Source organism: Dermacentor albipictus, chromosome 10 (assembly GCF_038994185.2).
Source record: "Dermacentor albipictus isolate Rhodes 1998 colony chromosome 10, USDA_Dalb.pri_finalv2, whole genome shotgun sequence".
In the NCBI taxonomy this organism is placed as follows: domain Eukaryota; kingdom Metazoa; phylum Arthropoda; class Arachnida; order Ixodida; family Ixodidae; genus Dermacentor; species Dermacentor albipictus.
The window spans coordinates 11667516-11728775 of NC_091830.1; the positions used below are offsets into that span (position 1 = coordinate 11667516).

The window sequence follows — 61260 nt, forward strand, 5'->3', positions numbered from 1 at the left end:
TGTGTCTCCAAGCGACGGCAAACATAACCTTTGTTCTGTCCAGCTATACGTGGCATTCGCATATTTTTGAACTACGGCTAAAAGTTAGCGTTGGCACCCTGTGCATGGTTGTGCGTGTTGCTTGTGGCGCTGCCACCTATGTGCACGCATGCGCAGAGCATCGACGTATGGCTTCGGCCAGCCCTTGCAGCTACAGCGCGAGCCAAGGGACCTCGCTGTACAGATTCCGCCGGGCTACACAGTTCGCGCAAACAAGTGCGCGGTTGTCCTCGCGCCGCCGTGTCTACGGTCAGGATTTGAGACGAGCACGGCCTTATCGCACTGCAAAGCAGCTCGATCGCAGCACAATCAGATAGCGGCGGTTCATGCGCAGTGAAACACTTCGATTAAAATACAGGAAAAAGAAAGAAAGAAACGAAAGGAGTGGCGCTACCGTTCTAGCTACAGTCTTGCCGTTTCACACTCGTTTCGAGAGTGCAGCCGGTGCTGCGGCGACTGCACGACTCGAGCCCGATTTGGAAGCGTGCGATCGCCGCTGTATCGCCACATACTGCGAGTCGGTCAGCTAGTTCGAAGACGACGACAAGAACGAAGATTGGCGCGTCAAGACGCGCTTCACGCGCGCTGCTGGCAGCGTTTCAGCGGCTGTAGAAGTTTGCTCTTTCTTTGTTTCGCCGGCGTCGGTGAAAAGAGGAGGCATGTGATGCCCCTTCGAGGCGGTGCCCGTCGAATCGAGCTCTGAAAGAAGACAACGTTGGCCTAGTCGACTGGGGTCGCGCCGATCCAGTGGCTCGCACGGGCCCGCGTTCCTTCTGGCGTCCCTCTTCTTTGCGGACGCAGTGGCCAGTAAACAGGACGCCCATCTTCGTCGAACTCGCAGCGGTGCTCGACAAATCTGATGACTGCGTCGCCCAGCGGCGCCTGATGAGGACGGCTCGCGACGGAGTTGCCATGTCAGCAACCATGAAACGGAAAAGGCCCCAGAAGCAGCCGCAAGACATGAAGAAACCCACCTACACCCGCGGCCTGAAGGCCTACTTCAGACGATACTCCCTGGACATGCGAGCACCCTGCACCGACGCCGCTCCCGACGCGTGCTCGCCGATTGCCATGCGCGAGCTGTGCTGGCTGGTCAGGAATATCGGCGTCTGGAACAGCTTCCTCGAGAACGTTGGCATGGAGCTGCGCGAGAACCGCCCGGGACGCCTCTCCCTCTACACCTTCGCTCGCTGCGACCCGAGCCTAAACGACTACGGTTCCGTGTGCGTGACGCTGCTCGCCGAGCTGCTGGCCACGCACCGGTGCATCTACTTCGTGCACTTCGGCTACTCCGGCAGGCTGTTCGGGATGAAAGCGAGCGTGATCCAGCGCCTGTTGCCGAACTCGTCGATCGCGCAGTTCCACGTCGACGGCCAGACGATGGACCGCGACGAGGCGTTCACGTTCCTCAGGGCCGTGTGGCGCGCGAAGCCGCTCAGCGTGCAAGTGTGCAACATACCGCTCCGCAGGTCGGACGTGCTCTCCATGTCCATCTACGTGGAGGCGACCACCGCGCTCAAGGAGCTGGCGCTGGTCGAGACCGGCTTGAAGGTGGCCGATGCCATCGCGCTCTTCAAGGCGCTCGAGGTGAGCAAGACGGTCGAGTACGTCCGGCTCGAGATGAACACCGTCGGCATCCGGGGCGCCAAGCAGTTCGCCACGCTGCTGCGGCGAAACACGACGCTGCGGTCGGTCACGCTGCAGCGGGTCAAGTTGCAGGCCAAAGGCGCCGTTGCCATAGCGGCCGCGCTGGCCGACAACAACACGCTGAGCTGCCTGCGAATCGCGAGCAACTCCATCGGTCCCACCGGCGCGCGAGCGCTCGCGGAAACTCTCAGGGCGAACACGACGCTCACGGTGCTCGACCTGCGGGACAACGCCATCGGCACCAGCGGCGCGATGGCCTTCGCGGCTACGCTGAAGGTGAACGCGAAGCTCGAAGAACTTCACGTGTGCGGGAACGTGATATCCGAGGACGGCATCGTGGCGATCGCCGAGGCCGTGGCGCACAACACGTCGCTCAAGGTGCTCTCGCTCTTCGCCAATGGCTTCGGCGAGGAAGGCGTGGCCGCGCTGGGCAAGCTCGTGGCCAGCAACAGAACGCTTGTGCGGTTGAACGCCACCCTAGAGTCCAGCTACGGCGCTCCGCGGAGACACCTGGACGCGTTCGCCGAAGCGCTCGCCGCCAACACTGCCATGCGAGGCGTCCAGCTGTTCGTGTGGGGCACGCCCGCCATGAAGCAGCTGTCGCACATGCTGCCGCTCACGCAGACGCTCCAGTACCTCTGCGTTTGCACGTGCGGGCCCGAAATTGAGCAGCTGTGCGCTGCCTTGGCGCACAACCGGTCCATCCAGGAGGTCGAGATCAACTGCTTTCTGAACCTCGAGGACGGCTCGGCGCTGGGACGCCTGTTCGAGACGACCACTACCATCCAGGCGGTGACTATCACCAAGAGGGTGAAGAACACCTGTCTCATCCGGCTCTTTCACGGTCTGGCCAAGAACAACAGCATCTGGTGGTTCAGTGTCCAGGGCGGCAGCCTGACGTCGACCGCGTGCTCGGCCATTGCGACCGCTTTGGAGAGTAACAGGACGCTCGCCTGCATGACACTGGGCCGGGCTACGGCGGAAGACTCCAACTTGAGGATAGTGAGTTCGGCACTGGAACGCAACTGCACGCTCCAGATGATGTGCATGAGCTACACGACGAGCAGCGCACCCGCGTTGAAGATCAGGGAGCGACTCCGGCGCAACATGGGCATGATGATGCAGGCCATTGAATTCGCGCTCACCAAGAATGCCAGCAAGGCGCTGGCGGAGGCCTTCGAGCTGTACAAGGACAGCACGTTCTTCAACCAGGAGCTCGCCAAGGCCAACAGGAACCAGGGCCGACAAGCGGCGACGTTGCTCATAAAGGAAGCGGAGCGCTTCATAGAGGACAACTACTTCCAAATCACGGGAGTCGTCAAGGAATCACTCGTCTGCGTCAGAAGGACGAGGAACAAAAAACGGATGACGATGTTCGACTGCCTGAACGACTACTGCTTACGGGAATTGTTGTCCTACCTTCGTGTCTCCGATGTGCAGCATTGATCTGATGGCACGCGCACCTGGTGTCCTTTTTTTTTTTTGCAAGTGTGTGTTTCTGTTAAATTAAACCTTTCTTGTTCTTTGTTTTTACAAATGGACAACTGTTTCATTCGCTTAGGTGCACAAGTGGCTGTCAAAGAACAATAAAAGCATTGACAAGCGTTCTTATCATCCAGTTTTGGGAAACACAGCTATGCAGGGTTGATGCAGATAAAATCTTGTGTTATTATAATTGAACTTTGCAGCAGTACAAAGCTTAGAATGTATTGTGCTGTATGTATGAAATTTAACACGAGGAACTTTCTGTGACAGTCAAAGCTCACAGGGCAGGATGACAATGAGCCCTTTGCAGAAATATACTGCGCATGAGGAAGACAGCCAACCAGAGTTCCTTAAGATGGTTGATTTAGCCTCACAGATACATGGTCGACGTGTGCCTTCGTGTTACTGGTTTTAGGTTGAAATCATAACGTTTTAGCGAAATTTATTGTAGATCACGTCATCAATACTCATCAACAGGCAACACTTTCGTCGAGAACATGCAGCTTTTATTTTCTTAGAAGTCTAGTGTTTACATAAACAAAGAAAAAGCACCGAATTTGTGCAAGTACCCGAACTTAAATCGAACTTCGAGCCTCGTTTTCTAACCAAATTTTGTAGTACTGGCGCTGCACGGAAGAGGACGCGCACCATTTTGCAAGCCGGAATCGATTGTAGCAGGTGACCAACACGATCTCGGCACACAATTTGATCAAGCACACGGGGGCGCACGATATTTCAGTTCTCACGGGAAGCATTTTCTGTTGGCTTCATGAGGGTGTGACACAACGGATATTAATGCGCAATAATCGAGTTGATATTTAGTACTTTTGAAAAGATAAAGGTGGTTTCTCATTACCTCCTCATTAAGTTAGAGTGCAGCATAACTCCTACAGGCGGATTACGGTCTTTTACTCACGCGCACTTTTGCAATAGGGAGTGTCTTTTCGCTCCTCTACGAAAATAAACACAAAAGTGAGACCTTAAAATAAATGTAATCAATCGTAATTGCTCTGTGTTGGCCCAGCGGGCATTCAAAATCCTCACAAACGAGAACCGAAACCGAAAGCGCAGAACAGTCACTAGAAGGGCATGAGTATCATCAACATGACTTGTTGGTGGTTGCATGTTGTTGTGGCGGTGGTGCGGTGCTCGACAAGGATTGATTGCATTGCTGGCGTTTTAGCTCTTAGCGCATCGTAACAACACCTCGTAATGATTGCGAAATGTCATCGCTAACATTTGGCCAGAAAGTATTCACCCCAAAGCCTCCAGACAAGGGCAGCTTCCCACTCGACCACGAAGGTAAGACTTTCACGACTTCATCTGTGCGCAGCATGCTTTCTGAACAACACATGCATCGCGTCTTAAAGTGACAAGTTCGGATTATCGTTCAGTTAACGAGATGCTTTTTACAGCGAATAAGGAGAGTTCCGCAATGTTTTTCATTTGTTGGCGTGGTCAGGGTCGAATGTCGGTCAGGGAAAGCCAGCAGCGGAGCTTGCGTCGGAGCCTCGAAGCGGCTGTACTAGGGATGTCGGTGAGAGCGCGTAGGCAGACGCCGGCGTCTGTGACAAACGCCCAACGCAGTTCTACCAGGCCACTGTGCGTTAATATGCCAGCCCAGTGACAGCCTAAACCGGGAGTCAGTGAAAGGGCGCCAGTTTCCCAGTAGTTGGTCGCTGTTTATGGGGACTTGGTTAGAGCCACGTCAACTATCTTAACTGGCGCATGATATGACGTCATACAGACGCAAGGGATCGGACCACGGTGGAAGAATGCACCGTGATCGGGTACAGAGCGGCAGCAACGCCCAGCTAAGGTTGTCCGTGCTCTAGCAACAACAGGGATTTAATGACTGAATATGTGGTATCACCGCAGTGTACCAGTGGCTCCCATGTATTGCGGAGCGTCTGGGCAGGCATTGAAAAATATAGAAGGCTATGACCAGGCCATACTAGGCTCAAAAGCGCAGACTAGACATGCAAGGTTGTCCAAAGTTGGGATGTCAAACGCTGGCTCTACCGGCGTCGGTAACGCCAGAGTAACATACAGGAAAAGTTGTCGAATGTACTGGATAGTGTACAGTGTAATCTCGAACACTGATGTAACGAAATATCGGCTATATTGAAGTTAATCTAATAACTACTCGGCTCTGACGATGGGAAAAGTTTGGAAAGGCTCTCGCCAGGTAATAATGAAGCATTTCCGACGGGTGCAAGTACTCACCTTATGCAGTTTCAACATCTTTGATGGACGAGTACGTTGATCAAATCTGTATGCATATGCAAATACTATTTTTGATTGTGTTTTACTTGTGCATTTACATTCAAGGTGAATGCAAGCAAGGAGTCTTGAAGTACCTGCTGTGCCTTAAAGACAACAACGGCAGTGCGGAGCCCTGCAGACACCTTGCCAAGGATTACCTGGAGTGTCGAATGGACAGGTGCGAGTCAGCAGAGTTGGTTAACAAAATAAAAATGTTGCTTTCATGGCAGCTGTGTATAGTAGCAATATTCATGCCGATCTTTTGGCCTGAGGCCTATAATCATGAATTGGGTTTACTTGTACAACTATATTGTGATTTGCTTAATGTTGGGTTGGCTCATATTTGATAACCCTGTCACAAGAGCAGTGTGGGTCCAAATTGAACTCGATCTGCATTGAACTTCGTAGGCTTTGATGCGAGTGAGGCAAAGCGTGCTCGAAATGCAGCAAAAAATGATCTCGAATGCTCAAAAGTGACCATATGAGGCGAGTATGAGACCAAATTAGCATTCACCACACCCTTTGCTGTTTTTTGGGCTCTTAGGCACGCATCAAAATCCTCTTTGGCAATAATTTTCATAGATAAGTGCTTTAATTGCGCACGTAGTTCACAGCAGTTGGGCCCAGTTGTTTTCCAAAATGCTTTCCTGTGGTGGTCTCATACATGAAATGTCAGCTAAGAAATTTTGCTCCTACTTCTCTGAGTCGCAGAATACAGAAAGATGGCATAACGAGGACATCAGCATTGATGGAAGCTGGCACGTTGCCATGTAAATGACAGTTATAGGAAGAGGCAGGTGGTGTTCAGAAACAAATGTAAGAATTAAACCAATGTGCAGAAACTAAAAAAAAAAAACAAGCTTCTAAGAAAAGGTATGTTGTGTTACACATTTAAAGGTCCTCTTTCTTTCTTTTCAACTGCTTTTAGCTTTCTGCAGCACGTCTTGAAGTGGCCATAGCTTGTGCCAAGGTACATCTATTAAAGCATCTATTCCACTGAGAGAGGCATTTGCAGAATCCAGTAATTTATTTGAGCAAAGAATTTGCATATCTAAGTAAGTTGTATAACAGTGAAGTAGAGCATCAGAATTCAGAAAGAATGCAAAATCAAAGCTGGCCAACATAAAGCAGTGCATTGTTTGTTATAAAAAAAATATCACTGTTTTATTTGCACTTACCGGTTCCTCAGAAAGCAGTGCATTATTTGTTGCAAAAAAATATCACAGTTGTAATTAAATTTACCAGTTCCTCTGGAAGCTTATTCCAGTCATTAATTGCCATTATAAGGAATCAATTTGCAAAGCGCAGTGATCTGACATTATGTTGACAGATTGGCTCAAGACACAGTGTCATTAATGCTGGTCTCATTATCATGTATGTGATGAAATAATTTTAATCTTCTGCAAAAGAATAATATCAAAGATTATTTGGAGGTATCCGTCACAAACCAGAACTATTGCATACCACTGATAGCTTCCTGCATGCATTTTACAAGCCTGCTTTTGTCTAAGAAATTTCCATTGTCTCTTCTCAACAGAAACTTGATGGCCAAAGAGGAATGGTCAAAGCTGGGCTTCAAAGAGACGCCAAAAGCTACGTCAAACTAAACCATGGGTGATGCAGAGGCAGCAGCGGCAGCTATCAAGACTGAGGACAGCAGCATCCCGCTTCCCAGCGATGAAGAAGCCGAGAAAGTCCTGTCATTTCAGGAAGCAATGGCCATTGCTGACAAAAAGATCCATGACCTGATTAGGTAAGCACTGTAGTTTTCATTACTGTGTAGTACTGTGTAGTTTTTGGCACTGAATTCTGTGAGTGGAGAGTTGGGCCTTATACCAATAGTGTTTGTAAATCTCTATTCTTTGAGCAATGGTGTTTATTTGAATATAAGCTACATTTTTCTCCCTCATTTGGTTCTAATTTTAAACAAGTTCCCTTTCATTAGTTTCATGCTAAGATTGGCAAAATATGAGTTCCTCAGATTTCACTAAACAGGGTATCAATAACTCTTGCATAACTAAAGGAACACATTTTCGAATGCAGAACAATTACTGAAAATTAGTAAGTTGAAAGAAATAGAAGCACAAAGTTAAGAAATTGTAACTCTGCACCAAAAGCAGATGTAGCAGTTCTGTAAACTGCATCACATCTGAAGTGGACAAATCTGTTACTTATGAATTTACAATTTATATGGAATTGTCACAATGCTTACAGTACTTTGCAAAATTCCTACACACAAATTAGTGGTATTTTCGGAGTTTCACGTAATACAGCAATTCTGTCCGCCTTAGATTTATTAGATGCAGTTTATAAAATAGTGGTACAGCTTTTTTTATTGCTGGGTTACAGAGTTGTACAGCTTTTTTTATTGCTGGGTTACAGAGTTGTAAAGTTGGTACTTGAGCTTTTATGAAATTTTGCTATGCTTAAAAAAAAAAATTCGAGAAAGCTCATGGCTTATATAAAGAAATCTGCTTTCTACAACTACTAGATTCTACACTCTTAAACAAAATTGCACCCTTTGGGTTTTATCTTGCCTCACAACAATAAACGCCATCTATCTTGTCCGCATTTCCTTTCTTTAATGCTGCGAGCCTGGTACTTCCAAGTCACGAATGGCATGCACATTATCAGCATGAAAGAGCATTCTCGACAGAAAAGTAGCGAGCGCTGCGTTTTCAGGAAAGGAAATGCAAGCAAGGCAGGTGATGATTATTGTTGTGTGGCAAGATACGACCCAAAGGGTGCAATTTTGTTTAAGAGTGTAGCTCCTCCTAAATGCAATAAATCTCACCAATGTCAGTGCAGGGGTTGCTGAGAGAAATTCTCTCTCCTTTCCTGTGTACTTAGAATGGTGCTCTCGAGCTAAAGCTTCCTCCTAATTACAGCAATAATTTCGCGAAAACAAATGCCAGCAAAAAATGAAATGGCACGCAGCACTGTGCTGACTCTATCTGCCGCTGCGACTCTGCGTTGCTCGTAGCAATGACCCGCTGCTCAACAACCTGCACCCCGAAGTGACCACCGATGAGCTCAAGTCGTACCTGGCGCTGGAGCACGGCCAGGCCATGTCCTTGGTGGTGCACAAAGCCGACGGCGACTACTACACTGTCGTTGTTGAGCAAAAGGCCACGGTGCTGGACCTGAAGAATGCCATACGGCGACATGTCACCCTGCGCATGGTAATGTCTCAAGACCAGGCGTAATGGCGGTCATGTGACGCGACGTATTTTGGACAGGGAGATTTAAAATAGCATTTCGTGGAGTACATGCTCCCACAGCTTCTTAACCAACAAAGGTGAAACCAGCATTTGCCTCTAATTCACCTCTGAAAAAGAGCCTTTTCAACTGGAGTCTTCTCGCAGCACAAGTGCTTTTTCTATGGTAAAGCTATTGCAGCAAATTTCACGTTGGCTAAATTGGTTGGAAATAATGAGTAATAAGTAGTAAATGAATAAGTAGTAATAAGTAAATGCACTATTAAAACAATCTTTTGACAAAGCTGCAGGGCTGGTAATTGTCTGGTTTTCTTAATGGCGGCCTCCAAATCACTGCTAATCAGACGACGCACGCACCTGGTGGTTAGGTTAGCAGATATGACGCAAGTCCCAGCATTTTGCCTCCAAGTTTTCGCTATGCCACGGGCAACCATGGGCACCACCTAATTTTGGAGGAAATGCCGAGGGGCCGCATTGATGTTTGTTGTTCTGAGTCATACTTGATACTTCCTGCTAGCAGTAATGGCAGCATTTTGTATTCAGTTTCAGTATCAAAAGGACATTCTTTATAGCATTTTTTTTTATGCATCCACACATATTTCAAGTGTAAAACTTTCACAAAGAATACTCTATATCTACACTATCTGAAGCGAGGCTTTCTGCTCGGTCTAAAATTTCATTGCACTTGGTCTTGAATTCAAGTAAGTATTAGGCTAATTAGAAAATTTAAGCTACTTGTTCCCTGTGAAAATACGTATTGCCATTGGCTGAGTACATCATGATGCAGCAAAATTTGTCAAAATGTTCAGGCTTCATCCTAAAACCAGTGACACTAAGATTCATGTAGAGCAGGCTCTATGAGGCGAAATTGGCTATCTTAATTAAACTTGTACGGAGTGTGACAAAAGCACTTCCTTTTCGTCATTAGAAACTAATGCTTTAACGTATCCCTCCTAAGATGGCGGCAGTCTGGCTTCACATTCGGAACATAATTCCAACTCTAGAAGTTTATCTATAACCTCCTCGCTTTTAGATAAACGCTCTGTTTTGCACGAAACAATGTACGTGTAGCCGTCTGGCCCCATTTGCAACTTCCCTAGTAACGAACACAGAGTGAGCATAGGGGAAATTAATTGTTATGTTAATTGTAATATAGCAATAATCATTGAAATCCAGAAATTCTTTCATTTCAATTAAATGTGACAACTTCCTTCTCCAGCTTCTTGACCCATTTCTTTGTATGATTGGGACCAACAAAAAAATGTTCCACGCCTTGAATCAATTTATTCTTCTAGCTTTACTAGCAGTGACACATGTTGCATCGTGTGCACAACAGAGTTTCTTACAATACAGTTCAGCATTTCTATAATGATCTGACATGAAAATACCATCGTTATAACTGATGTTCATCATAAGCACATATTTTGTACATTCTAATATTGCAAAATTTGAGATTTACTTTCTTATATCTGATGATTCATTATATCTATCCTTGTTATACCGAACTTTGACTTATCACCTATTAGACTGTTACCTTGAGGGAAATCAGGCACCACCGCCTATGTGAGTTTTCTAACAGCCGCTGTGTCACAATTAGAATGCCAGAAGGTGTGTGATTCGGGTTGTTTTGAGTGTGGCTTGGCCTAAAACATGGTCATGATGGCACAAATAAAGCTTTTTTAAATGTTCGCAACAGTTTTAGTTTACCCGTGTTTCATATTTTAATAGAGTTCACTCGCATGTACTACAAACAAGCGAAATAAACAAGAACTTATGATTACAGCTGACACACAACAAACACAGACCCTGTCATCTTTCCCCCGAACGTTAGCGCCCATATGGTGGGCAAAGTGGTCAGTCGACAAGACGGTGCTCTGCCTGTGTTATCACCAGGGTTGGCTGGTCATGAGGGGTGTACGATATAGAATAGAATCAAGTGAAAGGTGCCATTACGTTATACAGGCCTAGCACATACCAGCTTCTGCTCCCTTTGCTTGGCTCTTCCATGACGAATGGGGGGGTGTAGAGCAGTTACATCACAAGTTATGCAAATTCATTTGCACCTTGCTGTTGATATGAGAGCAGTGGAAGCTACTTTTGAGTGCTTGTGGTGCTGCAAGTGTGCCTGTTAAGCCACCGGATCATGGTGTTCCTGCTTCTGTTCAACCATTGAAAAGAATGTATAAGTGCTTGTAAGAGCACTTTTGCATCAGCGAGAAGTGCTCCCGATTGGACCAATAGAAATTGGGATGACATCACTGTATCATACCCATAGCCACGAGTAACCTGCTTTATTGTCATAGAGACGCAGTCGGAACGCTGCTGCCATCTGTGCCGGAACCGCTGCGCGAAGTGCCAGTAGATGCAGCTTTTCACTGTGTAGGGTTGCTGTGTTGTAGCAATTATTACCAGTCTTATCATAACACAGGGGGATCACCGCTTTAAACACTGAAGACGCTCAAAAAGAAAAGGGGGGGATTGGCATAGAGTTGGTACTTACCTCAACCTAGGATGACGTCAGTGCAAGCCATCATTAGATTGACCTGTGGAGGAACGAATTGCTGGCACCATGACGACACTAGTCTTAGGTGCTTCCACACTGTACTTAAGTTCAAGGCAAAATCCTATGTGCCAACTCTCCCGAATTTTTCGTAAATTTTACGAGGTTGGGCTTGTTTTATGATTTCACCATTGTTATGTCAAGCCTTATAAAAAATAAAGTTCATTATTTTTTCAAGGCGCTGCGCATGATCTCAGAATTCACTTATTGAGAAAAATAAATAATATGCTTTCATTGTTACTTTGCTTCTAAAATTTTTGCATGCAGACCGAAACTGCTATGAACTGTAACAGATAATGTTTTCTTTTTTTACTTCTGGAGCAGAAACGGAACAGAACATTTTTCAGTAGAATGAAGCTAAAACTAGAACGAGAAACATCTCATTCCTACACCGTGGTTGTAGGAACATGTTCTCCAAGAAACGTGAAAATGTCTTGTTTTTCAGCCTGGAATGGACGTTAGGTCCTTTTAGGTTAGCGAGGGGCTTCACGCACACCTTCTGTCAGAGGACACAAGCCGTGACAGCTGTCATAAGACAAAGAGATGTGTGAAGTCGATCCCTGTAGCGAGGAATTTCTTCTTGGGGTATGCACTTCACCGGGGCAGGGTAGCGGGGCAGGCAGGTGTTGTCACACTTCATTTTGTGCCAGACATCCCTAGTACGAATAAATTCCAGGGGTAGGGAGGGATGGAGGGAGGGGGAGGGCATGTGCCTGATGTGACTCTTCCCTCCCAGCCACACCAGCTTCCTGTAGCATGCACTAGCGCTGACGCCACTGAACACTGGCCAGCCATCAACAGCACATGCCAATGATGTAAGCGACCAGGGTGCAAGAGACACAGCATCTTATATGCACGAAGTGCAATGTGCACCTATGTCTGAACAAAAGTGTCAACTGTTTTCAGTATTTTCAACCATCATATATTACCAGAAAAAGTTTTGTCACCCATACATTAAATATGTGGTCATCTTAAGTGCAGTATAAACAGTTTTCCCCAGGGTAAGCCAGGGACTGCCTCAGACAAATTGTTTTTTTTTTTCTTGTGATGTGTGTGCAACATTTATTGGCCCAAGAGTCGGATGTCGCTAATTTAAGACATACCTGAAAGTTAATAAAAAAATTCAGTCATCACACAAAATATTGGTGGCATTCAATTAGGCTAAATGAAGTTAAAATCCCCTGCAACAATTTTTCCTGCTGTGCCTCCTATAATTTCGGCGTAAAGGGTTAAAAGGCTACTTCACATTTGCATTCTTTTCTGCAGGCACGTAAGGGAGTGAAGCGCATCCTAAGCTGGAGGTACGTTTGGAAGACTTACTGGCTGTCCTTCGATGGCGAGCTCCTAAAGGAGGACAAGGCGCTCCTGCGAGACTTCGGAATTCGCAACAACTCCCAGCTCTCATTTGTCAAGAGACTGCGGGAGAAATAGGCACCGAACGAACTGTAGTCACTTGAAGAAGCGTGTATGTGTGCACAACCATAAACATTTATTGTTTCTCATTTTGACGTTGGCATGTTTAATCTCCGAGATAATAGTGAATGAGCCTTGTTGAACAATGGGTACTGTTGATGTTGCCATGACCACGGGTGCTATACTCGCGGACAACTTTCTGTGACTATGAAGGCAAAGCTACTAAGGCAAAGCGCGCACAAGTGAGAGCACTTCTGAAAAGAGTCCCGCGTTTTACTCCACGTTAGTTTAGGCTGGGGAAGAGAAAACATAAACACCTTCTTAGCAACAGTTAAGTAAGACAGAACACGCCACTGAGTGTAAAGGTTTACTCATTTTACGGCTTTTCCCGAAATTGCCGCACATGGAAGCTGCGTCGATTCAGCGTCTGTTCCGAGCAACCAAAAGCACGGTCAAACACTGCTGGACTACTTGGCGTGGTAAGGCGTGCGCAGCAGCCACACGCTGGTAGCTTTCCCTTCGTAGCCACAGAAAGTTGTCTGAAAGTATAGATCTTATGGCTCCTTGGAAAGATCTGAGTGCAGGGCATGGCATCGCCACATTTATTTACACAGCATACAGGATTTGTCCATAAAGTAATGAGACTGCCTGCAGCCGCCACTAGCATGCTCCTTGGAGGTGGGATTTGTGGTGGGGGTTCCAAGTAATGCACCGGGTGGCAGTCACGTCCAAACTCTGACGTATTCAGGATGTGAAGTGGTGCAAAAGATCAGATCTCAACTAACTCACCCAGCAACAAGTTCTACTTGGGTGCAAAAGCTGTTTTCAAGTTGTTGTCATGGCAGAATCAAAATGTCAAAATGGAGCGTTCGCCGGAGCAGCGGCACATGATTAAATTTTGCTTTCTCCTGGACAGAACCGCACCCGAGATGCTTGCCGTGGTTAAGGCGACTTACAAAGACGACGCCCTGTCAAGTGCCCAGGTTTTCCGGTGGTTCAGCAAGTTAAAGAAGGGATGGGAGACCGTTGAAGGCATGGAGCGATCTGGACACCCTAATGAATGGTTTAGACGAAAATGTGGCCAAAGTAAGAAATCTCCTGGACTCCAACCATCATTTGAGTGTCAGATTAATTGCTGAAGACCTCAACGTGTGCAAAACGATAGTTCACAAAATTATTTCTGAAAATCTGAACGTGCGGAAGGTTTGTTTGAAATTTGTGCCAAAAGTGTTGAGTGATGAACAAAAACAATGACGAGTTGACATTTCCTGTGAGATGTTGGTGCATTGTAATGTGAATGGGACTTTTCAAACGGCATAATAACATAATAACAGGAAATGAATCATGGGTGTTCCAGTGCAACACCAAAAACAAACCACTCCAAAGTTCGGAGTGGCACACCGCAAGCTCCCTGCACCCCATGTGCACTGTGGCACTTGGGGTGCACTTGGGGATAATAGTGCACTATTATCCTATTATAGTGATAATAGTGCACCGTGGCGATGTAGCCACGGTGCACTATTAGCTATGCAGAAATAAGAGCAATCGAAACTAACAAAAAGTAAATGAAAAACTTGCGTCACGATTTACTACTGCCATGCAAAGTGAAGCACTCCTGTTGGCTGACACAAGTTTCTATCGACGGCGCGTATTGCACGCACATTTCGACCACAGCAAGCATTGCATTTCTTTGTCATGTCAAAGTTTGGTGACCATGGTAGCATGCATCACTGGCTTGCATTAGTATTGTTAAGGCATGCAAAATGCAAATTTGGTAAATTCACAATTCAAAATGGTGAAATAGCTGTATCAGAAATAAAATGTCTTAGATGCATGTGTAACCTCCCCCCAGTCGGCCGATCACTAGATGTCCAACCCTCAAAAATTTCTGAGAGAACCCTGCCCTAAAAGTCACAGTAATCTAAGCGCACATGCGCATCTACATATACACATTCAATGACTGCAGCAATTTGCTTATTGCAGAAACATTACACTGCATCTGTCATAACGCCAAAAAGTAGCTGTATCTATTACAGCTCTTGGAAGGGTGCGCACTGGAAATAAGCTGCCAACAGAATCCCATTAATGTGAAAGCTTCAGCGAATTGCTTATTCATTTCTAGGTGGGAATATCGCTGAGGACAAAGAAGAGTCACCTAAAAATATGACAGAGAATTCGTGGAAACTTGGTCTCAAACATTCACCTGCTTGTTCACAAGTATGTACTCGTATTTTTGAGCTTGCAGACCACACACATCTCGCACATGAAAGGATGACACTCGGCAAGTACAAAAGTTGGGAAACTAGATATTTTAAGTTGATATTGTAGTTGGGCTTGAAATCGTCGTACCAGGCGTCCACATTATCGTAATGTCATGACACTGAACTATACAGAAAAACCTTAATATGTACCTGCTCAATAAGTAATTCCAGTTTAAATGTAGTAGTCACGACAAATTGCCTGCCCTGTCTACATTGAACCTAATGTATTGGTTGACCGCTTAAACCGTAGGTGTATGTCAAATGGTTAGTGCATAGTCTTACTTTATTTTTTGGCACGCATACAACAAGTGCAGAATCGGCGAAATGTCATGCGCAGAGACCATATATAGTGAATTGCACGGACCTTTCCCGAACTTCAGTTGCCACAGCTAGTACTGTCAAAACATGGTAGCCATGACATGTTCCCTGCTGCCATAGCTTCCAGCGCTTCCACATTGTCGTCACTGATGACAACATGGACAATGACCCTTCCGTATCCGACACGGCGTGTGTGCATTGACTGTCGTAAGCAACGTTACTACATCCAACTGAGTTTCACAGCTCTGCATATTGGCCAGCGCAAGCATCTAGCCCGCATGGTGGTTGCAAGAACTGCTGCAGTCAAGTCCGGCTACTGGTTGGTCGGATTGGCTGCTACTGCAACGGTGCGACTGCTTGTTATTGCACACTTGTTCACTCGTCCGCATCAATTAATTATTCCACTGAAAAGCTGTACTGCCTTAATAACTGTAGTCCACGGTTTTCACTATGCGTGACAGCTTTGGAAGCCCAGTACGAATCCTAATGGTGATGTGTACGCTTCGATTTCAGTGGCTATGCTATACTGTGACGCTACTCCGACATCAATTCTGACTGGATGTGTCTGCCAGATAAGGCAGTTAAATAATCGTTTGTGTGGGAGGGGGGTAAAATCAGGATAGGTAATGAGGGAAGAAGCAAGAAAAAAATGCCGGACGGCGTGAAAAAGATTAAAATTTATTGTTTATCGGGCCATCTGCAAATGGAGAGCTCCCTTAATCTTATATAAGCTATGCATTTTTTTTTAGAAAGTTAGTCATATTGCGTGCTAGCCCACCCCCAAACTTCACCCCCACCTCCAAATTTCAAGTGGGCTCACCGCCAAATTTACGTTGCCTCATGGTCCACCCCCGAATTTCAAGTTAGCCCACCCCTAAACTTCAAGTTGACCCATATCCCAATTTCAAGTTAGCCCACCTATAAGTTCTCCCATGCATTTTCTACGGAGCCCTATGTATCCCTATGGGTATTCTCTCTGATAAATTTTATTTTAAATTGTTCCTTATTGCATATAAAGCTACCAATTATCTATCTACATTAATAGTATAATGACTAAACGTCTTAAATTTGCAAATTCTGCATTTTTCTGCAGATACAAGACATTTCACTTTTAGCATAATGGACCTGTGGTACTCGCCAAAAAATGCTTACACATTAAAAATGACACTTAGCTGATGACTTGTAGCAGCTTTTACAAGCCGCAGCAAAACACGTTGGCATGTTGCACGCTCGACACAAGCCAGGCTTCACACTTCACAGACCAGCTCGAACTTCAAACGAACGTCTGCACGATGCAACAAAACAACCATACGGGATGTAGCCGCAGCGAAAAAGGCGTGTAACCCGAAGCACCGCCAGTAGTGTGACTCGATCGCAGCGCCGTTAGTTCTCATGACCACCACGGGGCTAGTGTTTTCAGTGGAGCTGTGAAACTAAGTCAATTCTAGTAATGCTGGTCACGAAGGTGTTTGCAGAGAAGTGGGGCCTGATGGAGGAACTGGCTCGTGGCCTTGCTGAATATGAGGATGCCATCGTCACTGGAAGGCCGTCACGGTGGCAGGTGATAATCGGAGGTTTCTTTGCTGCCTACTTGCAAAGAATTGTCTGCTTGTGTGTTTGACTGAGAATTAGGACATGTTTTTGGTCGGTTAGTCTATAGCTGCTCATCTGACATTGTCCATTAATTAGTACATCGCTTAGTGCGTACCTGATCCACGGTCCGCGCCAACTGCTTGCTTGTATTAACAAGATTTTACTGTATTTTGTGATGTTGTGTAGCAATAAGGCTATGTATGGCGACATTGCTCACAAAAAAAAAAAAAGAGTGCTGTGCTTATTCCTCCTGACTGTGCTCGCATGTGGCAGCCGCAGCAGTATGTCATGACGTCATGATTATTCCATTTCTTGGGCACCAAATTAGAAACTGGTTCATTAGCACGCTGATGTTTGTCAGTACTTTTTCTAGGGTTTATAAAGTTCAAACATTCATTTGAGGCGAAACATGACCTACTGCGAACAGTGTGTCAGTACTCCTTTAAACGACATTTATTGTAACAATACATCCCTACATGTGCTCGGTAAGCACAATAATCCTCGCACTGTACAGCTCCTAGAGTTATGTACATGGGGATAGGCAGTGTCCTCCCACATCTGTAACATCAACGTAGTTTCAAGTCTTGGCGAGCATGTAGAACGCCCTGGCCAGTAGAAGGACTCCACAAAAGTATTCTCTGTTGACGGATGTTTCTTTAAAGTAGGCGCTCCTCAAGTTTCCTTGGAAGCTGATCACGCCGGCATCCACCAGTTTCTTGAGCATGCCCTGGCCAGACACTCGCTCGTTGCCGACGTTCAGGTCGAAGAGGTTTGTGATAGCGGACGACTTTATGGAAATCACCTGCGATGAAACCCAATATGGAAAGCATAAGAATATATTTTTGCTTGTTATTCTGTCCTGCATTATCGTCGTCTTTATGAAAAGAAACACATGAGCGCTTGGCAAACCGACTCACCGCTCACATGTTGTGTGGCGAGATGCCAAAGCAAAGGAAGCGAAGGACACTGTTCCTCCTTCTGCCTGCATCCGTATCATGAACGTTTTTACTTTTTATCTTTCCTTTGGCACTCCCGTGAACAAGAACTTTTTCATATGAATTTGATATGAATGCACATCATCTATTGAGGCTTAGCAATCAAAGTAAACAGTATGGCAGGTAGCATGATCGCCTTACCAGATTCTTGTATTCTGAGCTCGCAAGCAGTATCAACGAAAGAAGGAAACATGCAGCAGTTGGACAGTAAAAGGAACTGCAACATACTCTTTTTGCTTTTGCATATTGCAGCAGTGTCGCACGACGTGTGGCAAATGTGGCTTTTTTGACGTGCTTACATGTTCCTGTTCGTAACGGTGATGATACTAAATGCATTATATACATGAACATCATGCTGGGGCTGATGTTTTGAGATCTCGGAAAGGCAAAGGCATTAATGCTACGGTAACGCCACCCGATGCCATGTACATCACTCATAACCAAGGGCTTCATAAAAATTGTGTGGGTCAGTGCTTCTAAAGTGGGTATGTGCGGTAATGGTGCATTTAATTCAAAATAGTGGCATGTCAGTAATAGTACTCCCTTTAACCGTTTCTGTACCACTGATGAGTACATAGTCATCATGAGGAAAAGTGCCTTGCAGTGTGGACAGATGGTGCATACATCTTCTTCAATAGTTGCAGTTTCTAACACTAGATGGCCTGTGTGTAGTCTTTCCCTCTATTTTTGACTGAGCGAATGCTTGCCTGTACACCACACCTCTGGGAAACTTGGTACCATTTTTCTTATTTCCTGGGGTATGGAAAGGGTTAAACATTGTAGGAAGACTAAACAGACGAGAGTGTCAGTACAGCCATTAAAGGGACCCTGAAACACTTTTCGAACTAAGAAAACATTGCCAATCTGTAAAAGAGGCGCCTGTGAACATGTGAGCCAGATATTACTCCATTGCATGCACCAAGGAATTTACAATCCCTTTTCGAAAATCGCATAAAAATTGCTTGCCATTTCTTCTGCAATGTCATGCAGCATTATCGCAAACAGGTGGACCCAGAAATAGCTGTTGGCTGATTTCATGATTGCAAGAACATTTTCAGCAATACATAACTGCTAATTTTGAGGTAAACAAATAAAACATAAATATGTCGGCAACCTCAAAAATGCATGAAAATTGTTTCATCTTGACGCTGCCAGTCTATGCACCACAATTGCACGAGGCTACGTCTAATGGGTGAGGCCTCCGAGATAGCAGCAGGATGCTCTGCAGCGCAGTCTACCTCAGCCGCCACAAGGTGCTGCAATGCCCCAACACTCAACTTTTGGGCGGAGCATTGCCCCCTTGACTTCATGCCTGTGTAGCTTCCAGTGGTCTAGCGGTGATGGAAAGTGAGGGAAGGCCACGTATCGGCACAATAACTCTACTTATACTTGACGGATTAGAAAAAATTTTGCAATACGAGATTAATGAGACGATGTAGTTCAATAGTGAGGCCATTACGTGATTAGTTATGAAAGTGTTTCAAGGCCCCTTTAAGCACTGTGAGGAGATGCAACAGAAGAGGGGTGGCGTATTTGTATCTTGCCTCTCCCCTTGTGTCGCCACACCTTGGTGCGCAATTTATGTCTTTCCGCATGAAACCGACCTGTGGCTGCAGCTGCTTGCCATGGCTCAGCAGCGCCACCAGCATGGCCTGCACGGTCAGTTGGCTTTGGCTCTGGGCGAGTTCGCCCTTGTGCCGCTGCGCCTTCTGCTCGACCACGTACAGGCTCGCAGGCGGCAGCTGCCTCAGCACCTGCTGCACCTGAAGCGGGCAGACGACTTTAAAACATGCAGGAGCACACAGTCAAGCAGGAAATCAACACCCAGTCAAACCTGATTATATGAACCGGAGAGCAACAAATTACACTCTACATCGAACAGGCAAAGCTTGCTTAGCAGCATTCGTGCAAATTAAGTTCCTGCAAATTTCACAATGGAGACACGAGTCTAAAAGGTGAATTATTACAATGTTAATTAGTGTAACTTAATTAGCTCACATCACACCAATACAGTCAAACCTTGATTTAAGAAAACCATATCTTACAAACTTCTTGATGTAAAGAACTGATTCCGCAACACACTTTCATGAGCATGACGCAGTGAAAACCTTCAAACGAAGAAGTGAGCTCAACATCTCTCAAATTTTTATGAAGTTTTCCTTTTGTTTTCTTTTTATTATTATTATCGGGAAATCATTGTGATAATATGCCTATATGCCAGGTTTCAGTTCAGGAGATGAATGCCATTGACTTGTTAAGTTTTGCCACATTCTATGCTAGATGCCTCAATATTTTGTTTTATGCACAGTAAAACTAACACATAGCCTATATGACATTCTTCGTATGCTAAAGCAAGTTCTCATAAATAGTATAGCAAACCACTGACTAATAACTGCTATACTAATCGAGTCCTAACTCAACATTTCACTGCTTCTTTTGTAGAAAAATGTACTCCACATGGCCAGAGCTAAAGGTGAACAAGCTGTTCTAATTTTCTTTTGATGTTATAGCCAGGCCAGCGGCCGTGCTACAGATATGGAACTCTGTTTGGGCATTACAGGGTTAATAAATGATGTTTATTTGCACGAGTGTTCTAAGCGTTTTCGATATAACAATATAATTCACAGGTCCCGTCAACTTCGTTAAATTGCAGTTTAGGTGTACTTGTCACGCAAGTATTGTCCGCCTCGTCGAGTAACCCAGCTAACATGACATAATTATGCCAGTCGCTCAGGAGATCCTCAATGAGCATGTTTGCATATTTAAAATCGCCTGGTATAACAACGTATGACAATACTCACTGCATCGTAGTAGTTATACAGGTGAGGCTGCACCTTGTCTTCGAGGAACTGCACTCGTTCGAGGGCGAGCACAAAGTGGTCACACGTCACGTGGGCCCACGTCATGAACGGAGGACTCACATCTATGGCCACTATGTCACTGACGCTCTGAAAGAATGCAGGAAAAAAAGAATGGTGAACTGCATGACCAGAGGTGAAAGAGGAGGGGTAACAAGGGGCCCAGTTTTTGTTAGTCCATACGAGGCAAATAGACAAATGAAGTCAAGGAAAGCATATGGGAAATTACTTGCTTTAACCGATTAGTTTAAACCACGCTAAAAAGAAATAAAAGTCAACAAAAAAAAAGCAACAAAGGGCATCGAACCCACAACTCTCGTATTACATGTTAATGCCCGTATTAATGCTCTTACCTAAAATTGAGATACTGCAGCATCATTTTCCCATACATTTTCGTAGGTTACTGGAGTTGAGACACTTGCTTCATTGTCTATTGGCTTCGTATGACCGAAGTTCAGTTTTCTTCGGTTGGTTGCAGTTGTTTTGCCTCAAACCAGGTAACAATATATACAGAACGATTAAATTATTTCCTACTGGCAGGAATAGAATCTAGCTTACAAGCCTTAAAAGCGTGCAATGTTACCACCACGACGAGTAGCCGCTCACCTCAATCCTCTCCATTGTTAGTTCAGGGATGATGCTATTCCCCCTGTCGGGCAGCCTCTTCTCCTGCGGCTTCTTTCCGTACAGGATGGTCTCGCAGATCCTGGCCAGGCCGCGCGTCTGCATGCCGTCGATGGCGCCCACGTGCTCCATGCTGGCAAAGCCACTGTTCTCCTCGCGGTGGTGCAGGATGCGCATGATGTTCAGCGGGCTGATGGACAGCTTGCGCAGCTCCTTTTCTGACGAGTTGTTCAGGACCCTCAGGATCTGGTCCTGCTGCTCACGGGTGTACTGCTGGCCAAAGGATATCGACCGGACACCGCCCTGTACGCAGAATGGAGGAATACGGCAGGCTTCGCATTAATTCGAAACCCTTGGGCATTTCCATTTGAACTGCAAGAAATTTCTGTGGGTAACTGGTGCAGAGCTGCCAACCAAAAAGGGGCCCTGAAACACTTTTCTAACTAATCATAAAACGGCCTCAATATTAAAGGACGTCGTTTTTAAATCTATTGCCAAAAAATTTTTTCAAATTTTTCAAGTATTAATGTTTTAATGTCGTTTCATGCCCACTGGCGTGCTGGAAGCTACAGAAGGGAGAAGCCAAAAGGGCAAGCCCCGGCCAAAGGTTGAGTGTCTCGGCAGTGAAAGGACTCATCGCAGGACTCCATGGTGGCTGCAGTAGACTACACTATGCAGCATGCCACCACTACCTCAGGGGCCACGCGCAGCAGATGCAGCTGTACGCATTTGTCGTGTGCAGACTGGCTGTGCTAAGATGAAATTATTTTTCCGTCTTTTTGAGATCTCGTACATATATATGTTTATTTAACTCAAAATTAGCAGTTAATGTATTACTTAGAATGTTCTCTTGATCACGGGATCAACCGGTAGCGTAGCTGGGTCCAGCTGCTTGCGATGACGCTGCATTCCAACATTGTGGAACTGAGAGGAAGCGACTTTTTGTCGTTCTTGACGCGAAATTGTAAATTCTTTGCTGCATGCAGTGCAGAAATATTAAGCATTAAGCTCACATGGTTCACAGGAGCCTCTACAACAGATCGAGAATGTTTTCTTGCATTCAAAAGTGTTTCGGGCCCCTTTATAGCAGATACAAAAGTAAAACAACAGCTCTGTTCAGACTGATAAAACATTCTTTCAAGACTTTATTTTCATTACTACTGCGGTAATGGGTCAATTATTAGAAAAGCAAATAAAGGTCATAGTTTTATTCTTTTTTTATTGCCTGCAAGAACCACAGCGTCAGTTTATCAATACGACATCACACATTCCGATGTACCTTCTCATGTTGTAGGACATTGTGGCATGGTAAAAGTTCCGGAAACATGCTAAGTTCAGAATTCTTCTCTTTTATAATACAATGCAGCTCGTACTTACTGTCAAAAAATTAACCAGGCTCTAGCAGAAGCAGTCAAAATCTACTATATCACAGCAAGCCGGTGTAATAACTTCAAGAGTGGTAAAATTGAGGTTTTTCTGACTTACCAAGCATGGTATCACAATAAGAGTGTCTTTTTTGGTACTGTACCAGACGGGTAATTCACTAATATAGCTCAATTTGTTTATCTCTTCAGTGTCCTTATAACATTTGAAAAATACTGCAGCCAAAGGCTGTAAATACAAACATTTGAACAACATTCATGATAGTTTTGTTGCATACTCTTCATTGAATGTTGAATGTTTATCAAAAATCCACAGGCGTCGTACTGTGGCGACGCTGTAAGGACAGGCACTCGGCTTTACAGCTGCAGCTAGAATGACCTGTGCCAGACAGGAAGAAATAGTGATGAAATTTATTCCCAAAATCTTGCCAAAATGTTAGCCGAAATTTCCGCTGCGTGGCCTCCCGTTTTTTCTAAAGTTGTACATGACTATGGAGACCACGACATCAGCAAAAAAAGTGTCAGATTTCTTCGAACAGAGCCTTGAAATGTGGAAGTCTCTCAGTGCATCGCACTGGGGAAACGGGCGTGCATAGACTGTGGTGTCACTTGATTTTAGCCAGCACACCCAGGCTGCGAAGAAAAGAAAAAAATTTTGTGGCACCATTGGTCTCCAAACTTTTGCTCCCAACTGCACAGTCATAAGCAAACGTTTGAAGACTAATGGGACTGCAAAATATTTTATATTCATAGCCTGCGTATGCCAGCTGAAATCAAGTGGCACAGCCTACATGCGTGTGTTAGACCAATGCAATGTAGTGATGGAATTCCACATTGCATAGCTACGGTAAATGGAATTTATATTTTTTACTCATTCTGTGGTCTCAAAACTTCTGCTTAAGACTGTACATTGGCTCTGTCAACAGAGTGATGGTGCTGGAGGTACATCAGAATAATTATGCCTGTCCCCCCAAAAAAATCGGGCTCTAAAAAAAAAAACAGTCGGAAACTGTTCTGTATTCTCTTGAAATCAATGTTTCGCCAATGTGGACACAAACAAAGATTTTAAATTACTGGTGGCGTTATGACAATTGTAATCAAGCACTGAAAAGTGGGCATTCCAGATGAAATCGTGTTTGTTGGTAGGTATGACAATGGTCTATCCGAGTGACAAAATGAGCGCCAAGGGAAAGAAAAATGCAGCTGAGAACCGCAGAGGCAAAGATCACGTGACGACACAAAGAAATTCTAAGGCATAACATTGGCTCAGGTGATACAGGAAAAGGCCAACTGGGCTTTCTGGGAGGTGTCATTGTCTTGCAATGACCTTAAAACAGGATTCCTGCTGTTTCTGGTGATGATCAGAAGCTTGAGTCATCAGTAAGGTGGACTATATGTGGTTCACAAGAAAGGTTGTGACTTAGCATACACACAATGCACAGATGTACACGATTCACAAATGCGCACACATCTGCAGCTGTGGAGCGCTTTATGGATAATATGCTTGTGGACCAAACTCCATGTATGTGGTAAATAAATGAACTTGAACTAAGGAAATCGGAACAGATTAAAGTGATTCTATCAACTGACTTTTTCCCAGGAAATCACATTAAATGCAAGGCAACAAGGAAAAGGAATAGCACACCTCGAAAAGAAGCACAAGCAGCACATAACATAGTAAGCAGAAAAACGCACACACACAAAACACTATATGGCCTCACACTCAAGCCATGTTTATGTAGTACACCCATGAGCAGAAGTATACATACCAGGGATTGCACGATAAAAACAATTTTCTTCGCTACCTATATATGTGTACCTATAAATTGAGAACTGCAGTACAAACATGGGATTGCAAGGTTTCCACTGCACTTGTCAATTTTGGTTTGTGTACCCGAGTTAAGAAAGAATTCAGTTTTTCTGGCGAGCCTGTGGTCCGTATAATTTTGCACACAGGTGTACACGCGAACACAAAGCCAGTTTGCGTAAATTGTCACGATGCGACATTTAGACTCGGTTTTCTACATGTACTATGTATTTCAATATGTATTTATAATCCAGAGCACATCGATGCTTCTAAGCCGCTTCCATGTTTTTGTGGTGTTTGCCAGTATGGGAGCTGTAAGTTTAGATTAACCAAAAGTGCTGCAAACCGGCTGGGCATAAAACATTTGAGACTCGTTTGAATTAAGCAGCACTTCGAATCATATCCAAATATGAACATTCAAATAGCAGTTTCAGCAATAAGCAAGTAAACCAAGCACTCGATCCTCTCATGTCTTTCACATGCTAGATCATGGTCAAATTGGCCCGCATAACGGCCTGGTATTTAGTCACCCAACAGCTAGTATAGCGATGCTCCCAAACAGTGATTATTGTCACAGGTCTGCTAGTCAACCTTGTGTGTCGTAAGAGAAGTTTGTGCCAATCACAGTCACATCAATGCTACTAATCTTTTCTACACGTCAGTCAAAATGTGCATAATACGTTAGGAGCTAAAAATATCGTTCCGTATGTCGCGCTTCTTACAGCAGTACTCCAGCCAGCCGCTTGTTACGCGACCTAGCATTCAAAAGGCATGAGGATATCTAAAGCGAAGCTGCGTGCATTTTCTTTTTTTATTTAATACAGCAACGACAGGGGCTTCAGAAACATGTGGTCTCCCCCTCCACAGTTGCAGCCTCCGCAAACGTTTTGAGCCTCCCACTTGACACAATTCTGAACCCTCTGGCAAGCGATGATTACTGGCGGATACAGCTGCAGTTGAAACAAACAGCGGTGCTGCTGGTAAGAATGGAGTAGTGATCAGAGAGCAAGCCGGTAACTGCACGTGCAATAATTTATTACCGACACCAGTTCGGTGCTGGTCGTTGAGAAAGTTTGGTGACTTCCAACGCTGAACTAGCCTTCACCGGTAAGGAGGCCCAAGGTCGCGATCGTGAGCCCGGTCGACAAACGAAAGTGGTTGCACAGACGGGCAAAACGTTTGATACTTAAGCAGACATGAACATCGGAGGGCACATTCACTTACAACTTCAAGGGTACACGCATCCTGAAAAGGTCCGAAAGCTCTGAACAAGTTCACACGATTAAAAAACCACACCGGGCATCGCAACCTCATGGTACCACCATAGAAACTCCATTAACAAAAGCTACGAAAATAACGAAAATAATAAGTGCCTGTTAGCGAAAGTGCTAGAGAGAATATCAAAGTATAGTAACAGAGGAAGGTGTATTGTGCTGCCCTGTGCTGCCGTTTATGCAGGTGCCTTCGAGGCATGTTACATCGTTGCTCTATGATCTATATATACTTGCTGCGTGGATCGCCATTGGCCTGCGTATGGCACGTGCCTTGTGTCGTCATCGGGCGCGTGATGCGCTCCAGCGACCGACGTCTTTTGCTGCTTTTCCGGTGGTTTTCGCGAGTGCACAGCTGTTTTCGTGACCTTCGCAGGTGGCGGAAACCGCCGATGATTGTCGTCGAGGGAGCTAGTTAAACGGTAGCCAGATAGTTTAAATAGTTTCGAAACCGGTAAAGTATGTGGGTCTTCGGGTACGGCTCGCTTATGTGGAAAGCGGATTTCCCATACAACCGCAAGCTTGTCGGTTATGTCAAGGGATACGTGCGTCGGTTTTGGCAGGCCAGCGAAGACCACCGTGGAGTCCCCGGCAAAGTAAGCTTAGTTACGGTTTCCCGTGAGCTCTAATGCGCCTCCGCCGACTAAACGTAAAGCTTGAAATTTTGGTTTCAACTGACAGTTCGACGCAGCGTTGCGTAACATAGCTCACGCTTGAAAGCAGTCTGCATGGTTTCGCTTTGGCATGCATGACTTTGGAGCGTGGTACGTGCGCCTTATTTTGCACTTTGTGACGTCGCTGTTTAATTAACTTCTGGTCATTTCAATTATCGTGCGTCCGATTGCAGCCGGGACGTGTGGTGACCTTGGTACCGTCGACGGACCCAAACGTAAGCAACGTTCGCGCTTTTTCTTTTTTTTTTCACGCCTATTCTTGGGAGGTTACCTCCCGTTAGTGTGTTTGCGAGACCGCGCGAGTTATAAATTCCGCGTCTCCTCTTTTCGACCTTGTTTACAGGATTGCGTTTGGGGCGTCGCTTACGAAATACCCGAGGCTGAAAGGGATGAAGTCATCGGCCGCCTCGACTTCCGCGAGAAAGACGGCTACGACAGGGTAAGCTACTTACATTCATACATGCATACATGCATGCATGCATGCATACATACATACATACATACATACATACATACATACATACATACATACATACATACATACATACATACATACATGCATGCATGCATGCATGCATGCATGCATGGATATTTATATATTTGCTAAAGCATAACTGCGAGTCAGCCTGGTTGGAACAGATTCATTTTTAAACAAACTTTTTGAGCGCGAAACAAACAGGGACAAAGAAAAGGAGCAACACAAGGACGAGCGCTTTCTAACAACTGGTTTTATTTTCGAAGAACCACCTGCCTAAATACCTACAGATCTGTGCGATCCAGTCAACAAAACACGCCAGTAGCGCATATAACAACACTTGTGATAAAATGCCTCGGATCAGTGCTACGCCCTCCACCCTCATCTGCTACTATGCTTTGATAGTTTCTCTAGTACTTTTGCTAGCAGACCTTTTTATTTATTTTTAGCTTTCGTTAATGAAGTTGGTATTGTGGTTTCATGAGGTTGCGATGCCCGGTGCAGTATTTCAATCGTGTAAACTTGTTCAGAACCCTCGTACCTTTACAGGATGTGTGTACCTTTGAAGGTGTAAGTAAATGTGCCCTCCGATGTTGACTGGGTAGCGCTGATCTCAGGCATTTTATCACAAGTGTTGCTATATGCGCTATTGGCATGTTCTGTTGACTGGATCACGCAGATCTGTGGGTATTTAAGCAGGTGGTTCATCGAAAATAAAGCCAGTTAGAAAGCGCTCATCCTTGTGTTGCTCTTTTTTTTCTCCCTGTTTGTTTTGCACTCAAAAAGTTCGTATAAAAATTTATTTGCTATACCTAAATCACTTAAGTGATTACCTAGGCAGTGGCTTGGAGACTGGTTGCAGCATTTATCTGTGTCACACTCTCCTCTACAACGAAATGGCCTGTATAGCGAGTGATTTCGGAGACCCGAAGCACTTCGTTATAAAGGTATTCGTTGCCCCCACGTACATATTTAAAGTAATCGTTGAAGGCCAAAAAAAATTCAACAGAGACGCTTAAGACCGCTTACGTGTGGGAATGCGAAAGCATTATATAGTCCGGTTAGTGAAACATTTTCTTTTTTTTCGCGTGTTCCTTGTTCGTGCAAGGTCTCACCTGCGTTCTAACTGCGACACAGTAAGGCCAAAACAAAACGCACCCAGTGTCTTAATATGCTCGCTTGCCTGTAAGGAGTTCATAACTCGGAAGACTGCTCAGCGCCGTTCAACCAGACATTAATGCTTTTTATTTGGCTGCGCCGTCATGTATGCAATGACGCAAGTACTAGGCACACATTTAGTCATCGAGAAATGTGGTAGCATCAGGGGAGCATGCTCGTCTCACACCCCCCGAAGGCCCTGCTTCCATTCCCACCCAGTCCAAAATTTGCCAAATTCAGTCAGTCCGAGAATTATTTATGTGTTTTTACTCTTTGTGCCCTTGGCCATATTTCGTACCATCTTTCGGTCACGCCACTACGCTGCCACATTTTCACGTAATGGGGCAGATAATGTTTTCACATCATAAAGGAAAGTTATAAAGTTCGAGCTCTTCCCCTAAACGGTTAAAAGCAACAATTTGATAAATATCTTTCCATAGCAGAATCATTAAGAAGTTACTGAACACAGCTGCAAAGAACTATGGATCTTGTTTTCAACGTATCAGTACGGCTGACCATACATGAGCTTGCGTAGAATACACAGGTACATGAATAGCAGTGCCTAATCTCAGTGCATTGAATTTGCAGTTAATTTTCTTGCAACGACTGCAATAATATCAGAGAGCATGGTTTTCTCTTATCGCTATATTGTAATGTTACCTGGTTTATTCATATGAAACAATAACTACATTTGCCGGAATAACTGAGTAAAAGCATGTAATGACTTTTAGCTTGTGCTGTCTTCACTTGGCAGATACAACAAGCCCACTGTTTGCACCTTTGTCTTCTTATATTTACTATAGAAGAAAAGTACTCATGCCTCCGCAACATAAGCACGTCTTTGGTCAATTTCTTCCAACGCAATACACCACACTTTTGCCTGTCACAAACCAAAGTGCTGCTAAGGCATCTGAGAAGCAGTCCATGTTTTCTCCCGTGCAATTAGATTTAAAACCCCTGATAACCGTACATCAATTTGGACCTCTCCGATACAATGTTTGTCACAGCCCAGGTGTAACTTTAGGATGTCAAACCTTTTCCCTGGATGCTTACAGCAAATTGCACCAAAATCATTCAAAGTTTCAGAGCACCCCTGGCTTGAACAGGGTAGCCTGTAGTGAAAAGTTTGGTCACATGTCACCTGCAGTCAAGGATCTAGCAAAAGATTTCCTAGCGAGGGAAGGTCATAACAGGCTCTTGCTATGCATTTAGTTTTGTGATTAAGGCGCCTGTACATTTGCCAAAGCATCACTACGTTTTATATTGAATTAGTGTACACCTTCTTCTACTACTACCTATTATCTGCATGTTCAGTGCCAGACTCGACAGAATGGTTTCGTACACAAGCATAGTCATTTAGAGCCGTAGTATTGCAAGTGAATCTCTCGGGCGTTGGCTAACTCCATGTGGAAACAATTTAGGTGCAGGTGTTGTTCCACCCCGGCAAATCCGAGGAGAAGCCCTTCTCGCTCACCATTTACGTAGCGCAGAAGGAGAACCCCTTCTACCTGGGACCTGCCAATGCGCTGGACATTGCCCGGCAGATCCACGATGCCGAGGGGCCAAGCGGCTCCAACCGCGAGTACCTCCTCTCTCTCATCGAGTGCATGCGCAACATCGCACCGCACGTTCGTGACCAGCACCTGATGGACATCGAGCAACACCTGCTCAACCTTGAAACGGTAGCGGCAGAAAAAAAAAAGACTCCAACGAGCCACGAAGAGAGCCGAAGAGCGCAGCATGAAGACAGCCGGCGCGCTGAGGTTGCCTGATGCCTGTGTTGAGTGAGAAGGCGGGAGGGGGGGTCACCCGTTGAAGAATGTGAACTCTTTTATCAAAAGTATTGACTTTGTCTTAAACAAGGGCATTGGTCAAAAGTGACTGAGTTGGTGCGAAACTCTGGCAGCTCTCTCGTGATTATCTGTTGGACAAGTGCTTGTCTCTGAAAGGCTGTAGTACTCACATTCAAGAAGAGTAAAGTGTGCCACAATGTTCCAAGAAAATTTCTGCAAGACTGGCACAAAATCGCTCAGCAAATTGTTTTGATGAAAATCTGTGCTACTACTTTGTGCACGCTGTGGCTTGTATTGCTATAACGACGGCCGTTAAAAATAATTTTCCTTGAAATATTTATGCTTTATGCTCGGTTTCCACTCATGAAGCAATTAGCATAGTGTGAGCCCACATTGGTTGCTTTAAAATTCAATATCCTTTTGTACACGCATCCGTTAGTGCGTGTGATAGAATTTGCTTACAAAGCTTTCTACATATTTGGGTATTCAGGAAGGGCACACTGATTAGTTTAGAGAAAATTGCAGCAGGACTGCCACAGGAATTAGACTGCTCATTGTATTGGTGAACCTCTATGCATCTGTACATAATGCTGGCTCAAGCTCAGATTTTGCTAGGAATGTGGTGAGCATAGCAACGGCATCCGTCTTTCTGGTTTATAGTTCAGTATCCATCCTCTCAGCGAATGCAATAGAATTTGGTAAAAATCTGTGCAACTACTTAAAACTGACAGGGGCTTGGTTACCACTAGTGAATTTATTAGTGTAGCTTCAGCCTGTATGTTTTGGACTCAAGTTCAAGATACTTTTGTGCACACATCTGTCAGTGTAATGTGATGGAATCCACTTTCTTAGTCAAGATCCTAGTTGGGCATTGTTTTTGTTGTGATGACAGTATGCCTGCTTTGTGTGTAGTTTTCGGTTCTCGGCCAAAGAAAAAAAAATCGAGTGGCCAGTATTCACAGCAAACATGAAGATGGAGAGTGAATCGTCAAATTTTTCATTGCACCTTGTTCTTTGAGGTGCCACGCATGCATGTGCCTGTTACATGAGTGTGTGGAATCTACAAATGTGCAATAAAAGAAAAGTAACAAGCTTTTCTTTGCAGTGTGGTATTCTTTTTCCAGATTTTAGTACCAAGCAAAACTGGCGACATTGTAATGTCACTGATTGGATGCACAAACTTGCAGTGTGTACAGAAGTGGCTGCTATGATGCACACAGCAGGAGCATATATACTTATCCTTATGTATTTATGACAGCTTTATTTCTAACGTTCTCTGTTTAATGCTGGACTAGTGATGCTGATATTTTACACCAAGATTGCTTACTGTAGTCCATATCACTAGGCAAAAAATTTCAGCATCAGCACTTGCGCAACTTGCCTGTTGAATATGGAAAAACCACTGTCGTCTGCGCACTTTGGCAAAGTGTGCTCTGCAAGATCTGTACTTGTCTGTGCAGCAGTGGCAGAAGGCCAAGGTCAAGCCAGTAAAAAAAAAAAGGTTTTGTTCTGTACTGTGTATTCCTGTATTGTAAATTGGAACATGTCTTGTGTACTGCACGTAATTCGGCAAGCGCTGCCCAAACTACACCATGAATGCCTAGCAGCTTGGTCACTTCTCATATTTCCATTGGCACTCTGCAGAGCACGGGGCCATGAATTTGATCCATAGCACTTCCAGTATCCCCAGTGCATAAGAAAAAGCTGTTCAATCTTTTTAAGATTGCGTGCAGTATACAGACAAAGCTCCCGATTTTATTTTTGCCGATTCCTTCATGACCTCCTCTCACCGTGCTTGATCTTGTGCATGTTATCCAAGGCAGGCGCTTGTGATTCCCTTTATCACAAGACTTCACTGGTGCCACAAATTAAAATGTATATATGTGCAAACTCACCTGAATAGTTTTTGAGGTTTGAGTTGGAGCTCGCTCAACATTTTTCAGATATCAATTTTTACAAAAACGTATTTTGTACTGTTCACCAGAAAGTTTAAAGCTGCTGAAAGGTTGGGCGGCTCAAGGTCACAAAGTATGCTTGCAAAAGGAAATTACAATGGCATCTGCACCGCCCTCTTGTGAAGGCACGAGGCACCACATAACAGCGGGATAGGGTAGTATGTGTTTCGAGCTAGTTCATTCGGACAAGTTCTTGAAGCATGTCAATCAAGTTGACATCAGCAGAATCACTGAAAAACTCAATGTGACATAACCAATCATGAGCCATTCCACTCTGTGAAGGTGGCTGAACAGCAAAGCTGTTTAGCACACGACGCAGAGGTGACGCATAATTTTGAACAAAGGTACAAACTCATTTATTGTCTTGATTGGTGGTCGTTGTTTAGCTCGCAACTACAATCGCATTCCTTGATAATGTCAAATCTATGTACATATGCTGCTGGGTGGTCGGTGAGGCCAGATCAGTGTGGCATCGCAAGGGATATGTCTGCAACACAGAATCTGTCAACTGCTCTCTTTTCGGTACCGACACATCCACATTGAAAATGCCAACGACAACAGGAGTATTGTCATAGTAGCTAATGCACACAAAGTGAGTAGCCACGTGCCTTACGGGACTATGACTCATTGCGTTTTTTTGCTTGCTTACAGGGGTAGGAGCCATTGATGATGACAGTTTTTGACAGGCTGTTCTGTATGTTCTATGCGTGATTAAAAAGAATTTAAGCATCCTTAGCTTCACTTTGCCAAGTGCTTGTAGCCTCTGTCTTACGGGGCTATCAGCCATTGCATTTTTTGCTTGCTTACAGGAGCATGAATGCTTGCAGTGGTATGAGCCTTTGTTGATGATAGTTTTCGTTCACGAAGAACAAAAATGCATGGAACCCTAGCCATATACAGCTTCGCTGTAAAAGTGTTGCTTGTCAGTCTCTGGTGTTTTAAGTTTGTCTGTGTGTGGCGTCCAAAGCTAATTTATTGTTAGCCCTGTAAATGGCCTATCACAGAACCACATCAATGAAAATTGGAACCTGTCAGCCTTTATTTCTCGCCATGGAGGGTACATTTGTACAAGATACCTATTAAATGTTATTAGAGAAAAAGCTTAATTAGTATGTTACTTTTGTAACTAGTTTTTGAATTATGCAGAGTTGAAACATCTGTGCAGGAAATCAAAAAGCGAACATGGACTTTGTGTTAAGTTTCCCATTCCTTGATCGGCATTTTGTGGCATGAAACTGTAGCACAACATTGTCATTTAATTGGAATGAAATTTTTAAAATACATATTATGGACTTCGGATAACACAGATGTTTTTGGTCAGATTATCGGGGTCCCTTTTAACAAGAGTCGACTGCATTCGTTTTAGGACGCAAGTTTTAAAATATTTAATGTATGCTCCATTATTTGTACTCAATGAAGACATTGAGTAGCAAACTGTTCTCACAAAGCCAGTTTTTCTTGAAGTACATAAACTTCCTTAATATTCCCCAAAACAATTTGAAACGCAATATGCACAGGTACTCAAATTCAGCAGTAGGGGGTTCGAATGCGCAGATACGTGTGAATCATTCACAGTGATTAAAGCAGTGGAAACTATGCTGTGGTCAAGTAGAACTAGTCCTTGGCAATATTTGTACAAATTGGCAGGACAAGTATAGCTCGCGTTTGGGCTTCAAATGGTTAAAAAGATCCTATGAAGTTGTTTCCATGACGTTACCTTTTACATAGCTCTTTTCCAGACACTGAAAACAGCTTGTGAGATATGAAAACATTGACGTCGTTACACTCTTGCACGTGTGGATGGCAATGTCGCAGTCGTGTCGTGAAGGAGCAAAGACCACGGATCGATCACAAAACATGAAAAAGCAATTTAGCACTGAGTCCAGTGTATGTCAGCACCTTCATTATGAGGATCTAAATCTGCCTTGTCCCTAAATAAAGATAAGCCAGCGTTGAACATGGATGCAAACGCTCTCGATGGCCTTTTATTTTTATGATGAGCATGCAGGCCCTGTTCTTTAATACACAATTGAGGGCACTACAATACACATGTGTAAGCGCGCAGCGTCGTTTTCTTTATTTTCATTTTTTTTCTCACATTTCACAGGCTTTCTTCGGAGCCCAAAAAAAAAAAGCTATGTTAGAAATAACATCACGGAAATAACTTCACTGTGTGTTTTTAAGCATGCTCTACAACTTTTATGCTCAAACTTATCTCCTAAAAGAAATATTTTAAATATTGAATCATTAAATGTAATCAAATAGCTGACTGCACTTTTAATAAATATTGTAACTCAAGACAACTACGGAAAGTGCGCCCTGGTCAATTAGAATTCTGGGTTTTTACATGCCAAAACCACTGTGATTATGAGACACACTGTAGTGGGGGATTACGGATTAATTTTGACCACCAGGGTTCTTTAATGTGCACTGAATGCATGGTACATGGGTGTTTTTCTATTTCATCCCCACCGACGTGTAGCAGCCGCAGTCAGGATTTGTCGCTGCACCTTCATGCTTAGCAGCACAAGGTCAAAGCCACTACACCACCATGGTGGGTCTCATCCTTCTATGGTGTACCACTTTATGTTTAGAGTTTGGTTCAAGTTAAGTGAAACACCCGTTACATTGGGCATTATACATGGTTAAATAGTGTATATGTATCCCACGAAGAAAGGATGTGCACTCAAGGCAAGCTTTGGAATACGTAATGCATGCTATCCCCCACCCCATCGTGTCGGGAATTTTTGCAAATTTTAAAGTTTTCAGCTTGGCAGGTATTATTGCTTATATCAGTACCCACCAACAGCTGGAGGGTCTTGGCAGTAATGCACTAGTGTGCACAAGGAGTGTAAGCATACTAGAGTAAACGCACAGAGCATCATTTGAAGTAAGAAATTAAACAAGTTTAACAGTACTTTGGCTACCAACTTTACAGAGATGCTCAATTGAAAGTATTGATGTCTGATGAACTGGCATTGTACACTTGCCGCCATGTGATGGGGCAAGGTAGGCATAAGTTGAAAGACGTCGGAACAGCTGCGGGTTTACCGTGATGGAACCCAAAACTGTAGCGATGCGTGCCACTCGGAGCAATCAATCAGCCTACGTGTGACTTGTCATAAGAACTTCAACTATCATACACAATTCTTCTGTCATGCAAAAATTGCATACTTAACGAGCTTGTGTTTCATAGCATTGGCATAGACTTATTGTATAAATAGACATATTTGTATACATAAATGTGAAGGAACTGACATTCGACGACTCCCATTGAGTTACTTTGGTGGGTGCTAATAGAATTCATCACAGACGTAGATGTAAATTCTAGTTGCGGTCTAATTGGTGTTTAAAAGAGCGTTCTTTAACATTTAGGCTAGCAAAGCATTTTTATGTCATGATATTAAGCCGAAATGCCTCGTGGCATGGCTGACAATAGAAGACGTGAAGCTGAAAATCCAACCACGAATCTGTGTAAACCCCAAGATCGCAAACATCAAGCATGCAACCGATACTCTTGCCAAACAAAGTGTTATTTAAATCTATTAGTACATTATTTTTTATAAAAGACACCACACTTGATTTTTGTGTTAATTTAATCATTTATTGTAACAAAATTGATTGAGAGAACTTTTAATATAACAAATTCCAACTGCTCCACTAAAGCACTTCAGAGTTGTTTTGTCATCCACACCTGCTTAGCTGCTGTAATTTGCAGCGGCGATGAAAGTGGAAAAGGGGGAGGTGGAGGAGGTGGTGGCTGGTTTTCCTGCACTGAACAGACAACTTTTTGTGAATGCCCCTCATTGAACAGTTTGTCTTCAGTGAGCGATTCATTTGGTTTGCTGTCGAAGAGCCTGAGAAACCTGTCCATATGGTCCATTGTGCCTGAAATCTGAGAAGCGAAAAAGAAAAGGAAAAGGTTTATATTTATTTTTAGCATACTGGAAGACTTCAATGAAACTACTCACAAATTTTCAATGCACACAGCTCCATCCTACTGTTAACCAAAACAGGCACATAGCAGAATTGAAGAAGGCTTCTGTTCAATAAATCTCAAGGTTTAGGCCACAAAGGATCGATGGACTGAAGATATGTTGGTTACAATTAACCTATCGTGGTAGAACTGAGAAGCTGAGTGGGGGAAGTTGTGGTCCGTTTATTGTGGCTTTTCAGTGTAATAAGTAACCGACTAAGATCAATATATTGCAGATAATGAGCACCGCCATATAGTGCCACACTCATAGTTAGGTCATAGCACTGCCACAGTTGGTGACAGTGTCACAAGCACTACCCTGTCACAGTCATGTCATATGGCACAACTGTAGCAGCTGTGCGACTGTCACAGTATTGATAGCAGTCATCCTGTGTCATGAGCACTGTCATAGTTACAACAGTGGTCATCCCCTGTAACCCTTTTCTCGTAATTTGTTGCACTGTTTACCAACAGTTAGATATCGCTGTTAATTAGCTAGATTTCACGAAGAAGGCCTTACATGCTCAGGTTGCGACAACACTGGAATTGCATCAACTCTTTCTGGTCATATGATGCCTGTAAGAATACTGATGCTTTACAAGGGATGTCTGATGCAAAAAAAGCAAAGAGAAAAGCCAAAACTAACTTGAGACTTAATAGAGCCAGCACTTCTAGTTACATAATTTACATAGACTTGGTGTTTCAGATAAGAATGGGTCAAGCATGGTCATGTAAATAAGAAGCACCCCTTTGTTATAGGAATACATTAACCATCAGATGTAACCAACTAACCTACCAACTAGTTTTGTGAAACTGGTATTCTTAAAATCAACAGAACAAATGCATTGGCATACAACAACTGCAAGACGTAACAGGCTAGATGTCTAAAAGGTCTCACCCCACAAACAGGAGCGCATATTGTGTATCCAATGGCCGCGTAGAACTGTTCCTTGTCGTGTGTTGACAAGTAGCACCTTGTAAAGCCTTTCCTTAAAGAGAAGTACAAGACAATCAGTACGCAGATTGAGTGACTGATTGATTGTTTTGTGGGGTTTAATATCCCAAAGCAACTCCGAGGCTATCAGAGAAGCTGTAGTGAATTAAGCACTCCAGATCAATTTTGATAACTTCAATTATTTTACTTCCACTTTAATAATGTGAGTGTTTTGCATTTTATCTCCATTCAAATGCAGTGGCTGTGGCCAGGAATCGATTCCTTGACCTTATGCCCAGCAGCAGAACACCATAGCCATGACGGGTAATTAGTAACCGTGACGGGTAATCAGTAACCAGCACATGTGAAAGCTGAAACACTTACTTGCGAGCATACTCTTCAGTCAGCTTCATGACTAGCTTTCCAAAACCTTTTCCTCTCTCCTCAGGGATAACTATAACTGAAGAGAAAGATTCTTTATTACTGATTGTCATGATTATAACATAAAACGTTTTAAAGCTGCAGCTTGGGTTAATATGTTTTAGCCAGTGGATCGTGCACTTTTTTTTCTTCTAGGAGAATAAATGTCTAAGACACATGCCACTTGCAATGAAAAAATTAGAACGATGTGATAATTTGAACAAAGTGATGTTTAATAGTGTTCAGTGTAATTTGAGCAACATATATATGTGACATTTTTTAGCAGCAAGAGGCTTTTTTCTTCTGAGATGTAACCTAACACTTGAAACGGTAAAACTCGATAGAAGCAATAATAATGGGAATAAATGAATAGAGCTATATAATGAGTGTTGACAGTGAGTTACACGCATGTACTATTTCGGTGCAGCATGAGGCTTGTAGATGTATTCTGCGGCACCCGATTTGCTATCATCAGCGTTGAGCAACAAATCACTCACCAGACTCGACAAAGCACGCTTTATCATCGTGCAGCACACGGCAGAGCTTGGCATGGCCAACCACTTGACCATCCAAGCCCTCTTGGCATCTGACCAACGCCAGCGAGACGGGTAAATTGCTGCTGGACTTGATGAGGCTGTGGTACCTGCATAAGGACAGTCAATCACAGCATTTTATGGCGCTTAGATTTCTTCACAGTTTAACCTCCTAGAGATGTGACTTATTTTCAATGTTTAAGTAGGCCTGAATTTGAACTTTGCTTGGCGACACTACCCGAGAGCTCCTGATGAACTATTTTTCGAACAATTCGGTGCTAGGTGAACATATAGCCATTCTTGCAAAACGAAACTGTATGGTTTGGCGATAAACATTCCAATTAAGCTTACTTGCTTGTTGCTGCTGACTCAATTTCTTTAATATTGAAGAACGCTATACTAATGTGGCTTTGACAAACAGCAGCGGAGCTTATTAGAAATGTTGCCAAATAAGTAAGCGACGATTTTAAACAAGCTTCTACGTTAATATATGAGCACATATATAATCGGCTATTGCATCATGTGCGCAAAATATAAACTAGTGCTTTTGTGACCATATTATACGCAGCAAACGTTCCTGGAATTCAGCTTTGTCGGGCATAACTCGCTGCATCTAATAGAAATTAAGTAGCATAGCTTTTAGCATAGTATTACCGCCCCACTGATGCCGACTGCTAGCCGCCGAATTTGCATGTGTGTGCGTAGCTGGGAAGTAGCGGTAACGGTGGAACGGTATGCAATGCCATGAGACTCCTGTCGCTCATTACATCGTTACATTACAAAAAAAAAACGTTTACTTTCACAAAACGTAAAAATACAGTGTTTTGTCACAGTACCGACACGGCGAGAAACCCTCAATCAGTTTACTGACTTAAATGAGGACCGATCATGTCGTGGAAAATACTTTTTTTTTTTTTAACCGTAGGTTGAGATCTACGTACCGAGCTGCGTGACTGCGTTTCCATTCGTTGTTCAAGATGTTGCAACAGGCGTTTATGTATTCAGGATGATTGTGAAGCTCAACAAGTTCCATTGTGCCTTCATAACGAACTCGCAAGCTAAATTACACCGCGTCGACAAACTCGGATCGGCCGGTAAACCAATACGATTTCTGAAACAGCGACATAAACAGACGACGCGGGTCACTGCCACTGTAACGCGGGTTGCGTTTCGTTCTGGGCTTGGCTTGATTCACACTGGCTTCAAATGTGATAACAGTTTTCGTCAAAAATAGAAAGTGTCTGCGTTCACCCGGTGAACGCAGCGCAAGCGTTAGGTTCACCCAAACGTCACGTCCGGGACGCCACATCCGGTCTTTGTTTTTTGACGTCTGTGATGTCACATTCGGCCTTTTTGGCGGCATAATATGGCATATGGCAGGCTCGGAGTGCACGAAGCGGTGGATCGCTTATTTTTCGGGCTTTTGCTTCTCGTAAGTATACTTCGGCTTTGCGTTTGATGTGCATCTACTACGCGTAGCTAATCTTTCGACTGCATGATGCCATATATAGGTGTTCTGTGATGATACTTTATAGCCAGGTTCCTCACGAGCTTTTGTGATGCATTGCAGGGACCGCCACACCGGCCAGCCAGTGCTACAGTGTCCTAATGCAGAGAACGTATATTACACGGAACTGCGCTCCTTCAGAGTTATTTAGAGTCTTTGTCAGAAGCACGTAACAGTAACATTACTTGGTTACGGTGCTGCTACATGGCAGAATATTTGAATGGCAGATGTCCCGAGTGCGGCATGTAAGTACGTACGTACGCGCGCTTGTTTAGCCTAAATAAGAGTTTCTATTGTTCCCCAATGGAAATGCACATTCCTGATGCATGGTTCAGATCTGCCGGTTAAGGGCGGTAGTGAATAAAGTCACCAAATTGCGGCCTCGTTGCGGTCTCGCATTGCGGCCTCATTGCACGGTCGGGAAAAATTGCTTTAGAACCAAAATTTCGCTGCGCTGTCAGTAGCCATTCACTGATAAGCTTTCTCCGCAGCGTAATGCTCAGTGCAGATGTGATGGGGGTTGTGTGTGCGGTCGGTATGTGACCGATATTCCTGAACGCAGTGTCATTCAGCGATGTGCACACCTGTGGCTGATTGTAGAATGTGGGCTGTGACAGGAGTGATGGGGACCATGCTCCTGCCTCGGCCAAGGTTGCAGCGATTTCAGAGCTGCAGGGAGCGCCCAGGCAGAACCTAATCTTGGCCCTATGCTGCAGCTCCAGCTTCTTGAGACGGGCACGTGGTAGTGCCACGAGTGGGAGGACGTACCGCAGGCGTGAGGTGGCTACTGCATGGTACAGCCGCAGAGCCCACCTAGTGGTGCAGCTCTGTCCTCGGGCAACAAGCTGGGAGACTGCCTTGTGGACCCGGAGGACCTGGACATGCAGGGTCTTGACAGCAGGCAGCCAGGTCAGCCGGTGATCAACGTGTAGCCCCGGGTACGTCACTGCCGGGCTTCAAGGTTGCCTTCCAGTTGCAGCTGTGCAGCGGGCGGTTGCTCTTGGGTGGAGCAGCATGGCCTCCGTCTTCCTTGCCGAGATGGCAAGGCCAATGCAGCTCAGGTAAGCAGCGGCGGTGTCGAGGGCTCTTTGCAGAGCCGAGCGCGCACTGCTGTGGCTGTGTGGTGGATTTCGCACACATAGGGCGATGTGGTCCGCGTTGATGGAGGTATTCACGTGGTTGTGGGGGTCAGTCTGCAGGACAGCAGGCAGTCGGGCCAGGTTGAACATGAAAGGGCTCACCACTGATCCTTGTGGGACGCCCTCTACCAAATAGGTCCAGGGCCTGCTGAACGACTGGATAGGGCAGGCCGTCAAAGGCCCCCTTCATGCCGATAAGCACCAGGAGCACGGCGTCACCGCAGGCCTTGGCCTCTTCCAGCGTGGAGACCACGTCCACGATGGAGTCCGCACTGCATCAGCTCCGCCGGAAGCCTATCTGCTCATCGGCCAGAAAGCAATGGCCTCCATCAGCTTGCAAGCAGCAGAGGTGAGTGAGACTGGCCGATAGGAGCTCACGTTTTTCAGCCGGCCTTCAGGATGGGGGCCACGTAGGCTGTGCGCCATGACTCCGGCACCTGCCCTGACTGCCAGATGTTTAAGCAGTCAAGCAGGTGCAGCTGCTCGCTGGCGGCCAGGTTGCGAAGCATTTGGGTTCCTGGTGCACTGGGCTCCTGGTGCACTGCGATGCTTGGAGCTCGTGCAGTGTCAGCGGGTCCTGGTAGATAGCCATAACCTGGCTCGATGGCCACCCTGGGTGGTGAGAGAGAAGGGAAGATGGAAAGGCAGGGAGGTTAACCAGGCTGAGTCCAGTTTGCTACCCTACACGTGGGGAGGGGAATGGGGAGTGAAAGAGGAAGAGAGAGAACTTAAGTGTAGGATGTCTATAGTCGGGCACTCAAGTCTGTTGCCCTCAGGCAGCGAAAAAGTGCTCGGACTGCTTTCTGGGCCAATGAACTGTGAGGCCAGGCTCCCAAGACTGGATGACAGGCCATTTACAGAAGCGAAGACCCTCTGTGGTGGTTGTGCAGGCAGCTAGGCAGGCTGACGGAAGGCTGCCCTACCTTCAGGATGGCTGCAGTGCGTGGTACAGCCAGCACAAACTGGTTGGCGAGGAGCTCCGCAAGGGCCTCTTCGCTGATGCTCAGCGTGATGGCCACGGCGAGGACAGGTTGTAGGCTTCCTCTCCTGCTGGTGAGGGATTTGAGCAGTCTCCAAGCCAGGGGTCCCCTGGACCTGCCCTCGATGGCAGAGCAGAGGCTCCTCCTGCGCCGGGCTTGGCGTCTGCAGCGGGCAGCTGCACGTCTGTACTCGGTCCAATGCTCTGCCTTGCCCGTCCGGATTGCTCCACGCTCCATACGGCGCCTGGAGGCACGAATGTTGAGCAGGTGGAGGTCTGGAGCGGGGGTATCTGGTTGGGTAGAGCACTGAATGGTGGCAGCCTGAGCACAATCCACGATGGCGCTCAGGAAGTCACGGCCATCGTCCAACTTGCTGCAGTGCTTCCGGAACAGGGACCAGTCTGTGACGTAAGTTCTTGACCTAGGCCTTCTCCCAGACCTGGGGCTGATCGCAATAGGGAAGTGGTCAGATCCCCATTTGTCCGAAGTTGTGGCCCAGGAGTAGGAGCACTGCTCAGTGTTGAGGGAGAGGTCAATGGCCGTGCGAGCTCTGCGGTAGACGTAGGTGGGCTCCCTGGTGTTCCAAGGTCAGCAGGCCAGCTCAGCTGATGGCATCTGTGAGGCCTTTGCCTCAGCGGGTGCAGCTGCGGCTTCCCCAATCCGTGTGGTGTGCGTTGAAGTCACTGCACATAACTGTATGCCCACCAAGGCGAACAGCCAGCTGGATGAGGCTGGAGGGATCCCACGGCTTTCCTGGACGGATGCAGATGCTCGCCACAGCCGTGTCCTGGCTGCCAAGGCGTACCACAACGGCGCATGACTCCAAGGGGCCACCGGCAATGTCAGCAACAGGTAGAACAGCACGCGCCAGGGTGCTGCGGACATAGATTGCCGTGCATGGCTTTCCTGGCTTATGGACTCCATCTAGGCAGGGTGCCGCAGTGCAACTGCGTGTGGCACAGGTGGTGGCACCCGAGTAGTCGGGAAGCCGTAGGTTCTCGGCCACGGCATATGTCTCCAGCAGTGCGAGTACCGTATAGTGCGGAATATAGGTTGAGGTTTTTTCCCAAAAATATTACTAAACGTTCACCCCTTGACTTACATACCGGCCCTTGGCACAGCATGAATAGTCGTCTGGCAGCATGTAGGAGCGCAGACCTTTCGGCATCCACATTGTTATCACCCCCTTGGTGACCGACGCGGCCCAACTCGTGGGCGCTGCGCGGTTCTTTATTCTGACGAAGTTCTTTATTCTATGGCGCAGTGCACCCGGAGCTCAAAGACAGGGTGGCGGATTTTGTCCGCGAGCATCGTGCCAGATCTTTGCCAGTCACAGCAGAACTCATCTGCATCAAAGCTATTGAGATCGCCCGAGAATCCGGACTGCCCAAGGAACAATTCAAGGGCTCCATTTATTGGGTTCGTCGCTTCATGCAACGCAAGGGATTCGCACTTCGACAGCGCAAATCAATCTGGCAGAAGCAGCCAGAGGCATACGAGGACAAGTTGGTCGAATTCCAGCGCTATGTTATCCGTCTCCGGCAGCAGCATGGCTACATGTTGGTACAGATCGGCAACGCTGATGAAATGCCGGTGTGGTTCGACATGCCGTCGCTCACCAGTGTGCGAACGCGGCACAAAAGAAGTCGAGCTTCTTTCTACGGGGAACGAGCATTCACGGTGATGCTCGCGTGTACTGCAGATGGCAGAAAGCTGCCCCCATACATAATATTCAAGAGGAAGACGCTGCCGAAAGAGGCTTTCCCACCGGATGTCGTTCGCGTGAATGAAAAGGGCTATATGGACGAGGCCCTCATGCTCAATTGGATTAAGACCGTCTGGAATCGGCAACCAGGGGCACTCTTGCGGTGTCCGAGCATGCTCGTCTTGGATGCCTTTCGCGGGCACTTGACTGCAGGATTGAAGCTGGCACTCCGCGACGGGAGGACGGAACTCGCCGTCATTCCGGGAGTCATGACGTCAACACTTCAGCCACTGGACGTCGTGCTCAACAAGCCTGTTAAAGACCGTGTCCGTGAACAATATAATCAGTGGATGGCCGGCGACAACCTGATGACCCCAACCGGCCAGCTGCGCAGGCCGCCTCTCGGCACTGTGGCCACATGGGTGTCGCAGGTTGTGCTCGCTGCCCGACGATACGGTGGTGTGGGCATTCAAGAAGTGTTGCATAAGCAAGAAGTGTTGCAAAATTTTTTGCATAAGCCAGGAACGCACACAGGAGTCCAAAGAACTTTGTCACCAGGAGAAAAAGTTACAGCACAGTGGGTCGAGTCGTAACGAAACTTGCGAGCGTCCTGGGAGACGTCGGTGTTAAGCGGGGCGAGGCGTCTGCACTCTGCGAGGCGAGACACAAACTGTTCCAAGAAAGGAACTGATGGGGGTACAGGAGTCGAAAGGAATGATACATCAAGAATGAAACTTGGTGAACAGCCATAGATGAAGAAAAAATGTTAAAATCCAGTGGTACGTTGCGTAGCCATGTTATAGGCGAATGTCATGAACGACAGGATTGCATCCCCGTTCGTGTGGCCAGGGTAGATGTACAGTCGCATGCAATATGACTTGCAACACTCTTGTTCGTTGTTGAAGGGGCTCCACGGCTGCGCAGCAGCTCTGACATTCGAAATAGCAGTTTAATAGACACCACTAATTGAAGCTGTGTTTCGGTCTGGAACTTACCATGTGTCTGCACAGCCGTACAGCCTTGGAACCCCTTCAACCACGGGCACCGGTGTTGCAATTCATATTGCACGTGACTGTACATCGCAATCATCAAGCTGTTGGTCTGCGGATGGTAACTGGAAGTCGTCTTGCGAATTGTGTTAGAGGCGCACAGAACTTCGGTAAGGATAGAAGAGAGGAAGACTGCTGCGGTCACTGAGGAGAACGCGCGGAGCGCTGCGTTGTAAGATAATGTTGTGTAGAAAGAAATCGGCGACTTCAGCAGCAGTCCAGGATGGTAGAGATGCTGTCTCCGCATAGTGTGTTGGATGGTCTATGGACGTTGCAATCCATGTTTTCGATTTCCATGTGAGGTCATGGCAAGAGGACCGTACAAGTCTATTCCAACTACTTCAAAAGGCGAAGCGGGACAAGGCAGAGGTTGTAAAGAGCCAGAAGGAGCTGTTGCGTTTGCTTTGACAATGAACGCAGGGTGCAACATACTTTGCAACGGCTGAAGATGGGCCAGGCCAGGAGCAGCAACTTCATATTCTGTTGTAAGTCTTGTGGTAGCCTAGAGGACCAGTCGTCGCATGATCGTGAAAGGCTTCAAGCACCTCACATTGCAGAGAACATGGTATGACCGGGACCCATTTGTTGCCATCGATGTGATAAATGTTGCGATGTAAAACCCTATTGTGCAGCTTGAATTGATTAAGTTGTCGACGAAGTCAGGCGTTTGGAGGTGATGAAGAATCTTCCATGCGTTGGAGAATAGTTCAGCAGTATGGGTCGATGCGTTAGTGGGACACAAGGACAGATGGGCTGTTGTGTCTTAGCCATTCGAGGGCTACAATGGGTAAAGCCGATGAAGAGGACTCAGGACGTACACAATCGCGGAGAGGTTATGGTGAATCGTCATGATTCGACAGAGGGTAGCAAGAGAGAGCATTGGTGTCTTGATGCTTCTTTGCAGCCCTGTAGGTGACATTGAAATCGTACTCCTGTAGGTGAAGCACACAGCAACCCAGGTGACCTGATAAATTCTTTAGCGATGAAAGCCAGCACAGTGTGTTATGGTCGGTAACAACTGTGAAATGGCGGCCATGAAGACATGGGTGAAATTTTTGCACGGCCCAACAGCAAAGCACTCCTGCTTGGTTATGGTGTAGTAATTTTCTGCACTGGTTAGTGCACGACTAGCCTAAGCAATTACCGTATTTACTTGCATAATGATCGCACTTTTTTGTCAGAAAAATTGACGCAAATTCAGGGGTGCGATCATTACGCGGGTTAAATTTACCGCGAAAAAAAAAATTTTTTTTTTTTCGTTCCGCGTTTGCTGCGAGATGTGAGATTGCGGGTGCGGGACACCAAAACAAAAATGGCGGCTGGCGGAGCAAGCCGAACGCGCCGAACGCGATGTTTTTTTCTTCTCGTGAGTACATTACGAGCATTGAAACAGTTTCTTCCATATCAGTGATGAATAATATCGTTAATATCGGCAAGTTTGCGGCAATAACGTAGCCATGTCCACTTTGAGGGGACAGAAAGAAGTGGGCGCGCTTAGCAGCCAGTGACATATAAACACATGACGGGCATGCTGCGGAAACTGCGGCATCTGTCTTCACTACTATTCTAATACGGCACGTTTCCGCTAAGGGTGGGCGAATATCTTAGCTGTGTTACAAGCGTCGGCGTATGAATAGGGTACACTTTTAACGTATCAGAGTAAACATGGCTAATATCATTGCCGCGCGCGATTTGTTGCGTGCTCACGAGTGCAAAAGCAGATGAAAAGAATCGAAATGCGCCTTTATTGTTTTTGTTGACATCAGCCATTATAAAGCCAATCCATAATAAAGGCAAGTTTGGTTGTACCTCATTTTGTCATAGAAGTGCGGAAAGTGATGAAAGTAATGAAATGAGGCATCTACTTAAGAATGTTTAGTGCGTGCAGGCCGCTTGGCTTGTCTTAAAGAGTCGTTCGCGTAGCATTCGACAGGTGGTAAGCGCGATCATTATTCGCTAGACTTAGCACACGACATATCGCTGCGACAAGTTCGGGGTGCGATCATTACGCGGGAAATAAAAAAAATCAAATTTTGACGACAAAATTTAGGGGTGCGATCATTACGCGAGTGCGATCATTATGCGAGTAAATACGGTACTCGTTCGCGGAATGTGTTGTCGCATTGTAGTAGAATGGCACCGAGACTGACTGCTAGCGTCGGTGTGAAAGATGGTGGGCGCGGTTGAATCAAAGTGGCGCAGTACTGGGTCTGACGTCAGGGCATGTTGCAAAAGCAGGAAAGCATGTTCACATTCGTCGGACGAAACAAAGGGTGCATTACTGGGGAGGAGTTGATGGAGCAGGGACGTAAGTGTAGCGAAGTTGCATATGAAGTGCCGGAAGAAGCAAGTCCAAGAAAACTGTGCATGTCTTTTTGACGCAGTGGACACAAAATTCGAGGATGGCAGTAAGCTTCTCGGGGTCCGGACAAATACCTTCTTTGCAGACTATGTGCCCCAGAACTTTGATGGCCTTGCTGGCCAAACTGCATTTGTGTGTGTGTGTGTGTGTGTGTGTGTGCGCGCGCACACACACACGCGCGTGTGCGTGTGTTGAGCTGCAAACCAGCATTTGCAAGACAGGCAAGGACTTCATCAAGATGTTGCAAATGTTGTGAGAACATGGTTGAAAACACAATGTCGTCGAGATAGCACAGACAGGTTTTCCATTTCAAGCCACACAAGACTTATCGATCATGCGTTCGAATGTGGCAGGCACATTGCAGAGTCCAAAAGGCATCGCACTGAACTCGTAGAGCCCATCAGGGGTAGCAAATGTCGTTTTTGCTTTGTCGGATTTGGACATTGGTATTTGCCAGTAGCCTGGTCTAAAGTCAAGGCTAGAAAAATACTCAGCACCATGGAGTGAATCTAGTGCATCATCCATCCGTGACACGGGGTGAACATCTTTGCGCACGATTTTGTTCAGCGCACGGTAACAGACGCAAGAACACACTGAGCTGTCTTCGTGACAATTGCAACGACATGAGTGTCAACAGCTCAAGTGGCAGTTGATCCACGAGGCAACAGTTGGGGTTCGATTTGGTTTATTGCAGTAAGCAATGCAGAACCCTCAGAGAAGCGAATAAGGCCAGGGGTAATCAGAATTGCTCGAGATAGGGTATGGTCATAGGGTAGAATGAATACGCCGCCATCCACAATGTTACAGGAGTTGACACCTATAATCTTTTCTCTAGGTGGCCAAAGAATGTAATCGGAAGAGGTGACGAGATGAATGCATTCTTCATGGTTAGGAAGAGAATTGCCAGTGGCATCATCCAGTTGTGTGAGGCGCTGACGACAAGAGATAGAAGCAAACGCCAAAGATAAGAAGTCCCACCCCAAGATGAGTTCATGGGTCACTCACGAAATACCGCAAAAACAATGTGGTGAAGAATTTAGTCTATGGACACACGAACAGGACACGGTGCGATTGGACGAATAATAACCTTGGCCGCTGCACAAAGAGAAAGGCCGGAGTAAGGCAATTCTTGTGTTTTATAGAGTCCCAAACAGTCACATGGCAATAATCGCCAAGCGTCTTGTAACATGGAGCCTCCTCAGAATTGCGCCAAGCAAAGATGATGGATGCAGCCAGTCTTGCCAGATAACTACATTTTGACTATTCTGTATTGTTTGCATTTTTTGTGTAAAAGGAATTGTCGCAGAGAGTTTTATCTTCAGTGGCCTTCAGTTGACGTCATCTGCTACAACTAGCACATAAGTTAACTCCATAGCACCACTAGGATGGAGACATTGTGTCGTGGGGTGCTTCCTTAAAAGTGGACAAGAAGATTCTAAAGGAAAAGTGTGAGATGGTCACAGTAATAACCAAGGCATTTGGCATGGGAATGACCCAGCTATGAAAGTATTATCAGATGTGGACAAGCATATAATACTAAATGGCGCCTTGCACGAGTCCCAAGTGTCAAATGTAATGAGTATTGTGCATTGAAAGGGCCAAAAATGTTTTGTACATGCAAGGGAACACTATGGGCATTTGATAACAGTTGCTTAGATGTACTACATTAACAGGAACCAAACGAACTCCCTTAGACATAAGCATGCAGCAAATTCAAGGACTAGATGAAGCTTCAAAGAAGTAACTGCATTTCATGTAGGATAGGTGTGAATGACCTTTGTGCACGAGATCAGTGACAAAAACACTAAATGAATGCAGTACAGTGTCTGTATCATATCTTGTGCAGACCAAACTAGCCTGGAGTTTCAGCGTTCCTTGTCAGTTCATTTAAATAGGCACTACATTGTTCAAAGTGCAATATTGTTCTACAAAACATAATATGCAAGATGTAGCATGCTAACCCTCGTGGCTCAACAACTACTGAACCGAAACCTCAATGAGCAGTGAAGCTTCCTTGTAATTTTCATCGTAACCATACTTTCGCTCTTGAAAGTGAACCTCTTTAGTGAATTTGCTTGTGTATTAATTTTTCTTTAGCCAAGTATTTTTTATACATGTTAATGTCTCAATCCTGCTTTTTCTTTCCGGGGCTAAAACAAAATGCCTCTTATTTCACTTTGATCTTTTGACCTAGGAAGCCATCATCTGGTGCTGTGTACAGCAAGCACATGCTTCGGGCAAGGAGGGAGCCAGCACCATATCTACATCAGCAAGAACCTCGGAGCTCAAAATAAACAATTTCTGTGCAAATATCTGTCTTTTTATACTTCCAGCATGAATTAATAAGTTTCTTTTGCCTTCACATGCAGGAAGGTTTATAGGAATAAATAGTGACTGTTGAATGCCCAGGAAAAGCCTTGAAGCCATTCTACTTGTACATTGATAAAGTACATGTGTACTTGAACTTTACAGTACAGAAACGAAAGGCACAGTAACAGGCAAAATGCTCGGGGCAGCAGTCGTATAAATGGTAGATGAACACAGCTAATTGTGCTGTCCAGTTTCATTCAGTTTGACCAAGTGTTGCAAGAATTGCCTTCAATATGAATCATTCAGTTTAGCCAGCTAAAGTCGAACTCGTACAAACTTTGGAATGTCTGCTGGGAATTTTAGCATAAATGGTATGTGTGCATTCTTCAGCAGCACCACAAGCCCAGTAAGGTTTTTGCGTTACTGTCCCTCCTCCCTTGGGGTTATTGCAGTGTCTACTTCAAGTGCTTGAGGGTATAATGGAAAATGACTCCATTCTCCAATGAGAAGGCTATATAAATATGTAGGACAAGAGCTTGTAGGCCTGGTTATAAGCATGAATTAGATACGTATAGACCAAAGGCAATATGAATACAATATGTTAAATTGCATCCATATGTGGGAACTGCCCACATCAAAGGAAAGAAAGTGCAATACTTGCAACCTACCAACATAAACATCAGTCTAGGGAAGGATTCTGTAAGGATCCACTAAGTGGACTGTTTCAGCACACACTGATTAGGTAGAGCTATAAGCTGGTAGAGCAAGTGGCAATCATCACCATGGGCTCTCGTGCTCTATTCATTCAGCGTGTACTGGAATGGACAGTCCACTTAGTCAACACTTACAGACTAGCCCCCTAGGGCTGTGGAAGCACGCAGTATATTAAGCTTAAGTCTGGAGTGCTACCTTCTGTTTATGTGGCAAGTCCTCCTGTTTACCTGTTCCTTTCAACTGAGAGCTGAGCACGGCCTAGGTTAAGTCAGAAAAAGCAACCAGCGTCCATAGAATTCAAACTATTACTATTTGCCCTATATAAGGGGACAGTGAAGCCTAAAATGACACTTGACTTGGGCCATATTTTTCGCGATATGCCCGAGAATATTGGGATTTCCCATCAATTTTACCCTTCCTACATCACATAGTGAACAACCTGAAAACTTAACACTGTTGCGCAGAGCGATGAAGGGTCAGGATTTGAGCGAGAAAACAACACATGACACCTGAGCGCAAACTATGAACTGGTTTATTTTTCTGCAAGTGAAGCGTACATAAAGCCTACACGCATGCACAGGAGTCCTCTTCCTGGTCTACCTACACCCTCTATTGTCAGTGATTGTGCTAATCTCTTTATTGCTGAGTGAAATAGACGGCGGGCTGACACATGAGCCCTGTGGGTCCACCTTGAAGTTGTATGCTTCCACGACTTGTCTTTTCCTTTGGTTCCTACTTTTCAGCAGAATCATTGCCTTGTGATAATCACCAGTTGATAGTTTGTGCTCAGGTGTCTATTGTTTTCTCGCTCAAGTCCTGTCCCTTCGTCACTCCGCACAACAGTGTTAAGTATGTTGAACCAACTAGCACACTGCACAATTTTCCTGATCTTGAAAACAATTGTAAACTAAAGTCCGTGAGAAACAAAGTGTTCTGTCATGACATACAGATTTATGCATGATCACTTTGCTATATAAAAATACAATTTTAGCCAATGTTAACGAAGAGCTTCACTTCTGGAGTTCACTTAAATAATGTCTGTGATGCATTGTGACAGTACGAGGTCCTGGAGATCCTACTGTGGAGATATGTCAACATTGAGCCTATTCCTGTTTAATGTATGGATAGATGCCTTCACGAAGAGTTGGAGAAACTGCACAATACAATGTTTTATATCACATGTAATAATTATGCTGTGATAAAGTGTACACGCTGAGCTTAATGTTTTAGAAAAGCTCAAGAAAAGGCTCCAGAATAGGTATGATGGATAGGCAACCTTTTATTTGGCTCTCTTCATAGCGAAATCTAGACGCATCACCTCAGCCACACTTAGTAAAATCTGTGGGCTCGTACTGCCCATGCCTTTACTGCACAAGTTGCCTTGGTGCTCCCAGTCTTGACACGTAACACTTAAGCACACTCTCATGCACGTGTTTGTTCCAAAGCTACAGCTGCTAACTAAAGTAACTCCCACATGCGATTCTGTAACTCTAGACCTAACTGCAAAAACGCATGCAGTACTACGAGTTTGGCATGGAGTCCACATGACATGTGCACAACTTTAAATTTCGTATAGGCAACAGATAACTGGTAACCTGTTAGAGTAACAAAATGGATGCCAAGGAAAATTCACCCAAAGCCTTAGGCAGGAAAATGAGGTGTTGTGATGAGATAAATAGCAATCACATTTGATCGACTGACTAAAAGCTGGCAGGGGTATTGCATTTGACATGATTGAAATGAGCTGCAGCATGGCATGGTAACTGTGGCAGCCTTTACATGTACAATGCCGCGCTCTCTGAATTACACTTATGTGCATCCATATGCTGCAGCGACCAACTGTTCTTATTCAAGAAAGCCAGGTTTGTGGTTCAGCACACATCATACGCTGGCAAACTCACTGATGAGTCAACTCCCTGAGATCATCCCATGAGTCTGAGTGAGCCCAGCTGAGCAGTATTTTGGCGAGTTTGAGCCCGAGTGAGCTCGGCTGAGTAGTATATTCTTATGAGTTCAAGTGAGCAGCTAATTTTGGCGAGTCTAAATAGTGAGTTCCGATTATTTTGCCAACATATATATGGTCCGTGTACTTTCGAAATTCAGCTACGACACTTGCGCATAGGTTGGAAATTAAGCTTCTCGCCAAGTGACTACTGCATAAATGATCATAGAGCTAGCGAAGAACGATACGCCTTATTGATGCAGCGTGCCGCGCGGGATCCATGTGTGCAGCGTGCCAGTGGATGGGTGCGTGTTTGGGAAATTAGGGGGTTTCGACCCATCCACAGATAATTTACATAATACCTTTCTCCATAGTGTATTATTGCGATAGCAATTTTTGGACACCCTAAGCGAATTTTCGCCATCACCCTGATGTTTGGTTTAAAGTCCAAGTGTGACAAAAATTATAGTGCTCCGTTGCATCCCACATGCTGGGGTTAATTGCGAATGAAAGGGTGCGATTGTGAGCCGAGAAGGATGGCAGCTTTATGCGCGCTGTCCACGTCCCGTGATCAAGTGCGCGCTAGGGTCAGAGAGCGCGCGACGTCTCTTGCCTGGCCGTGCCCGTGCATATGGCTTTACGGCCCGCGCGTGCCACATTTTTTAAAAGTAATTTGCGGCCGGTGTAAAGGCGGCAAGCCGACGTGGCTGCTGGTTTCACGAGTGTCAATTGGAAGTAGCGATATCTAAGTTTCGGGCGAAACTTAGAGAACAGTGACTTCCTTAGAGGGGCCAAAATTTTGGGGCGCATGAGCGGCACGTATAGTAGAATGCAGTGTTCTATTGTAAAAAAAAAATTGATGTAACAAAATAGAGTGCTGAGTGTTACGTCTTTGTTACATCAAGGTTCAACAAAAATTAAGCGCTGGAAATCAGCGCTGGACGCACATGCAACTCCATACTCCACAATGAAAACATTTGAGAAAATATTTTTTTTAAATACTTTGTACATTTGTATAAATACCTGCGGATATTCCTCTGGTTTAGCCTAATTATGTGCTGCCTACTTAACTTACTGACGCAGCATACGTATCATTGCGAAATTTATAATTTTTTGCTTTTAGAAAAAGCATCGAGTTATTGAATTTTGCGAACAGAAAAAAAATTGCAACTTCCAATATAGCGCGCTTCCTAGGCTATTAAATAGCTACAATGTTCAAGGAACGTACTGTTTCCATGAGTGGTTTACTCATGCAGTAAGATGTACTGCTCCTACACCTTGTAATAAAAAGCATATGCATCGACACATAGCAGCTGATATTCTTGCTTATTTTCTCATCACAGAGGTAGATGGGGCACATGAACCAATATGCTCACACAAATCAACGTGACAAACTACTGCGGAGACATGGCAACGAATTCTTTGTTTACCTTGCACACCACAAGTGCGAGGTTTGCGCATTAATTTGACTTCATGAAACCCTATTTATACTACAGGCTTTACGGCAATGCTTGCATGCAGTGCGGTGAAGCGCTCGACGAAACTGCACATATTATATGATTTGTTTGATATTAACTCGAGATGCAAACGTTTGTTCAGGCAGGCAAGGAATGTTTCCATTCACGCAGCGCACCAAAATAGCGAGGTATATGCATTGATCTGGTTTCATGACATCGTACTTTTGCCACTAGCTTTACGGCAGTGCTTGTGTATAGTGCTGCGAAGCACGACGGAACTGCACGTTATTATAAGGTGTGCTTGAAATCCACTCGAGATGCAAACGTTTGTGCAGGCAGGAAACGAATGATTTAATTCACGCAGCACAACACGAGAGCGCGCTCTATGCAGTCCTTTGATTGAATAAAACTCTATTTCTGCCACGGGCTTCACAGCAATGCTTGTGTAGAGGGCTGTGAAGCTCGACGCAGCTATAACATCCCACAGTACACCCGATTTTTACCGAGTTTCTTTTAAAGGGCCCCTCACAGGCTACATAACAAATTTTGGTTATACACTGAAAGTTGTTACGTGCCCTCTAAGAAGTGTTCTACCGCAAGCATTTTTCAAATTGGTTCATTACCAGCAGATAGAGAATGATTGAAGTGCCGCGAACGCATGATTTCAGGAGGCGAGCGTCGCCGCCTATATAAACACTCTCTCGACATTCCCCGTTTCGCCTGTGTAAGCAAATTTCCTTCACTGCGTTCTCCCATACCGGAGCCGAGGGGTCGCGGCGGGTATACCCTGCCGTCTTCTTTTTTTCACCGTCACCGGCACACTTCCGGTGACGGTGTCGCGCGAGCTGTTGCGCTTGTCTCGTTTCCTGTAGCGGACGATAGTGCGCGCTCTACACGAGAACACGTGATTAGCGGTATAAGTCAGTGCCCCAGCACTGAGGCAAACGCGAGAGGATAAAAGAGCATTCATGATCGCAATGCTGGAACACATGTAGACAATGACGTATAGTTTCGTTCTCTGCGCGCGTGCAAACGTCGGGAAAAGGAGACGAAACGGAAATTCATCTCTCTTGCTACAGTGCGAAGTAAAACAAAAGCACCCAGACATTCGGGTTGTATTTTTCATTATTTCTCTAAACTTTAATTAGTTCACTGCAGCAACAGATTCAACAAATAACTGATGCTGCCTTGAATCTAAGTCACGTGTCACTCTGAGTGCCATCACAGCACAGCCTGTGCTCCTATGCAGCAGCAAAGTTACGGGCATTCATCTGCTTGCTGCTGCGATAACATTATCACACTTGAACTCAGAGGTACGATTTTTGTTGTGTGAGGTTATAGATAGCCAGTAGACTACTTGTCTGATGTTAAATGCTATGACCCACTGGCAATCCACGATGCACTCAACGAAAACGTTTTTATGCTGTGTGTGGCGTGACTCACCAGTGACCCACACGCAAGAATTCTTGCTCTTGTGTTGCCATCTGAGGTTTGAAATTGCAACTAATATATATTTTTATTGCATTGGACATGGGGTGGCGTGTTTGTTTTGGAGAGTGGAGTGGAGGCGCATTTCTCAGTTGGGTTTCTTGCAAACTTTCGCAGCAGTCTTTGAAATACGTGCCATTGGAATAAGTACCTGCATTTTTCTTGCTACTCCCAAACTTTTCAGCATGTCTAATAGATAGATCCTCATGCCCCTTACGGATGAAAAAAAAAAGCACAATGCAGAGGAAACAAATAAACTTAGTTTTGGGCCAGAAGAATGCACCAGCAACTTCGCGATCGCCAGCGGATGAGTCAAGTGCTTCAGTGTCAGATGTTCAGCACTGGACAGTGAAATCAGTGACAAACATAGTGTTTACGAACCATCACAGACCTCAGCCAGCATGTCGAATGGAGAGTCAGACCTGACTGATGATTCTGAGGTGAATGATTCAGGATACAATGCTCTCATTTCTCTCAGCCCATCTCTAGAGAAATGGACACCGGCAACAACCACTTCGCCTAGTGTGACACCACACACACTCTAGGCCGCCCACTATCATTCAGTTGCCATCTAGCCGTTATGCTCCATCTTTATGTTCACCGTTTATTACGGATGACCTTTGGCAAATGATGGTCAATGAAACAAACAGGTTCACACAAGTGTTGAAGTCAACTACTCCTAAATCTAAATCACGCTTGAAAAATTGGACGGAAACCAATGCCAAAGAAATTAAAGCATTTATTCGAATACCGATTTGTATTGGTCTCCTCTAGATCTGTCCTCCTACTCCCAAATCTAAATCAAAGTTGAAAAATTGGATGGAAACCAATCTCCAACAAACGAAAGCATTTGTTGGAATACCAATTTGTATTAATCTCGTCCATCTTCCTATCCGAGTCACTACTGGGCAAAAAGTAACCTGTATGGTGCTGAACTCATTCGTCAAAATATGAGCCGTGACCGCCTTTTTCCTCCTTTTGAGGTTCCGGCATTTTGCGGACAATTAACTGGTTGCAGAGTTGCAGGATCATGTCTTTAAGATCCATCGTCTGGTAGAGAAATTGAACCAAAATTTTTGCCACTGTGCTTGAGCCAGGAAAGGAGGTTGTGATAGATGAACCAATAGTGCCATGGCGTGGCAGACTTTCGTTCTTACAGAGTCAGGCTGTTCAAGGCATGTACCAAAGACAGTTACAGGCTAAAGGTTGATGTATATGCCGGAAAGTGTGACTGAACAATTGGCATCGGACATGCCAAAGATGTATGCTTGAAACTCCTGCAAAATTACAAGGAAGTTGTGTGCCCGCTGTCCGTAGACAACTTCTACATCAGCTTGCCGCTCACTTTTCGCCTTCTGAAGGAAGACACTTTCATTCGTGGCACAGTTCGATCAGTGAGGAAAGGGCTGCCAAAAGATCTCACTGAAGTAAAGGTTGCAAATAGCAGTGTTACCGAACTTCAGTCCAAAAATGGAGTGAAGGCACTGAAGTGGATGGACAAGAGGCCTGTTCTGATACTCACATCTGTCGCCAAATATGAAGCAACTTTGGTGGACAGTGGGAAGAAAACAAGGGATGGTGCACCAATCATGAAACATCAGGCCGGTCTCGATTACAATGCAGCAAAAAAGGGCGTCGACTATAGTGACCAAATGACGTTATACCACAACTTCCTTAGAAAAGGACTCAAGTGGTACAGAAAGGTAGCTGTTGAGTTGCTTGTTGGATGTGTCATCATAAATGCATGGAACATTCGTGGCATGCTTGAAGGAAACTCTATGCCAATTATAAAATTTCAAGATGAACTGGCTCATTCACTGTTCGGCCCTCGTCAAGACAACATCGAAGAAACCCGTGGGAGAAGTGTCCACATGCTAAGAAAAACTGGCACATCGGCACACGACACTCAGTGGCTCTGCACTGGCTGCTATGCGGCCAACAGTACCAGCAGTAGCCCAAACACTATGGTGAGAGTGAGAAAAGTGACCACTTTCTGTGAATAACGCCCCGGCAAGCCATTCATCTGTTTGTTGTGCTTTAATTCTAAGCACAAGTAACCTGAGAAGCAAGCTAGCTTCAACTGTAAAATGAGTAGGATGAAAACTTCAAGACATGGCTAATGTTCATACTAAATTTTAGCCTTTCTCTAACTAATAAATATTTCTAACACAGGAACTGACTTGTCTTTTTTAATGGCAAGCACTTTGTAGTTCAACATAGGTTTCTAGCATCTTGAATCCATTGAGGGGCTACAGAATGTATTAAAGAAAGCTAAAAATGCATAATGTTGTGCTGAATGTGATCAAGACACATGTACAAGAAACTATAGTCATTAGTTCGATGAGGACAGTAATGTGCTTTAGCAAGTTAGAACTTTGTTACCAACTTGCCCACATTCACATCTTAACAGATTTAACAATGTTTCCACTACGTGGAGAACCTTGATCTACAGTGCTTTTATCATACTGAAGAAGGTTGGTGTTCCTATTATAACACGTGTACTTAAGAAGCTCAATCTCTCAGGATTTCATGTTGTTTTACTTGACATAAGCTTACGAGGCTTACAGATTACGTGCTCGTATCTCAACGTAAACACTTACTTCCTTTTCAATGATTTTCATTTCTGTAAAAGCACAGTAAATTTCGTCAGACGAGAAGTGCAAATGTGTTTTTTATTCTTTCATACTTGGTGCTTGCTATTATACAACTTACTTATATCAACTTGCTTGTTTAGAAAACTCATAAAAAACACTCCCCCCACCTTCTTTCTTCTTTTACTTTCCATTGACTCTAACTTTCATTATGCTAATAAACTTCAGAAGAGCTTGCTCTCAGGCTAGTTTGTACACACTGCTAGGAATAAAAAAATGGAGAGAAAACGGGACAAGAAAGAAAGGCCTACAGAATGCTGATTTGTGCGCGGCAATCTATATCAAGGACGGGGTGCTGGACCAGGGAAGCTAAGAAGCCGCCACAACAAACTATGGGAGCTAGATGAATGGCTTCGATGTCCACACAGAAACATAAATATAGGAATGTTATAGAATGCTGTGTCATTCAACAACCCCGTGAATGTTGAAAAGTGGGACAGTGATTAGCTGAAAAGGGTTTCAGAGAGCTCCAGGAAGTGGGGAGGATGATACAGTAAGAGGGCTAGGGTGGTGACACGCATTAAGGGCATCAAGAATGAAGTGAAAAATTTTGGAACATAGGGGGATTGTCTCATCACTGCTCGATCGCTCAACACCAGATAGCTGTGGCCAGTTGCCTTAGCTGAGATTCACCTACCCTGTCATAGCATGTGCTGTGCTCGCTGCTTTGCAGTCTTTAGAATAGGCAGGTGTCAGGGAAGCATGCCCATAATGCCTGCAATTAAGTAATAGGCGACTTGCAAAATAGTGCCCGCTCTCTTCCATACACAGCCATGGCTGAACCACTCACTAGCAAATCTGGTAAGAAAATAACGCTGACCTTCACTGTTACTTGGGCTGCAACAAGTCTGGGCTGCAAAAAAGAAGACACAAGACAGAGCGCTGTCATGTTTTTAGCGCAGTTCACTTTCCTAAGTAATGTACCAACAAGGTCATAATATACATTATATAAATACACCAATTTGTAAACAAAATGTTATTTTTAATTAGTCATTTTTAAAAACAGCACAAGGATGATAGCATAATTTTAGGCGTAGTCTTAGCAATGAAAAACTTTTGTCAGAAGTTAAGCAAAGTTTTGGCAACGTAAAAATGTGCATCCTCGTTGCTAAAGCATTCCTGTCAGGGGAGTGCTAGGAGTTTGTCTTGGTGTGATGTAAAACTCTCCACACATTTATATAGTGCTAGAGAGAGAGGTGATGGGGGAGTGGTAGTGGCCAGTGGAGAATCCTTCCCTGAAATGAATTTCTGGCTACGTCACTGAATGTCTGCAATGCCTTGTAATAGCAATAGGTCTTGGATGGAAACGCTATAGATGATACCAGTGAACCTATTGAGCCTATTCCTGTTTAGTGAGGTGATGTATGTTTTCCCAAAGAATTATAGAAACTGTACAATGGAATGTTTTGTACCACCCGTAATAACCTTGCTGTAAGAAAACAAAAAGGCTGAGCTTAAATGTCGTAGGAAATCTCTTAAGAGGCTCAAGGATAGGTAAAGATGACTAACTTCTGTATTCTCCACTCAACCCTCCACCTGGATTCAAATGCACAGCAGCCCCACTCCTTGACACAGGCGGTTGCTTAGCTTTAATTAAACTTCATGTCAATTACTGTGAAACACAGCGTCGTCTTCAGTCAAGGGGTGGCACTGCGCTCATCTCAGTGGAATGAAGCTTCCAGTCATAGATGGTTTCAGAATAGAGGGTAAGTGACCTCACATTTTACTCTCTTCGTCGTGAAATCTAGACACCAAAGCCTCGGTTTGAACAAGTAATGCTTTAAGCGCTCTCTCATGCATATGTTTGCTTTAAGGCAGAGTCAGCTTACTATTTCCTGCTTCTGCCACATGCAAATGACACAAAAATATCTCAATAAAATGATTGTGATTTAAGTGGTACACTCTCTCTGCAATGTGATTAAATGTTTGTAATAAAAGAAGCACTACTCATGTGCTGGTCAGCATCTGCAGCATTATGTTCACCAAGATAGCTTTTCTGTCTCATTATATTCAATATTGTTGCAAATTTAAGAGGTTTTGCAGCTAACATGTAGCTGTCAACTTGTGTCTCGAGAACATACAGCTTTAGTTGAGAGGAGCGCTATATTGCATGAGACAAAGGAGCATTTTTAGACTGCTTGTTTTATTTATGTGTGAAAAACAATTGTGAAGGTTTTAATAGCAAAGTAATACAGTAGGTGTTGGCAACGCGAACAAGCCATGCAAAGTGTATGCATTAGAAATGAACTATCCAGATAAGGACCCCCCACCCCACTGATATATGTCAATGCTATAATATCAAATGCTGTGACATTTAACACATATGGTGACTAAAAAAAAAGGATAACTAAAGCAAGAGCAGCATTAATAAAACAACAATATCAACTGGAAAATTTATACAATTTTTCTCAAAACTTTTATCTTCGCATAAACTGTGGCTTCACACACTGTGGGCACTTTTGCTAACAACCTTCACATTTCACTAGTGCTAATTCTAGCTTCCCTTTAGCTTCTAGCTTGATTCTAGCTTCCAGGTCAACTGCAATGTTTTGAACGTCAGGGCATGTGCAAGTGAAAATTTGTTTGTGATGGCCATGTGGATCTGTTTCTCTGCCTGAATAATAGGGAGAGGAGGGCAATATAATTGCCTTGAGAACTATTAAGCAGAAGCAGCATGGTGGATGAGGAGCAGTGGCCGGAATAAAACATTTCAGGAGTTCAATGTAGTAAGGATACAGGAGTCATATGATTAACTTCGCAAGAATATGAGGCCATTATAACACTAAGGGAAACAGACTGGCCCATCACACTGAATTTTAAAATATCGTAACTGGTCTAGAACACCTTGCACAGCTGCTGTAATTAGGAAAAAAAAAAATGTAGCATTGTCTTAAAAAGACAGCTTTTTTGTTTGTTTACTCTGCTATGCCACTGTACACATTATTACTATTACTTTTTTTTCTTTTGGAACAGAAAGTCACCATATGCCTGGAGGTTTTAGATCACCTTCTTGGTGTGCTCCCGATATATGAACAGTTCGAAAACATTAAAATTGTTGCTTGGTTTATTGCTCAAGTAGAGCGGCACGTAACGACTGACTACGGAACCAGGCGTGTGAATATGCACACCCTGTATCCAATCAACCCCTATATCAATCAATTTTGTACAATTAGACCTCCATATATTGAACTTTAATGTAACAAACCGTTTTACTTTGCAGAACTTATTTGGTGTGCATATAGAAATCTTCAATTTATTGAATTCTGTTTATCTGCAATTTCAATTTACGGAAACTATAAATTCTTCTAAAATTTAAATGAGGATATGTGTTGCATTTGAAGTGTAAATTCTGTGGACGTACAAGCGCTTTCCGGGAGTAAAGCTTCACGATTTCCTTCCAAAGTTTATTCGACTTAAGGACAAAATTCTGCAGCAAAGTTATAAACGACCACAGGTGACAAGCAGCTGAATGCGAGGTATCTGGCACAGACCCACGGGGGAAAACTTAAAAACCACAATAGCACACATTCAGGCGAGTATGTAAACAGGCGAACTAAGCAGGGAACAAAAACAACACAGCACTGCTTTCATAGGTCCCGAATGATAAGAGTTTCGTCAGAGTTGGTGCAAGCACGCATCCGCAGATAAAACGGGCTCCCACCGTGCATTGACCAATACTTTGAGAGCTGACGCCTACACAATAACCGGGGTAGGTTACAGCACTTGTTTCTTCTCTGATCGTATAGTGTTCGAATGATGTCGCGACAACGCAAGTACTTGCAATAGGGGCGACGACCTTCCACAACTCCAGAACATCACAAAAGACCGTTTGCACATGTACTAACCAGCCAAACAAACTAACCACGGCAGCGAAGACCACTTAAATCGAACATACAACGCAGAAACACCTCGTAAAGGTTTCACCATAGAGAAAGGTTACACCTTGTTGCACAGACGCTCACAAGAAATTCAAGAAATGTCCAAAGCGCACTACCGCCGCCTTTTAAAAATCCAACGGGAGCCAAGCCAAATCAGTAATAAGTTGGCTATTTGGGTGAACGCAACGTACCCGCTGCGTTCACCGGGTACGCCCAACGCCGGCCCAAGCTGAAGCAGGCCAACAGCAGGCTCGTTAGTCAGTGCCAAATTTTGGCGTTGTCGGCGTGGTTTTCGGTTGGGTGGCACATTATTTTATGGAGTGCTCAGTTAATGCGGCGATAGACTGTCACCGCTGTGTGGCAATTTGTTCGTTTACCGTTCTAAGGTCCCTAGATAAGCCCCGTTCGAGTCTGCTGCGTATCC

General features: G+C 44.9%; 5 protein-coding genes and 1 long non-coding RNA gene across 10 annotated transcripts; 4 read left to right on the top strand and 2 right to left on the bottom strand.

The window, feature by feature from the left end:
• The first annotated feature begins 428 nt into the window (after nucleotides 1-428).
• LOC135917899 (NLR family CARD domain-containing protein 3-like) lies at nucleotides 429-3293 on the top strand. The gene has a single exon (XM_065451517.2). The coding sequence runs from the start codon at nucleotides 925-927 to the stop codon at nucleotides 3130-3132; it is 2208 nt and encodes a 735-aa protein (XP_065307589.2). The 5' UTR covers nucleotides 429-924; the 3' UTR covers nucleotides 3133-3293.
• A 2209-nt stretch (nucleotides 3294-5502) lies between these two features.
• On the top strand, nucleotides 5503-17144 carry LOC135917901 (U11/U12 small nuclear ribonucleoprotein 25 kDa protein-like). 2 transcript variants are annotated; one of them, XR_010569451.2, is made up of 6 exons: nucleotides 5503-5614; nucleotides 6974-7189; nucleotides 8420-8618; nucleotides 12481-12679; nucleotides 13544-13713; nucleotides 14750-17144. XR_010569451.2 is itself a non-coding variant. In XM_065451519.2 (5 exons), exons 2-4 carry the CDS (start codon nucleotides 7047-7049, stop codon nucleotides 12643-12645), a joined length of 507 nt encoding a protein of 168 aa, XP_065307591.1. In that variant the 5' UTR covers nucleotides 5503-5614; nucleotides 6974-7046; the 3' UTR covers nucleotides 12646-12679; nucleotides 13544-13901. The 2 variants fall into 2 exon arrangements, 1 of the variants encoding a protein (XP_065307591.1); XM_065451519.2 differs by lacking the exon at nucleotides 14750-17144 and having other exon boundaries at nucleotides 13544-13901.
• A 96-nt stretch (nucleotides 17145-17240) lies between these two features.
• On the bottom strand, nucleotides 17241-25822 carry LOC135917900 (transcription elongation factor, mitochondrial-like). Its single transcript, XM_065451518.1, has 5 exons — nucleotides 25690-25822; nucleotides 21259-21579; nucleotides 20596-20742; nucleotides 19399-19557; nucleotides 17241-17601 (listed from the first exon to the last, which is right to left on the bottom strand). The coding sequence occupies exons 1-5, from the start codon at nucleotides 25777-25779 to the stop codon at nucleotides 17377-17379; spliced, it is 942 nt and encodes a 313-aa protein (XP_065307590.1). The 5' UTR covers nucleotides 25780-25822; the 3' UTR covers nucleotides 17241-17376.
• Nucleotides 25823-26008: 186 nt separating this feature from the next.
• Nucleotides 26009-30930, top strand: LOC135917862 (putative glutathione-specific gamma-glutamylcyclotransferase 2). The gene is made up of 4 exons (XM_065451464.2): nucleotides 26009-26332; nucleotides 26584-26625; nucleotides 26754-26849; nucleotides 29465-30930. Exons 1-4 carry the CDS (start codon nucleotides 26198-26200, stop codon nucleotides 29813-29815), a joined length of 624 nt encoding a protein of 207 aa, XP_065307536.1. The 5' UTR covers nucleotides 26009-26197; the 3' UTR covers nucleotides 29816-30930.
• Nucleotides 30931-35373: 4443 nt separating this feature from the next.
• Naa80 (N-alpha-acetyltransferase 80) lies at nucleotides 35374-38834 on the bottom strand. The gene is made up of 5 exons (XM_065451501.2): nucleotides 38596-38834; nucleotides 37619-37764; nucleotides 37086-37161; nucleotides 36666-36756; nucleotides 35374-35686 (listed from the first exon to the last, which is right to left on the bottom strand). Exons 1-5 carry the CDS (start codon nucleotides 38685-38687, stop codon nucleotides 35462-35464), a joined length of 630 nt encoding a protein of 209 aa, XP_065307573.1. The 5' UTR covers nucleotides 38688-38834; the 3' UTR covers nucleotides 35374-35461.
• A 94-nt stretch (nucleotides 38835-38928) lies between these two features.
• On the top strand, nucleotides 38929-48706 carry LOC135917917 (uncharacterized). Of its 4 annotated transcripts, none has more exons than XR_011509162.1 (3): nucleotides 38929-39086; nucleotides 39225-40649; nucleotides 48591-48706. It is a non-coding gene; the product is annotated as an uncharacterized lncRNA (long non-coding RNA). The 4 variants fall into 4 exon arrangements; XR_011509164.1 differs by having other exon boundaries at nucleotides 38944-39086; nucleotides 39878-40649; XR_011509163.1 differs by lacking the exon at nucleotides 38929-39086 and having other exon boundaries at nucleotides 39097-40222; nucleotides 40354-40649.
• Nucleotides 48707-61260: the final 12554 nt, after the last annotated feature.

Bases quoted from the DNA above. Each gene is read 5' to 3' on its own strand.
- LOC135917899 (XM_065451517.2), top strand. From the start codon at position 925: ATGAGGACGGCTCGCGACGGAGTTGCCATGTCAGCAACCATGAAACGG.
- LOC135917901 (XM_065451519.2), top strand. From the start codon at position 7,047: ATGGGTGATGCAGAGGCAGCAGCGGCAGCTATCAAGACTGAGGACAGC. The intron at 7,190-8,419 runs GTAAGCACTGTA...CGTTGCTCGTAG, and splicing joins AAGATCCATGACCTGATTAG to CAATGACCCGCTGCTCAACA. The intron at 8,619-12,480 runs GTAATGTCTCAA...TCTTTTCTGCAG, and splicing joins GACATGTCACCCTGCGCATG to GCACGTAAGGGAGTGAAGCG.
- LOC135917900 (XM_065451518.1), bottom strand. From the start codon at position 25,779: ATGAGGTTGCGATGCCCGGTGTGGTTTTTTAATCGTGTGAACTTGTTC. The intron at 21,580-25,689 runs GTAAGTGAATGT...TTCTGCGTACAG, and splicing joins ATGCGTGTACCCTTGAAGTT to GGCGGTGTCCGGTCGATATC. The intron at 19,558-20,595 runs GTGAGTATTGTC...TGCCCGCTTCAG, and splicing joins TGTATAACTACTACGATGCA to GTGCAGCAGGTGCTGAGGCA.
- LOC135917862 (XM_065451464.2), top strand. From the start codon at position 26,198: ATGTGGGTCTTCGGGTACGGCTCGCTTATGTGGAAAGCGGATTTCCCA. The intron at 26,626-26,753 runs GTAAGCAACGTT...CCTTGTTTACAG, and splicing joins TACCGTCGACGGACCCAAAC to GATTGCGTTTGGGGCGTCGC. The intron at 26,850-29,464 runs GTAAGCTACTTA...GAAACAATTTAG, and splicing joins AGAAAGACGGCTACGACAGG to GTGCAGGTGTTGTTCCACCC.
- Naa80 (XM_065451501.2), bottom strand. From the start codon at position 38,687: ATGGAACTTGTTGAGCTTCACAATCATCCTGAATACATAAACGCCTGT. The intron at 37,765-38,595 runs GTACGTAGATCT...GTCCTTATGCAG, and splicing joins AAACGCAGTCACGCAGCTCG to GTACCACAGCCTCATCAAGT. The intron at 35,687-36,665 runs GTGAGACCTTTT...TTCGCTTCTCAG, and splicing joins TATGCGCTCCTGTTTGTGGG to ATTTCAGGCACAATGGACCA.